Raw genomic sequence first — 60948 nt, 5'->3', positions numbered from 1 at the left:
GCTACCAAAGCGCCTGGAATATAATAAGTATTCAAGAAATGTTTACTGACTGACTTTATCCTAGCATTTTATTTTGAACTCAAGACATTAGCTAGCTTGACTATTAACCTCATTTACCAGCCTTGTCTTGAGAATGACTTTTGACTGTTTCCAAAAAAGAAATGCACTTTTAAGAGTGAAGATTTGTTAGCAGGGAAGGTATTTCAAAGGACTATGGTGAAAGTTTTAATACCAATTCCTAGAACAGTTTCCTAAATACTTTCTGAGAAGTAGAAGCATGTGAAATAAGAGTAGTTTTCCAAGTGATATCCATGAAAAGAACACTTTCCCACATCTAAATTATATATATTATATATATATATATATATATATATATATATACATACATAGTACATAAGTTGTTATTGCTGTTTTTAGTCATGTCCAATTTTTTGTGACCCTATTTGGAATTTTCTTGACAAAGATACTGGAATAGTTTGCCATTTCCTTCTCAGTTCATTTTAGAGAGGGGAAACTGAGGCAAAAAGGATTAAGTGACTTGCTGTTTTACCAAATATTTGAAGCCAGATGTGAACTCTGGAAGATGAGTCTGCCTGACTTCAGGTCTGGCATTCATGTACTCTAGGGATTAATGTTTGCCCTAAAGTCCTCACATTACCAACTCAATAATGTTTCACTTTAGAGATAGGTTGAAGGGGCAGAGGGGTGGCACCTAAAGGCCCTATCTAGATTTGTAATTCAGAAAATCTGGAATCAAATCCCATTTAGAGTAATTATTTATCAAGTGATACAGGACAGAACTTTTCAACCCTTTATAGTTTAGACCTCAGGGACTTCTTCTGTAAAAATAAATGAATGAATAGCTAGATAGATAAATGAATAAACAACTCTATGAATAAATAAATTAACAAATAAATAAAATAATAAATACATAAACAAATGAGGGGATTGAACTTTTGAGGTCCTCCAAGAGTAGATCTACACCCCTGAAACTAGACTGGAGCCTGATCAACCTTTGAGACTATGGGAAGGAGTGATGAGAGTCATACTGGCATTTATTTGCCCTCTGCCATTTTAAAGTATGCAAGTTGAATTCAATGTCCATAAGAAGCCCTTTGTGTGTGAACAGCTGCCCGTGTGTATCTCCTGAGGAAGTAAGTTATCAAAGGTCATTGGAATGATGGTGGACAGATAAATAAAAAGGACATTGCCCCTACTCATAAGAGTTTAATAACAACAATAAAATTTGCGGATCACTTTCCTCATAACAACCCAGTCAAGTAAGAATAAACATATTCTTTATTCCTAGTTTGGTATCATCTAATGAAAACTGGCTTGAAGTCAGAAGAGAGACCTGGGTTCAAATTGAAGTTCTGTCCCTTAGAAGATATAGGACTTCAGGCAAATCATTTCTCCCTCTCTGAACTTCAGGTTTCCCAGTTTTTTCAAAGGAATGTGACAATACTTGCATTACTTACCTCACAAAATTGTTGGATATATCCAATGAGATCATTTATGTAACACTTAGTAACTATAAAATGCTATAAAAATGAAAGCTATTATTATTATTTCTTCCCACTCTACCTAAGAGTGCTCCCTCTCCCTGCTGGGCAGCGTGGGGGAAGGAATGCCCAGCGCCTACACAGCAGTGCCTGGCATAGAACCAGCACCAATACCACATTCCACACCCCCAACTATCCTGGCTGTTGCCTAGTGGATCAGGGGGATCAAAGAGCCAAAGCTTGTGTTTGTACCGTAACAACCTATGTATTGCAGTCTCACAGACAGCCTACCCTAGACCTCACCTCAGGTCTCTGTGAAATATGTGGATTGTAACATTACTATTTCTTTTAACTAGGAAAGGCCCTTAAAGATAATTTGATCAAATATGGATAATCATTCAAAAATCAAACATAGCATTTCCATTAATGGAGGACTTTTGTCATAAAAATCTTGTGAGATGTCAGGGGCAAGTGTTATTTTCCTCAGCTTACAGATAAGAAAACTGAGGCTTCAGGAAAATTTAAAAAAAACTTTCCCAAGACCCCTTCATTTTAATTGCCAGTGGCAGGAATCTGATTCAGGATTTCTGACTCTAAATTCAGTGTTCTTACCAGTATAAATCTACCTATACTACCTTATAGGTAGCAAAAACACTGGTTTTCTTTGTCTAGGTCAATCCATAAAAATCTGTCCAAAGGCGATAAAATGTAAGTAGGATCTTGAAGGAGGTGAAGAAGGGAAACTCCTAACTTTAAATGTAATGATCTTAAAGCTTCAAAAGCAAAAGGATAAGCAAATGTGGAACAACTCCCCTCTAGATAGGACACACTCCCTATTGGTTCTAATATATGCAATTGAAAGATAATCATCCCAGATACTGAGTCCTCACCACTCAGCTCCAAGGAGAAACAACACCATGAAAGGGTTCTCATGATTCTCGAAATGAATCTATCCTTCAGTAGTGTATGGAAGAAAGACAGAGAAAGAGAAGTTGGGAATAGGAGGATACTTTCCTAGAATTTGAATCTCCTAACCCTTCTAGGCATCATGAGGGATTGGAAAGAAGGTCCTGGTCCTGAATCCAAGGTCTTAGATTCAAATCCCAATTCTTCCATTTACCAGCTATATCATTGCCAGTTATTGATTCTCCCAAATCCCCCAGCTTTTGATTCATAAAATTGGAAGGAAGGTGATCTTTCAAGTAAGTGTCCATTCCAGCTTTAAATCCTACAGTCTTTATCCCTTGTGCAGCTAATGTGATTGGGGAGGAAGGGGACTGGGGAAGGGTAGATCCAGTCCAGTCTATGCAGTAATAGACAGACAGAGTTAAGTGTGGGACAGCAGATGGAAGAGCTAATTAGTAATAGAAGAGCCTGGGAAATGAATCCCACATGCCTCCTTCCCCACCAAACCCAATTTCTACACATCCTCCTTCACACAGCCTGGCCTTCCCTCTCCTTTACACACAGTTCAGAAAAGATGGTGCCCAAGTATCTTTCCAGTTCAAAAATTAGAAGACTTAAAATATAGCTCCTCATCTAGCTAGGCCCTCCTCTTTTGAAAGTCAGGTTTCTCCCACACATGAAACTCTGCTCATTTCCCCCGAAAGGCCAGCCCCTTTTTCTTTACACTCTTCTAAACATATAGCCTGGCCCATTCTCCTCATGTAAGCTTTTTCTGTCCTACATGCCCACTGCAGTCCAACCCTTCCTCTTCCACACAGCCTGGTCCCTCCCATCTGATCTCACAGGTCCTATCCCTTCTTTTAGCAGAGTCCTTCCACCCATCCTAATCTCAGAAATTTTAGAAATTTGTCTGACCATCAAAGAACCCCAGTGAGAAAGATGCTAAGACAGGGGATGGATCTGAAACACCAAGATCTTACATGTCAATTGAAGTATGAAGATCCATGAATATTCAAATACCCTGCCACACTCCACAACCCAGAGGCTGGTCAGTGACTCAGAAATCCCCTGGAAGAAATTCTCAAAAACCACCTAAAGTATTTGAAATTTAAGGGAATTTTATGGCAAAGTTAAAAAAAAGTGGAAGTACCTCTCAGAATCTGATATCTTTCAATGCTCTGAGAGATAATATTACAGAGATACCGAAGGAACAGATACTCTGAGAAAACAAATGATAAAAGCCCAAAGCACACAATTACAGAGACACTAAAAGAAAATCTGGCAGATATACTAGAAGATTTCTGAGTTATTAATACTTCTTCACTCAAGCACTGAATGTTGTTTCAGATTCATAGAGAAATCCTGTCACTTGTCTAAGGGAAAGAGCACTGCTCCATCATCTAACTGGGTGTGTGACCTTTGGCAAGTCATGATACTTCTGATTTTCAGTTTCTTCATCTGCAGAATAAGAGGATTTGGTCAACTGATTGGTTATCTACAAGGATCTATAAAGATGATATCTTCATAGAATATATCAAATTTCAGAGATTTTCTCATCTTTGGAGATTAAATTGTCATACTGAACTCAGTACAGTCTTTCAAAAAGTTGTTTGAAGATCCTTCCTCAAGATACTTGGTTATAAGAATCCACAAAATTTCTCTTGGGATTAATCCTATTAGAAACCAGGACTGTTGGCCTTGAGTGTGTAGGTTTTCTCTGCCTACCCACCCCATCTACCTTTTCCAAGATCCGTTTCAGTTTGACCTATCTGGGGATAGAAGAATTCTGAAAGTCCATCCTAGGAAAATCAGATAACTCACTCAGTGACATAAAAGGGCTTCCTGTCAGGATAGGATGGGCAAGATTTTCAAAGATAGACCGGAAAAATACAAGGACACAGGCCTCCCCGAGAGATTATAGGAGGAGAAATTGGAAGAGGGAATTGGATTTAAGAGGAACTTGGGCCCCTGTAGTGAGAACGATTTCGGAAGATGCATGGATAGAGATATGTTGAGGGTACGGCTCCTCTGAGAAGGTGAGTAATTTCTGGGATATGGTAACGCTGTTTAGGGGCTTACCGGGGTGGGGAGAGGGCGGGGAGTCCAAAGAAGTAAACTGTTGCTGGGCTGGTGGCTATTAGGGGCACTGATTATTGGAGAAGGGGCTAGAGAGGCTTGTATATCGTTAGGAAAAGACTATGGTAGTTAGTCATTCTTTTTGGGGGGAAAGGCCACCGATTGCTGGTAGGAAGGGCCCCGAAGCTGCAGGGAGACCAGTTCCAGAACCTGGACAAGAGGGTGGGATGGTGGAGCCGGCTTAGCCTGGGCCAGCAGGCACGCCCTGCCCAAGGCTGCAGTGCCCGCTCTCGCCAGCTGGCCCCGGGCCCCACCCGACCCCCTCCCGCCGCTTCGGGCCGACGTGGGGTGCGCCCCAAGTCCCGCTGCTGAGCCAGCTGCCTCCCTCAGCTCCACACCCGAGCCGGGCCGGCTGCGCTCCCGAGGGAGCGGGCGGATCGCACCACGGCGGCGGGAGGGGTGGGGGGGAATAGGAGGCGGGGGGGAACGAGGAATGCGGCAGCCTGCTCCCCCCTTCTCCTGGCCCAGCCCCCTGTCAGCCCCCCCTCCGCCGCGAAGCGAATGGTCTGCTCCGAGCGCCCTATTTAATCCCCGCGACTGCAGCAGCGCCGGCTCCCTCCCCGTCCCCGCCTCGGCCCCGGGCTCCGTTGCGGCTCGGGGACGCTCTTTCCGCCAAGACCGTCATCGGACCCCCCCCTCCGCCCCTCCTCCCTGCCTCGGGGGACCCAGGCTCGCCAGCGCCCAGCCAGGGAGCCGGCCGGGAAGCGCGATGGGGGCACCCACCGCCCTGCCCCTGCTACTGCTGCTCGCCTGCTGCTGTGCGCCCGGCGGGGCCAACCTCTCCCAGGACGGTGAGTGAGGGAGGGGGCAGTGGGGGGGAAGGGGCGGGGAGGGACCCTAGGAGGCGGTGGAGAGCCCGTTGGCTTTGTTAGGTATCCAGGGTTCTAAGTAGCCAGCTGATGCTATTATTCTTGGGTCTGTCTTGTCTCTTTGGGCATCTCTGTCTGTGTATCTCCGGGTGTGTGCATCCCGGGGCGTAACGGTGTGTGCATCCCCAGTGTCCGTTTGTCGAAATCTACGTCTGCCTTTCGAGCTCGGTGTTTCTATTTCTGGGTTTCTTCTATCGCTGTGTGCGTGTGTCGGTGTCCGTGTGTGTATCTGGGTGTGTGTGTGTCTGTGTTGGTGTCTGGTTCTGCGTCTCTGTGTCAGTGTCTGTGTGTATGTCTGTGTCGGGGTGTGTTGGGGGCGGGGTGCATTTCCGTCAGTGTGTTTTCTGTTAGGGTGTGTGTGTCGTGTGTCGGGGTGTTGTGTCTGTATGTCTGTATGTGTTTCTGTAGGGGCTGAGCGCCCAGTAAGATCCTCCGGACTGCTGTATGCAAACATCACCATCACCACCACCGCTTACCACCACCACCCCCTCAGCCCCGCCGCCGGGCGGGCAAGGGAGGGGGACAGGGCGAGGCTGTAGAGGGGGGCGTGGGGAAGGACGGGGGAGCTTCTTCACGAAGCAAAACAACAACACGGGTGCTAGGGGTGGGGGGGACTCTAGGGACCCAGGGATGCAACATCACCTGGCCGAGCCAAAGGCTGTTGTCGGGAACCCACACAAGAGGTCAGATCTTTCTCTTAATGAGGCGAGGATCACAGATAAAAAGGGTTGTGAAAGATCTGAGAGCCTAGGGATGACAGGAAAGCCCAGGGCTCCGCTGGGTTCGAGATGGCATCGATCCTTCCTTTCCACGGAACTTAGGTAGCTCCCTGTTAGTCTGGTGATCCAAACCTTTTTCGGATGGTGGAGGGAAGGAAAAGAAGGCAGGTGGTGGGAAGGGGAACCTCGGGGAGAAGGAGGAGGAGGAGGAGGAGGAAGGGGAGGCTGGCCAGGGGTGAAGGTACATGGGGAAGGGCCCCTCCCGCTCTGGGCCGAGCTATGTAGGTCAACTTGGCGAGGACCGCTGAGCGGTCTGAAAGCCACGGTTAATAGGGAGATAGAGGTAACTGCCGCTCAAGGATGCCTATTATGGAGGAGGGGAGTTGGGGGCATAGGGTCCCTGAAAGGAGGTTGGTCTGAGAAGGTAGTAAAGGAATGCATCGCCCCTTCCCCACCGTCCCTATCATGGCGGGGGGCGGGGGAGAGGGATCGGAGGGGAGGGAGGTTGGGAATGGAGAAGGGGGGGGAGGATTACAGAGAAGGGAGGGGAACTGGACCGCAGAGGAGCCCAGGGATTGGGGGGGGGGGACCGCTGTGCCAGGCCAGATGCCAGCGGAGAGCAGAGGGAACCGCAGGGGAGGAGACAGTCCAGGAGATTCCTGGACTCTGAACCGGATGGTCGGTGGGGCTGGGCACAGGGCGGGGCATCAAGGTGGGGACTGAAAAGGGGGAGTTAGAGGATGGGAGTGGGGGCAGAGAAAAGAATGAAATAAAAGAACCCAGGGGATCCTGTGAGAATACTGAGGAACAGTCTGTTTCTGGCCCCGCCTCTCCTTATACCCTCCCCCAGCCCCGCCTTCATCTTGATGAAGGAGCTTCCCCCTGTCCGGGGACCCCGGGGGAATCCCCTCCCTGTAGCTGCCTGCCAGACTGGTTGATTTGTTCCTCCCCTCTTATCCCTAACTCTTTCCAAAGAAAGCTCTAGCCCCAGTTACCTGGGGGACCCCAGTTCCTCCTCCCACAAAAGGAGAATCCTCTCCCAGTTCTTTCCCTTCCTCTGGGGAACTAGATACTGGCAACCATAGACCTAAGGTGGAAAGAAAAAGGGACAGTCAGGAGAATCCCATGTCTAGAAGTGCATTTTAGGATACCCTTATTTGCTGGGCCTTGACTGTAAAATAGCAGTAGCCCTTAGGTTCACCATTTATTTAGCCTATTCTACTATTAAGGGCCTGGTGTGTAACCATCTAACAGACATCAGACATCAGAAAACAGACATTTCAGACATCACAAATCAGAGCAAATGGAAAGACAGGAGGTAATAAATGTTGTGCAATTAAATCTAGACGTAAATGAGATTCTAAAGCATTGCTTCCTCTCCTTTTGTATTAATAGCCCCTATAGAAATATGTATATGCAGCTGTACTTTGTGACAGCAACATCAGAGTTTAAATATCCTGCCTGTGATGCTTACTGAGCAAGTCACTTAACCACTCTAGGCTTCAGTTTTCCCATCTGTAAAATAGGTTAGCACCATCCTCCCAGGGTTGCTGTGAAAATGAAATGAGATAATACTTGTAAAGCACTTTGCAAGCATTAAAGCATATTATTGATACTAGCTATTTATTATGATTGTTGTTGTTGTAATGTTATCCCACTTTTCCAGTTCCTCCTGTCAATGCCTTCAGTAACTGCTCAACTTTATACTGAGTAGGGAGGAAAATGTCCTCCTCCCCGATTTATTTGCTATCTTGATATATGGATATAATCTAAGGTATTTTGGGGGGGGGTTGTTTTGTTTTCTGAATAGGATTCTAAAGTTCTATTCTCTAACAGTCAGGCATTCATTTCATTCAGTGAAACTAGTATAGGGTAAAAGAGTCAAGAATCCCAGAGTTCTAGAGGTTTAATGCTTAGAGACTTTAGTACCTTTTACTTGAATACTTTGATACTAGTTATCCTGGATTAAACCAATGTGTGGTTATTTCACTTGCCTATCACACTAAATAAAATGAATGCCTGACTGTTAGAGAACAGAACTTTAGAATCCTATTCAGAAAACAAAACACAACAAACAAACAAAATACCTTAGATTATACCCATATATCAAGATAGCAAATAAATCCGGAGGAGGACATTTTCCTCCCTACTCAGTATAAAGTTGAGCAGTTACTGAAGGCATTGACAACATGAGCTGGAAAGTGGGATAACATTACAACAATCATAATTCTGAATAATTCTAAAATAGAGTGTAGAGAAAGAAGTTATGAATATAAGTGTCTGCTTTATGAATAAAAAGTATTTGGGGAGGGGGTGGAATAGAGGAGGAATTAAGGAAAACAGTCTTGACCCAGACACAAAAATAGTTAGAAAGTCATAATCTGATGTTAAATAATTTAATTCTTCTTTAATTTAACTGAGTCTCAATTTCCTCATATCTAAAATGAGGGGATTGGACTACTAAAATTCTTCCAGCCCCTGCTTGTTCTTTTCTTTTTATTACTTATTCCTCCTAACTTTCTAGTTCTTTAACTTATTTAGGTCCATCCCATCACTATTATCATCTTTGTTATCAGTATCACCACAACAAGCAGTAAATTTCCATAGCCAAAGAAATTGGCAGTTGTTGAGAAATAGAGGAAAAGGGAAAGGTGACAAGCTGCCTGTTATGTTGGTGTTTAAATGGATCAGGGTAGAATCCAAAATGCACATGTTGAAGACTCTCTGGTCTTGACTATTCCCCAGGGATACAATTTTAAGCTTGAGAGGTTAAGCAGAGATTGATGGTTGGCAATGACAAGACATTTTTGAAACTAACTGTGTTGTTGTGCAAATGCTCTAGGATTATTAGAGCATTCAAAGATTTTCACCTATCTCTTCCCTTCCATCTCAAAACTTGTAGTCCCCTGAAGTTGCTTTCACTTCTCTGGAGTTACCCTGTATCTGAGTTCTTTCTCTCTAGGATCTGAGTCTTTCCTCTCTAAGATGTCTCTAATAGACTGTGAACTGGTCCAGGAAAGAAATGAATAGTATGACAGGCCTCCTATTAACTTGGTTCAGGGTTCAAAGAAGCAACTCTGCCTTATGCTGCACTATTCCCTGCACCACCTCTCTCCCAGCTTGCTGACCTTCTGTCCATTGCTGTCCATTCTGCAGCCCTCTGGCCAGGTTCCCAGTGTGGAGAACATGCCCAGTGCGCAAGGGTGGGCCCAACCAGCCCTGCCCACAGAGCTGTTTGGCAGAATTTCATCACCCTGTTTCTGTCTCTTGTCATAGGCACAGCCCCTGGAGGATGATCTGCCTACTCATTGGATGCAGAAGGAGGATTATTAGCATAGGAATGAGAATTGGACAAGGATACTTTATTTCAGGGTCCTAATTTGATCTAGGTGGAAGCATGCTTTCTGGTATAGATGACCCTACAAAGGATTAGGAATACATGTTTTAGAATGCCAGGTCCATTGCCAAAAGCTGTGATGCAAATTCCACCCTAGCTTCTCCTTGAAGGATGGCAGGACTATTGACTCCCATGATTTCCTCATAGCTGATGGTCACAGTAAACAGATGGAAAGCTATATTTGTGTTTTGTACTTTTATCTCTTTGAACTTTATTGTAAACCCTTCTAGCAGAGAAGCTCTTGAGTCCAAAACTAAGGTTACCTCTTTAAAGGCCCTCAGTTTCCATGTAATCTTTGATCACAAAAAAAGTCCCATTTTTGTGCATTGGTCACTGAAAGACGGCGAAGTAGGCAAGCACACCTCTACTTGCTTCTTAGGTCTATTGCTCCACAAGTTCCTACATGATCTGTTAGTATCCTCCTGATCAGAACAGTCAGGAGAAGATGGGAAGCCAAATTTGAATTCATCTCCTCGTTTGACCATATTCTGGGGAGAATCTTTAGACCTTCTCTAGAGGATTTAAGAACCTGGAGCTATAATTGGTAGCATGATTCTTTGCTGCTATTTCCCAGTTCAGTTCAATACTCCCTCCTCTGTCACCTCAACCATAATAATAGTTTCTGCTGAAAATGATAATCCAGTTGCAAAATTTCTCTTCATCCCTTGAATGCAGACCCTGGGAAGGGTCAGGTGCATGATGATTGATAATAACCTTAAGGATATATTCAGAGCTTGGAAAATGCATTCCATTCACATCTTCTTGTCATTTATCACTTCCTGTTTGACTCTTGGCTACAGGCCTTCTGCTAAGATTTCCAGTCAATAATAAGCAACAACTGATTTTAATGTCAGGGTTTGTGTAATATTAGTTTTAGGGAAATCAGCTGCTTCTATATACTCTTTAAAATAGGTTTTTATTAATATCCTTGTTTTTATGTCACCTGAATTCTCCCTTTTCCCTCCCCCCTTCTCAGAGAGCCATCCCTTATGACAAAGGCTTTAAGAAAAAAGAAAAAAAGACTTTGAAAGAAATTAGTAAAAGCAATCAATACACTAGGGGAAAAAAAATGAACATTACATGCAGTGTTCCCACTCTGTTGATTGACCACCTCTGGAAAGAGGCCGGGGGAAGTAATTTTTTCATTTCTGTTCTAGAGAATAAACCATATTCTTTATAATTTTTCAATATCTATCTTTACTTGTTTTGTGGTTGGATGTTTTTCATTTACATTAATAAACTCACTGTGTATTTTGTTTTTTTAGTTCCGTTTATTTCATTCTCCATCAGTTCATGTAAGTCTGTCCATAATTCTCTATATTCATGATGGTGATTGTTTCTTATAGTACAGTAATATTCCATTATATTCATGTACCATAATTTATTTAGTTATTCCTCAGTCACTGTATATCTATTTTGTTTCCATTTTTTTTGCTACCACAAAGAGTGCTGCTATAAATATTTGGTATATATTTTTGGTGGGGTTTTTTTCCTATTGGTTTCCATAAGATATATACCTAGCAATGAAATTTCTTAGTCGAAAAAAATGTTTATTTTAATCACTTTATATGCATATCTCCCAGTTGCTTTCAAGAATGTTTTTTCTCTAATTTCTAGAATGGTTATATGATTTATAAGGATTTATGGAAATCCTTATAAAGATAAATGAATATAAAGTCAGTAAAGACTAAAGAGGGTTAGACTATGCCCAAAGGAATAAGTAAAATAATGATAAATATCTCATGTCATTGCAAAACTAAACTTCTTCACTTCCTCCAACTGATTGATATTCATCTGGCAAGATACTTTTCACTGATTGTGGCTAGTGTTCCCTTCCTTAGGAGAGACAACCACTTTCTGTGCTCCCTGAATGAACTTTATAGTCTCCCATTCTGGATCATCCACTGCAATGCTGAGTACATTATCAGAGTACATCATGATGGCCCCATCCTGAGAGATATGTTTGATGGTGATTCACAATGTAGGACTCCAAAGTACCCTGATGTTTCTGTGGTATCACTAAGAGATTGCCTTTGAACTTCCTCCTCAAAAAAAGGAATATTATCCTAGGACTACATGTCACTTGGAATGAGTTAAGATCCATCTACTACATCTCACAAAGGATGTTCCAAAGATATCTTAAACTTACTATGTCCAAAACTGAAGTAATTATCTTTCTATACAAATTCTCCCCTTTTTCTAACTTTCCTATTACTGTCTAGGGTGTCATCATCTTCCCAGTCACTCACACTAACAATCTAGATGTCATTCTCAACTACTTACTCTCTCACATCTGCCCATATCTAATCAGCTGTCAAAACCATTCCTTTTTCTAACATTTCTCCTATACTCCTCTCTCCTCTGGTACTATGACCACCCTTGTACAGGCCTTCATCGACTCATATCCAGACTATTACAGTAGTCTGCTGCTTCATATCTCTTCCCCCTCCAGTCCATCCTTCATCTACTTGTCAAAGTGCTCTTCCTAAAGCAAAAATCTGACCATATCACTCCCACACTAAATGAAATCCAATGACTCCCTATCACTTCCAGGATCAAAATTTTCTGTTTGACTTTGAAGTCCTTCATAACCTTCCCCCTCACTTTTCAGTCTTCTTATACCTTAATCCCCTCTAGGTACTCTTTGATACAAAGGCACAAGGTCTCCTTGCTGTTCCTTACACATGATACTCCATTTCCTAACTCCCAGCATTTTTACTGGTTGTTTATTCCCATGTCTGGAACTCCTCTCCTCCTTCATCTGTGTTTCCTAGTTCATCCAAGTCCCACTTTTTTCATCTCCTTAAAGATCTTGATGCCCTCTTTGACAAGTCCCAATTTGATTTTATTTGTAAAAAGTTGTTTGTGTATTTTCTCTCATTAGACCATGAGTTCCTTAAGAGCTGGAATTGCATTTTTGCCTTTCTTAGTAACCCCAGTTCTTATCCCATGTCTGGCATGACTGGCTGACGACTGACTGACTGACTGACTACCCTTAAACTAAATTAGCCTGTTGGTGTGTTCTTCACATCTAGGTATAACTCTCTTGGGAGTTTGATGGGCTCAAACAAGAAACTTCAGGAGACTTCAATTGAATGATAGGTGTTGTGTGGAGCCTGGAGACAGCCCCTGCTGTCAGTTCTTTCAGTATTAACAGTCTGGCACAGCTGGCTGCCCCTCTCTACAAGTTTTCCTCTTAGCTCAGCTCCCGGACAAACTAGTGGTGCTCTGAGCTCTCCATGGTACTGCCTCCACCTTTCTGGCACTCTCTTCCCACTGCTCTCCGTGGTTCTGACCTCTCCTAACCTCTCTTCCAAAGCAGTCATTTCTCTACCCAGTGATTCCCAAAGCTAGGATGGAATTGCCTGCTGGGTCTTGATTCCTAATTTTCATCTAGGAATAGATGAAAAAAATACTTCCAGGCACAGGGATCTATCTAGTTTCATGATAGCCATCCAGCAAAAAAAAAAAAATGCTATCTAGGGAGCACAAAACTGATTAACAAGATAACAAGAAAGGAAGTTCAGTATTAAAAGGCCATAGTCTCATTGGAAGAAGGAGAAAGAAAACAAGTTTTTATTAAGTAACTTTAATATCCCAGGCACTGTGTTAAGTGCTTTATAAATATTATTTCATTTGATCCTCACAACAATCCTGGGAAGTAGGTGCTATTATTTCAGTTGAGGAAACTAAAGTGAAAATTAAGTTAAGTTACTTGCCCATTGTTAGTAATTATTTGAGGCCAGATTTGAAGTTAGGTCCAGTGTTCTAGTCTCTGTACCACTTAGCAGCCTCATAATCATAGGATCACAGATTTAGAACTGGAAGACATCTTAGAAGCCATCTGGTTCAATCCTTTGTTTTAGTAATGAGGAATCAGAGGCTCAAGGAGATACAAGGACTTGCCCAAGATCATACAAGTGACAGAATCAGGATTTGAACCCAGATCCTCTGACTCCAAACTCAGAACTCTTTACATTGTACTACACTAACCCTGCTGCTGTCCTGCTATCTTCAGCCTTAGAACCCTTTACTCATATTTCTTCACAGATGGATTAAAAGCAAGACAGCATGAATCTGGCCCAGGGGCTGTGGGTAGCAGACAGATGGCACCATGCATATGCATGCAGTAACTACTAATATACAAACGCAAACCCAAATGGAGGACTTTTCATACTTCAACATGCAGCTTCACCTGAGGCATCACAGTGAGGTTCTCCCAACTGTCTTGACAGGCTGGTCAAGTGTCTATCATCACTTGCTGTAATATTTCTATCTAACTCACAGGAAACCATAGGAACTAAAAACAAAGGATGAATACAAGGAAGTATCAGAGTGGGTGGTAAAAGACTGAAATATGTTGCACTCTTGGTAGAAAAGTATCAGTACTCTGATATGGTCTCAATCTCATAGCCACCTTGAACAGAAACAAATGGTTGGGGAATAAGTCCTATGAACCAAATAAAACCTAGTTGATATTTTCTTAATCCATGTTCTACTTTCTATCATTCAATTTGCATATCTATCAATTAACAAGTATTTATTAAAAATTACTACTGAGAATTCAAAGAGAAAAAAGTGAACCCTGTCCTCAAAAGGATTATATTCTCTACAGGGACAAACATATGGTAAAAGTATATAGGAAACAAATGGAAAATCAATGCAGTAAAATTTAGGAGCAGAACACTAGCAATTAGCCAGTTGAGGAAAGACCTCAAAAGGTAGCATTTGAAGATGAGTTTTGAAAAATCTTTGGTTTCAAGAGGTAGAGATGAAAAGGAAGGAAATGCCAGGCATAGGGTAATAGCCTTGACAGAGAGAGAGAGAAGATGGAATTTGATGCATAAGGAACAACAAAAAATCCAGTTTGGTTAAACCACAGAGTGCATGAAAGAGTATGTAATACATCTAGAAAGGTAGGTCAGAACCAGGTTATGGAACACTTTAAATGTTTTTATTTGCTCCTAAAGGTAATAGGGAGCCACTCAAAATATTGAACAGGAAAGTAACATAGCCAGGACAAATTAGAGAACAGGAAAATTTGGGGACTTAAGAGATCAATTAGGAGACTATTACTGATATCTGCAAGAGAGGTGAAGAATGTCTGAATTGGAATGAAGACCATGTGAATAGAGGGAAGTGGACCAATGCAAAAGATAATTGTGGAGCTTTATTATGTAATGACATTGAATGTTGTCAGGAAGCTGGAGTTTCTGCCCCTGCCAGATGGACTTGGCTCTGACTCTCTGCCTCCTGACCAAATCTTCACACCTCATCACAACCACACAGCCAAGACTTCATCTTTTCTTTCCCTTTCTCATCCCAATTCTTACACTAGTCAGGGACTAGTCTGGAGTATAGACCTCTGGGGTGAGATTCCTAGTTCTCCCAGGCCACATGTTTCTTCATTTAAGCAGAAAAAATTCCTGTTCCTTATGCAGGAACAGATCTGGGCATTCAAATGGAGGAGACAAAGGATAATGGTTGCAGCCAAAGCTAAGGATAGCTCCCTTCCACTCATTTCCTAAACTTTCTGAAAACTTAAAACTTAAAAGCCAGGCAGCTAGGTGGCACAGTGGATCAAGCACCAGCCCTGGAGTCAGGAGTACCTGGGTTCAAATCCGGTCTCAGACACTTAATAATTACCTAGACACTTAATAATTACCTAGCTGTGTGGCCTTGGGCAAGCCACTTAACCCTATTTGCCTTGCAAAAAAAAAGGCATTAGATTTTCAAGACAAGTTTGAATTCAAGTCTCTGATTTGGACCCTTTTGTAATCTATTCTCCTATCACTGAATCTGTGTTTCTTCTTTTTGGGGTTCTATAATCCTCTCGTGACCCACCTTCTGCCTTTAACTACAGGTTTGTGGGATAAGAGATTTTGTTAAAGAATGAGAAGACACTGGCTGAAATGTTCTCTTCTGAGGACTCCTGTTTCCCTCCCTCAGTCAGGCTCCTACTAATTATCTATTGATTGTTAATTAAACCATCTTTGGCTCATTTACCTCTAGTTCAGGGTCAGGAAGGTCAGGAACATCACCTTGCCCTGGGAAAAGAAGAAAAGGTAGCTTAATGACTTAACCATTCATTTGAGAATCAATCAATTCCTTTCCTTCCTCAACATACTTCCAGTTTGGAGTTGAACTGGGGAAAATATGGACAAAAATGAGAGTCCTCAGTGTCAAGATCCAATAGAGATGCAGAGAAAACCATTCCTTATTCTTTCCCCCTTGCATTATCTTTTGGATCCTAGACCCCTACATGAAAACATTGTCAAGTCATAGCATATCTTATCATAATAGGTGGAACTTATAGGAAGAGGAAGTACATAAAAGTAAGCATAAAATTGAGCATGAAAGAATAACTGACCAACACTGAACTTGAATTGACCAACTCTGAACATGGGCAGCCTAGCACAGACTCTAACCAGAGACATTTTGAGGGACTCAGAGCACATCTTCTTTACTTCCTTATTGTATTTAGATGAGTGTTAAGTGTTATACATGATAGAAACTGGTTCTAACTCCTACTACATGAAATCTAGTATGCAGAATGATATATTTTTTTAAAAATATTTTATTATGTTTCCTACTACATGCAACAGTAATTTTCAGTAATCATTTTTTGCATGGTTTGTAGGATAACTTTCAAAAGAGCCTCCTATCTACCATTTTCTCAACTTTCTTCTATAATTACACAAAAATGTTAAAATTATTAGGAGTCTCTGAAATTTTCATTGTTTACCCAACATATCTGCTTAAAACCATCTTTGTCTTGATTTTCATAGACAGAGCAGGGGCCACTTTCTGAAACAGAATAGACCCTTGGTAGATATAATTTTCTATATCAAAGGTTCTCAATTTGGGATTTGTAAACTTGTTTGGGGGGTTGGGAAGGGTGAGTGTTCATTTCATTTCATTTTTAAAATGTTCTGATAATTGTATATCAGTGCCATTGGTTTCCTTTGTAATTCTATATATTCTATTTTATGCTTTTAAAATATTCTTGGTAGGAATCCATTTTTCTTTGTTCATTTGCTTTTCAGCTTTCAGTCACTCCTTGTGACCTCTTTTGGATTTCTTGACAAAGATACTAGAGTGTTTTACCATTTCCTTTTCCAGTTTATTTTACAGATGAGGAAACTGAGGCAAATAAACTGTCGAAGGGATCCATGCCACAATATGGGTTAGGAATCTCTGCATTGTTGACTTAGAGAAAGAGACTGATTTCTGCTTCATCCAGGAGAGCCACTTAATTCCTAGTGCCTAATCCTGAATTTGGCAGATAGTAAACATTTAATAAATGCTTGATGAATTGAATTGCTTCAGATAAAAGGATCTTCTTTGAGTAAGGTTGTAAAGAAGGCTCTAACTGGGTCAAGACCCAGAACTGGAACAGAAAACATCTGAATACTTGGTAAGAGAGTATTTAAGAAAAAGAACATGTTTGCCTGGGAAAAATATGGAGTTTCTGGGGCAAAGTATATATGTCATAGGAAGACAGAGAAGAATGTACTATTTAAGTGAATGAATATTTATAAAATACACACTAATGTGATAGATAATATATAAAGTCTAGATAGAATGTGCTCCCTTCCCTCAAAGAGCTTGTAATCTAATGGGGGATAAAGAGACAAATAAGCATAGCCATAATATATGCTAAAGACTATTACATCCATGTTTGTTTGTACAAAATTTAATAATCAGCTAGGAAAGGAGGGCAGAAAAAAAAGTACTGATATCAGAAGTAGCAAGTTTATTCCTCCACAGCAAGCCTCAATTCCAAATAGGCAGTGAGGAAAGAAAACTGATAAGGGACAACTGTTGCCTGTTATTTCATTTTTAAATACAAGCTACTCTTTCCCTTAATTTCTAAGGTTGTCTTTTCCTTTTTTCATTCCACATTTTCCCATTTCTTTCCTGCCTATACAACAAGATTTTTGCCCTGGAACACCAGTAAACATGGATGGAAATTAAAAAGGGTCTGAGAGGTGACAATTCTGAGAATCCCACATAGTGAAGATATACGAATGTTTAACAATTTGTATGGGACCCTGTAATTCTAATTGAAGCTCCTTCCTCACTGAATTCTGTTGTTTGTCATTTCCCATCTCAGGGTGGTGATATCTGACCAGGTTCCCACAGTGACTCAATGTGAATGGTTAAACAAAACCAGAGGAAAAGGATGATTAAGGATAATGCAGACTTTGGGTTGGCTTTGGTGCCAATTCAGAATTCAGATTCATTCTTATCCTAATTCATGTTTCTTATCTTAGATTGGAATTAACGTGCTTTGTCAAAAATGAACTTTATTTCTTCTTAGATCCAACGAGTGTGTGTGTGTGTGTGTGTGTGTGTGTGTATACACGCATGTACACAAACACATATATTGTCTTGGTGGGGTAGAGGGAGAGAGGTAATCCCTACTCCACTACATACCCAAGTTTTCTCATTTCTCACATACCCTTGCCTTAAGGGATACCACAACTCAGCCTCTGAAAGTAGAATAGTAGCTTAGAATGCTGCAGTAATAAAGCCCAGTCCTGAAAGAAAGTAATGGAGAAAAGTGAGTCATTCTGCTGGGTAAAGTGTAAATGTCTTTATCTTTGGGTCCCAAAAGCAAAGACCTCAACCAGCTCAGGCCTAGCTGGGGAGTGACTGCCCTCAAGGGAGTTAGTCCCGGACTGTCTCCCAGATCCAATCCCATGAGAAATTAATTAAATAGAAAATCAAAGTAACAGCTGTCCCCACCTCCTTCCCTGCCACCCACCTCCCTGTCTCTGCTTCTCTTAGTCTTAGGCAAGCTCTGAGAAGGCCCCTCTGTCGGCCTACTACAAGCCCACTCCTGCCTCTGTGTAGTTCTCTCTCAAGAATAGGACATTCTCCTCTGCTTCATTTTACCCCTTATGCTCCAAACAGCTCCCACTTCACAATCTGTCCAGTATCTATCCCCTGTCATTTCTCCAAAATCATTCAATTTTTCTGTTATCTTTGTCTATCCCTGTTGCTGTCCCTCAGTCTCTCTCTGTTTCCCTTTCTGCCCCTCTATCTTTGGCTCTGTCTCTCAATTGTTTTCTCTCTTTTATTTTGTCTCTCACTCCCCCATCTGTCTGTCTTTCTAGTTCTGTCTCTGTATCTGTTTTTGTCTCTTTGTCTCTCTATACATCCTTCTTTCTCTATCTCTGTCTCTTTTCCTTTCTGTCCCTTTATCTTTATCTGTCATTCTGTCTCTATCTCTATCACTATCTTTCTGCCTCCTGACTATTTGCTTCTCCAGCTCTTTATCTCTCTTTGTCCATCTTTGTCCCTCTAGACCTGTTCCTTTCTGTCTGTCTCTTGATTACTTTCTCTTTTTCTTGGTCTCTCTCTCTCTCTCTCTCTCTCTCTCTCTCTCTCTCTCTCTCTCTCTCCTTGATTCTATGTCTCTGCCTGTTTCTGTTTCTCTACTTCGCCTGTTTCTGTTTCTCTACTACTGTTTATCTTGCTTCCTTTATTTCTATTTCTCTCTTGATTTCTCTCTCATTTTGTGACCTCTCTCTCTCTCACCCCCTCTATCTCTAAGATTTTCTCTGTCTCTGTCTCTGTTCCTTTGTCTTTCTGTCTCTCTTTCTCCTTGCACAAATTTTTCCTTGGGTCTCACTCATCCTAGTTCCTAAGGAAACAGAAACAGATTTGTTCTCTGGCCTCTTCCTCTGCAGGAACTGAGATCTTCAGGAGAAGATGTACAGTGTCTACAATACTCTTTGTTATGGCCTACTAAAGAAAATGGTGGTGTGGGATTATCAGGGATGAAATCACACTAACTAGTCCCTTACTGAGTTTAGAAACCTAAATGGCCAGAAGGAAAAGGTACAAAACAGAACTTATCTTCCCCTGCAAACTTCCTTAACTTCTCCATTTCTACTGATGAGAAGTTATTTATAGTATGGGGTTTGAGGTGATAAGAGGAGTAGAAAAAACACACTGGCCTTGGAATCAAAGACTTGAGTTCAAATCTACTTCCATTACTTGGTTGGCCTTGGACCAAGTACTTTACCTTATCTGTAAAATGAGAACATTGAACTGAAAATTCCCTAAAATGCCTTTTATCTCTAAATCTATGATTGCTCACTACCATTCTCCCAAACTTAAAATTTGAGTCATCTTTGACTCTTACCTTGACTTTGCCTCCCACATTCAATGAGTTGCCCAGTCCTGCCAAATCCACCCCCTCAAATATCTAGAAGGTTCTCCCTTTTTTTTCCACTCCCAGATTCTCATTACCTCTCACTTTGGTCTACTGCAATTAGATTTCTGGTCTTCCTGCCTCCAGTCCCTCCCATTTCTGATCCTTCCTTCACACCACTGCCTAAATAATCACTCTCCATTTGCCTGTGAAACAAAGTAAAAACTCATGAGTCCTCCATAATCTGGATCCAACATACTCCTCTAAACTGATTTTTAGAGTGGTGCTCTAAAAACTCCTCTTTACATACTCTTATGTTCATATAAGACTGAACTATTTAGCTCTCCCCTCCCCCACTCTCATTTTGTCATCTTTCTGTGCTTTTGTTACTATTATACTCAGATGCCTGAAAAAGTTTCTACCTGCCATTCTAATAGAATCCTTCCTTTCCTTCAAGTTTCTACTCAATTTGCTTTCTTCCATGAAACCCCTATCCTGCCTCTTCAGATCTCCCCTAGAATTATTTATGGACCTTTGCTTTGTACATATTGTCTAATGTGTTTTAGAGTTGTGTGTAGAGCATATTTCTAATTTTAGATTGTAAAACCATTATCTGATTTCATATTTGTAATTCAAAGTTTTGGGGCAGTGGATAATGTGCTGGACCTTGAGTCAGAAAACTCATCTTCCTGAATTTAAATCTGACAATTACTAGTTTGTGACCCTGGGCAAGTTACTTAATCCTATTTACCTCAGTTTCTTCATCTGTAAAGTGAATGGAGAAGGAAATGATGAATCACTCCAGTATTTTTGGCAACAAAACAAAGCAAAATGGAATCACAAAGAGTTGGACATGACTGAGAATGGCTCAACAACAACAATCTAAAACTTATCTAAGGTAGGAAAATACCCTATTTGCTGGGGGAGGGGGGAAAGAAGGAAATAAACTTGTGATTTCATTGGTATAGAAAATATTCAGTGAAAAAAACTCCTCCCTGCCCTATACTATTAAACTATATTGGGCACATAAAGTTTTGCTGAATTGAACTAAATCAAATGATAGTTACAAAGAACAGAAAAAGGCAGGGGTCAGAAAAAGGAGAGGGAAGTGAGTGAAATAAGTCTAGAGGTGCCCTCTGAAACCTTGGCAACAGAGGAACAAAAGGACTTATTTTCAAAGCCCTGTTGTAGGTGAGTGAGACTGTGTCAGAGGAAAAGATTTGTAAAGTTAGATTATAGACTATATTTCAAAGGACAAAAGTAGAAGCAATAGGAAAAAGTTGTATCATGACAGATTTTGTTTTGAAACTTGAAAAAAAAATTCCTTACCATAAGATATACTCAAAAGTGTATGGAGGGGGCGGCTAGGTGGCGCAGTGGATAGAGCACTGGCCCTAGAGTCAGGACTACCTTAGTTCAAATCTGACCTCAGACACTTAATAATTACCTAGCTGTGTGGCCTTGGGCAAGCCACTTAACCCCATTGCCTTGCAAATAAAAAAAGTGCATTGAACTGTTTCAGGAGATAGCAAATCTGTCTTCATTGGGGGACTTCCAGTACAGGCTGGAAGACCACTTGTGGTAGAAAGGATTCCTAACCAAGTAGGTCAACCAGTGTAAGAATCCCTTGCAATTCTGAGATTATATTATTCTGTCCTAGATGCACTGATAAGTACTTGGTGATATGACACAAGAGTTTTAAAGTATTCAATGAACATTAGAGGCAGTTGGTGGCACAGTGCATGTAATAGTGAGCCTAGAGGCTGGAAGAGCTGGGTTCAAATCTAACCTCAAACACTTATTAGCTGTGTAACTATGAGCAAGTCACTAATATTTATCTCAGTTTTTTTTAACTGTAAAATGGAGTTAATAATAGTAACTTTATCCCAGTATTGTTATGAGGATCAAATGAAATAATATTTTTAAAAAGCATATAGCATTAGTACCTTTCACAAAGTAGGTGGTAATGAAATGTTTAATTTCCTGCTCTTCCGTATTCCTTTGCTCTGGTTCTAGAACAACTGAAAATCTGATGTGATCCAGTACAAAAGAGACAATTCTGGAGGGTTCCCAAAAACCTTTATAAATGCTAAGAAGATCTCTCTCTCTCTGAAAAGTTGGGTCAATTCCGGGTTCAAATTAAGGATTAAAATTCTGCACCCTTATAGCTAAAATTCTTTTTGGTTTCTGGAGTAAGAAGGAATGTTAAAAGCCCAGAACAGGGAGGCTAGAACAAACTTAGTGGCTTATGGGACTTGGATCAGTTTCAGGGCAAGAAGCAAACCTAGGGCTTAAGTGAGAGGTATTTTAAAGCACCAATCCTATTTACTAGCTACCTTTACAGATACCTTCAGGCCCCAGAGAGTCCTTATAGACAGAGAAAAAATGATAAACAAAACTAAGGAGAAAGAACCAGGGAGCATCTAAAAGTGTAAAGAAGAGAGAGAAAATAAAGAGGAAGACCTTAGTATCCCACTTAGAAAGAGGAGCAGAGAGAAGGGACCCTGGGTCAGGACAGTTGGCCACTGAAGCATGACCATGTTGAAATGTGTGTGAGCTGAAGTGCATCTGAGCTGAAATAAGGAGATCCTTTAGGAGATCCTGCTGCCTATGAGGGAAGAGAAGCATATCCCCAAGGGAAAACATGAATGGAAGAAAATGTAAGTGGAAAGACAGAATTTCCCAGAAGGCAGAATGATTCTCTTTATATGGACCTGACTTTTCATTTAGGGAGTTAAATATCTGGGATAGCTGGAAATGGAGAAAAGAGATAAGAAGATAATAGTATAACAAAGAAAAGAGACTATTTTTGGCACTATCCCTACTAGGGGAAGATATATGGAACAATATATGGGGTCAACACCCATAGTTGACCATAGAGTAGCTGTAGAACATTTAGTGCATAGGGAAATCTTCTAGGCCAGATAGTTCCTAGGTTAGTAGATTTAGGACTGATAGGGACATGAGAAATCATCCTGTTCATTTTGCAGAGGATATAATGGAATTTCAAATGATTAAGTGATTTTCCTCCAGATGTTTTAGATAGATAGATAGATAGATAGATATGTAACGTAGCCAAAATTAGAAGTCGATTGACTCTTAATTTCACGACTTTTCCATTATGCCAACATGCCATCCTTAAGTATTTCAGGCCACCATGATTGCTTAGCATTGCCTCTTCCCTATCAATCTATAAATAATCTCCTCAATCAGAAAAAGACAGAAAATAAGTTGGGTCCTATCTCTCAAAAGATGTTGACAGGAGTTTTGCAAAGAAGAAAAACAGAAGACAAAGAAAAGTTTGTTTCAGAGAATAAGCAAAAGAATTAAAAGACCTGAGGATCAATACCATTCCTGATTTTACCATGTCTGCTTTCTCACCTTCTGAGATCTAGAAGTATCTTAAGAAGCTGAGGTCTGTAAAGAGAATGAGATCATCTAGGAAGGGAGCATCTAAGACTGTACCAGTCATAGTGGGGGAGTCAGATCTAAAAGAAGGGCCCCTTCTCTATTCTCAGCCTCAGCCCCCATCACCTTTCTTCCTTGGAGATAATACTGCTCACCCACCTGTCAGGGAAGTCGTGAGGAATAACAAGTAAGAAAGAAGATTTCGTTAATAAGGTGCTGAGAAATGCTGAATCATCATCACCACCACCATCATCATCATCATCATCGACTGCAGTATCAAATATTACTCAGTAAACCTGATTCTCCAATGAATAGTGGGAGTAGGGCTATTTAATCAAGCACTATTGTGGCAATTCAGTGGTTATGAAGAGAAAACAGAGTCAGAGTGGAGAGAGAGAGAGAGAGAGAGAGAGAGAGAGAGAGAGAGAGAGAGAAAGGGAGGGAGGGAGAAATAAGGAGGAGAGAGTGTGGGGAAAAGGGAAGAAAGACAGAGAATCCCTTCTAAAGGTCTGGTTCTGAAGTTAGATGTTCTGAGCTCCATCCTATCTATAATTTTCACATGTGTCCTTTGGTGAATCATTTAAACTTCCTTGGACCCCAGTTTCTTCAACTGGGGGAGGGAAGGTTAAATGGCTTCTGAAGGATTTAGATTTATGATCCTACCACCACATAGAATTATACTATCTCTAAGTATGGCCCTAGTCTTGTACATTATGATCCTACCAAAAAGAAACAATAATAGACATGGTGATACATGCCTGTAACCCCCTGCTACTAGTAAAGGGTGAGTTTGGTGAATTCCTTGAGCTTGGAAGTCTGAGCTTAAATAGAATTAAAATCGATTGATTGTCCAGCACCAAAGTATTGATCCTCTAAAAATGGGGGAGGAAGGTATCAAGCAAACCAAGTCCAGGCATGAAATGGAGTGGATTGAACCTTCTGTGATGATCAGTAGTGGGATTAGGCCCTTGAGTGAGTGTTGCAATTCCAGCCAGGGAAAGATAAGGAGGGTTTGTGTGTGTGTGTGTGTGTGTGTGTGTGTGTGTGTGTGTGTGTGTGTGAGAGAGAGAGAGAGAGAGAGAGAGAGAGAGAGAGAGAGAGAGAGAGAGAGAGAGCACACTGGGCAGGAGTGCAAATAGTTAAGAAACCAAGAATTGTATTGGTACTCTCCAATGATCTTCCTGGTGAAATACATTTAAAACAGATCCAAAACAAATTATTAGCTTTACCTTTAAATGAAAACCTGATAGTACCTCTATGTGGTTCAAAGGAGCATATCAGCAAACTTTCAAGAGACCATAATGCTAGTTACCACCTCTGGCAAGTACCTCATAACCCTTTAATCTGAACAATCAGGGAGAAATCAGCAGAGCTACTATAAGAGCTACTATGCCCCTTATAAGAATCCTAAAAAGGCAAGAACCCCTAATGAAATAAACCAGTAATTAAGAGGCCCCCTAGGGAACAAAGGGCTAACCACAAGATACCATTAAAGCTTTTAGTTTTAGCTGTAATATGATGATTTTTAAAACTGGGAGTTTTGTTCCTTCTTTAATTAAGGATCCTTACCTTTCTAGGGTTCTTCAGGGTGTGTGAAGTATTTATTTATTCAGCACACATTTATTAACTGTTCTATGCTTTGCATTGTGTTAAAAACTAGGATAAGAAAAGAGGAGATACAAAGATAAAAAGAACAATTCTTATGCTCTAAAAGTTTATAATTGAATGGATGTACAAAGATAAATGTGATGCAAATTAAACTATAAAGAAGGTCTAAGGAGATGTTATCAGAAAATATGAGGTAAAGATTATTTCTAGTCAAAGTCTAAAGGCAGCTCCTCAATGAGGGAGGTAACAATCCAACTGGACTTTTAAGGATGATAGGATATTAACAAGCTCATATAAGGATAAGGCCTTAACAGGTCAAGGGATGTTTACAAGTGAGATGTGTTCCAGTTAGCCTAAAGCTCAAGATCTGTTTATAGTCCCTGGCTATTGTGATCACAAAAATTAAACTAAATGAGTACAAAATCCTTTACCCATCACTCCAGGCTGGGCATTGGGCCCAATCAAAAAAAAATGTAATAAGAAAAGTGTAAAGTATTATGTTTAGCTTCCAAAATCCACTACATAATATAAGATGAGGGAGGATCATCTAAATAGTCACACTTTCTAAAAAATGATCTGGGAGTTTGAGTGGACTACAAACTAAGTATGAATCCACAATAGGATATGGCAGACACAAAATCTAAAAGACTTTTTGACAGAGGTAAGGGTAGCATAGCATTCAGGACTAGGAAGGTAATAATCCTACTGCATTCAACCTTAGTCAAGTAATAGCTGGGTGGCACTGGCAGCTTATACTGGCAGTATACTTGATCTGGAATCAGTTTCATCTCCCTGAGCTCAAATTTGGCCTCAGACATTTATTAACTGTGAGAATTTGGGCAAGTTACTTAACAACTTTTCCTCAGTTTCCTCATTTGTAAAATAAACTGACAAGAAAACCTCAAATGGGGGCATGAAGAACCAGACAAAACCAGAAGAACAACAAAATTATATCAGTAGATAGAAAACTAGACCTGCTATGCATTAAAATCCTGTCTCAGGTACTAGCTGTGTAATCCTGGGCAAGTCAATTCATCTTTTTCTTCCTCAGTCCCCCCCCCCCATAAAATGGGTATAATAATAGTCCTACCCTTCCAGGTTTATTGTGAAAATCAAATATGTTTTTAAAGTGCGAGTTCTTTTGCTTTGTTTGCAAGGCAGTGGGGTTAAGTGACTTCTCCAAGGTCACACAACAGCTAGGTTAAATGTCTGAGGTTGAATTTGAACTCAGGTCCTCCTGACTCCAAGGCCAATGCTCTATCCACTGTGCCACCTAACTGCCTAAGGTGCAAGTTCTAAGGTTTAAGCTATTATGATTGTTTAGTTTGACTCTTCATGATTCTTTCTGGAGTTTCTTGGCAAAGATACTAGAATAGTTTGTGTGGAACTCTGAGCCAATGACACTTTATTAGAGGGTCAATGGTCCCTTCTTTTTTCTTTTTTTTTTTAGGTTTTTGCAAGGCAGACGGGGTTAAGTGGTTTGCCCAAGGCCACACAGCTAGGTAATTATTAAGTATCTAAGACCAGATTTGAACCCAGGTATTCCTGACTCCAGGGTTGGTGCTTTATCTACTATGCTACCTAGATGCCCCTCAATGGTCCCTTCTAATGAAGTGGACCTCAGATCTTTCTTATGATCTGAGATAACTCTCCTTTTTGGGCCCTGTCTTTATGGGATTTGATACCTTTTCTTATCTGTACATTTTAAAGCCACTACATAAGTTCCACTGGTTGACATGTGACATATAAGCTAAAATGGAAAAAAATTATATGTCAGCAGGGCCCCAGATATCAGACCTATGGTCATAAGATAGTTACCTGTTTATGTTGAAAAAGAAAGAGAAGTTAGAGGACTTTCCATGCAATTGGGTTTTTCACCACTGGACTTGGTCACTATGACAGAGAAAACCTAGGGTAGAGGTCTTCTAGTTAGCTTCCTGTGATTAAGCAAGCACTCTTACAATCTGCAGCTCATGACTCTGGGGCCTATACAGAACTCAAAATCACCCCCTGTGAAATTGTATTAGAATGATTGTTATTGATTGGAATGAGTAGGGGTTCAAATGAATCATTTCTCACAATTGTCATTTCCTGTTACAGTTCATTTTACAGATGAGCAAGTTGAGGCAAATAGTGTTGACTTGTCCAGTCACACAGGTTGACTCCAGACCCGGAACTCTACTATGCCACCTAGTTGCCTTATGTTTAAGCTATAAATGCTAGTTATTATTGTTACTATCATTCTGAACACCGCCTTTTAGGAAAGACATTGATTAACTGGAGAGTGACTGGAGAAAGATGTCTAGAATGTGAAAGACCTCCAGTTCATGTCATATGAGAACTAGTTAAAAGAATGTTTAGCATGAAGAAGAGAAGATGTAGAGACATGATAACTGTCTTCACATATTTGAAGGGCTATCATAGTGAAAAGGGATTAGCTTGTTCTGCTTGACTGCAGAGAACTGAATTAGGAGGGATGAGTAGAATTTACAGAGGAAGATTTACAACTAGAATTATTCAAAAAGGGAGAAGTCTACCTCAGAAGACAGTGAGTTCCTATTCACTAGAGAGTTTAAGGGATAGAAAAGAAAGGTTGGATTGCCACTTTGGCAGGAAGGTTATAAAGGGAAATTTTTTGTGGTTCCTCCTAACTCTTGGTGATACTGTGATTCTGAAAGATACATTCTTGGGCCTATTGGGATAAAGAGCTCATACCGTCCCCAGCCAGAAGAGGGCAGTTCAAGTAGCAAGAGATCTGGATCGATCAATTCAGAATAAAACCCAGACTGATTGTCATAAAACTAGGAATGAGAGATCGAGGCCATTGCTGGGTGAGGGAGTGAATGTGAATGTGTTTGTGTGTGTGTGTGTGTGTGTGTGTGTGTGTGTGTGTGTGTGTGTGTGTGTGTGTGTCTCTGTGTGTGTGTGTGTGTATCTGTGTGTTCCTTTTACAAGAGAGAACATAAAAAGGTGGTTGTAAGAGAAGTTAGAATATTTTTGCAACTATAGGAGTATATTGTACTATTGCCTGCTCCATAGTCTCCATTACATCATCACTTGTCCTGACTTCTGTCTTGCCACTGGACTTCAGTGACTTTGAAAGAGAGAATTAGTTTGAAGACTTTGTGCAGCTATGTATCACTTGAATCCAATATACCCATGAGTTAAGATGGACCAATGTTGTCATTGGTCCTCTTTAAAAAAAAAAAAGGGAAAAACAACATTTTCCTTCAAAACAAATCTCATAGTTGTTTAAAATACTGAATGCCTGAACCAAGAGCAGACCTGAACCATCCCCTCTTGAGTCAATAAATAAGCTAAAACAGAAAAAAAAAATCATGTCAGCAGGGTCCCAGGTATCAGGTCATAAGATAGTTACCTGTTTATGTTGAAAAAGAAAGAGAAGTTCGAGGACTTTGGGGGCTGGGCTTTTTGGTTTGTTTTTTAAGAATGGGGACATCACTATAGTTTTTACTCATTTGACACATGGAGGAGACAGCCAGGAGTTAGAACACAGAGGGAGGATAGGTCAGATGAACGGGGGGGGGGGGGGGGGGGGGGGGGGGGGCAAAAAAAAGATGCAAAGGAGAAAGAAAGACGTAGAGGGAAAAATAATGTGAGATGAAAAGAGGGAGAGGAGAATAATCCAAATGATTAAAGAGAATACCCTAACCCAAATCCCAGCCAATAGCCTAGTGCTTAATAAATGCTTGTGGATGATTATAATGCCATGGATATCCATCCATATCCTACATAAAGTTCAAAAGTTAATTTACACTTGATTCTAGAATGCACTATGGGCTTTGTTTTTGTTTTGCTGAAGATTCACCTTTCTAATTATACTTTGCTTAAATTAATTCTAAAATGAATTTTCATTTCTTAAGGAGTAAAGCAGAAAGGAGGAACATGCTGAAGGAAACAATCCTAGAATTAAATATTTGCTATAAAGGCAGGGTGGCTAGGCAAATAAAAATTTGACCCTGGAGTCTAAAAAACCTGGATCCATGGGCTACTTTTAACACATTAGCTCCCAGACAATTTTCAAAGGCTATTAAATTAGAGATTCAGCTCCCTTTTGAGAGCTTTCTAAACAAGTAACTTCCTACTCTGATGAAATAATATCAACAATAATGACATTTATAATGGGTCCTACTATGTGCCAAATCACATGCTAAGTATTTTAAAAATATCATTTAATAATCAAGATCTTGCTCTACAAATAAATGGTGATCAAAAGAATATATATTTCAGAGTACACTATTTTAATTAGTCACAAAAACCTGCTGTTTATTGACCTTAATTCCACAAATTGTTTGAAGTACCTATTATGTACCAAATGCCAGGGGAAGTACAAAAAGGTAGGGTAACTGGATTTAACATTTTGGGCTCAACTCCAGGTTGTGATTGAAATACAGTAGGTATATAATAAATGCTTATTAAATGAATAAATTTAACATAAATAAGTTGTGTGACCAGAAGCAAGTCAGTTCATCTTTGAAGGTCAGTTTTCTCATTTGTAAAGTGGAGTCAATAACACTTGTACTAACTATTTCATGAGATTGTTTTGTACTTAATAATCCTTGTCATATATACTTGGGATCTTATTATTATTATAAGACAGTCCATTTGCCCATTTGAGTTTACAACTTAAGGAAAGAGATACACAAATAATTTCATTATATTCCAATGAAATGAGTAAATTTGAAAATTGTAGGGTAGAATGTAGGGTCAGAAGTAAAAATAAAATCAGGAAAAGGGTATTAAGTGGGGTCATTCTGGTGTGATGGAAAAAGCACTAAGTTCAAATTCCAGCTTTGCTGCTTATTCCCTATGTGACCATAGGCAAGTAACTTAAATTCTCTGGGTTTCTTTATTCTCATCTGTAAAATAAGGGGGACAGATTACTGGGGAGAAGAATGTTAAGTCTGTTGTTATTGGACTGTTGTTATTCAAGCATTTTGTCTACTCTTTATAGTCCCATATGAAATTTTCTTGGCTAAGTATTAGGATGGTTTTGCCATCTCCTCCAGCTCATTTATAGATGAGGAAACTGAGGCAAATCGGTTAAGTGACTTACACAGGGTTACATAGCAAGTATCTGAGGATAGATTTGAACTCAGGTCCTCCATACTCCAGACCAAGCATTCTATCATCTGTACCACCTATTTGTCCATATGATGATTCTATGAGTTTATTAAAAACAAAAACCAACATAATTCAATTCAGTATTTTTTATGTGCCAACTATACATAAGGTATTTGGGAGTGGAGAAGGATGTTAGACTAGAGGAAACTTCTTAGAAGAGGGAACACATATTCTGAGCCTGTAAAATTTCAACAGCAAGAGATTGGGTTGGCCTGGTGGGAAGGCAGGGTGTGGAGGGAGAGTTATTCCAATCAAATGGAGATGGGAAGCCAAGGGTTATGAAAAGAGGATATCAAGCAGTTTATCTTGGCTAGAATTTATAGTATTGGTGGGAAAGGGTAACTGGGAAGGGTATTGGGTTAAAGTCAAAAAGGCAGGGCAACAATAGTTTACTGAAAAGTCTTCATTGTCAGGCTAAGAAATCTGGACTTTATTTGAAAGGTGACAACTATCTATATCTTTTTTACAACTATTTCCTAAACAAGGATCTGAGCATCAAGATTTACCCAAATCAAGCCAGTCCTTTAAGTAGTTCCCTCATTCATACTCATCAACTCATTCATAGTTTCTCCCTACATAATCCTCAAGGCACCTCTTCCAGATTGAGCAAGGGCAAATTGGGGGGGGGGGGGGGGGGGAGCAGGGTTCTCTCATATTTTAAGAGTTGTCAAATAGATGTTGAATTGACTCTAGATTTTTATACCACCCTAACCCTTAGGGCAGACCTTAGTTGATCTCAGTAATGTGTCTTTAAAGGATACAAAAATGGGAAAATATTTCAAATCCAGACATTCACCAAATCTTTCTGTTTCCTCCAGTTCTGTTTCAAGAAGGGAATTGGCTCCAGGTTAGCCTTTCTTTCCACAGCTAAGCTATATGTTGATCTCTTGTCCCTCCCCCCTACCCCCACCACTTCCTTCCTCACCTGTCCCCTTGACTCTAACTCTTTCTTGACTTCTTGTGTTCCTATGATACCCACTTTTAAACCCCAGAACCATTTTACCTACTCTCTTTATCCTGCAACACTCCTATCAGCTTTTCTCTTCTTCTACTCGTTCTCTCTCCCCCCTTTTTTCTCAATCCTTTCCTCAGGTAACTTTAAGGACAGGGCAAGTGATTAATTCTAAGGTGATTTAGGACTCAAAATTCTTATGGGGGCTGGAGTAGCTCTCCTAACCTCAAGATCATCTGTCTCTGTCTTTAACTTTTACTTCTTTTTTTCTCTCTCTGTCCACCCTTCTCCTTCCCTGTCCCTATATTGCACCCACTTCCTCCTTGCTCTTTTTTCCATTCCCTCCCTTCCTGACCCATATCTTCATTTTCTTTCCCTTCTAAGTCCTTATCCTTCTGCCATTTCCTTTTCTCTTCTCTCTTCTCATTTCCTTCTGCATAAACTTCATCAAGTTTCTTCCTTCCCTCCTGCTCTCCCCCTTATTCCACTTCCCTTTCTGCCCAACCTGTCTATCATCACCTCCTATTTCCTACTTTTCCTCCCCCCTTCTATCTTTCCACTTTTTCCCTTCTTGTTCTCCTCCCCCCCTCCAACACTCCCTCATTCCTGCCCTGCCCCATTCCCAAGTAACTGAATTTAGCGGGAAAAAATACCAGCTGGTTTCATGACTGTAGAGTTCAAGGAGGTAGGGCTGCCAGAATCTGCCTAGCAACCGATGATAACACAAAAAGCCTTGCAAATAATTGGCTGTTCTCAGCAGCTGCAGGGGGGCCAAGAACCTAAAGTAAAAGTTTCTTTCTTCTTCCCTTCCCAGCTACATCCTCACTTTCTTCTTCTGAGTCTCCTTGAAGAACCACCACGGTGTCCTTACTAACCAACCAGCTGTCCAGTGGGCATGAGGTTATCTGGCTAATAAAAGGATAATAAGCTAAGATTGAAGTCAGTTTAGAGAGAGAACTCTATTTGAACATCTCAAGGCTCTGTATGGTTGACCTGGTATTATTCATTATTTTTTTTTTAGCAGTGCCTCAGATGAAGGCATAGAGATGAAATTCTTGCCAGGTGTACAGATGATAGGAAGCTGGGAGGGATAACTAATATAGAGAAAGCATCCAGAAAGGTTTAGCCAGGTTGAATTCAAGCCCTTGACTTGTACTTGGCTGTTGATGGAACAAAGTCAATCAATCTCGCCTTATCCCAGGAAGTTCTCCATGCAATCTCAGACTAGCCCAAATAAAACCAACAACAAACAATTGAAAATTGACTGACTGATACAATCAGATACACACACACATTTATGTATACACAAACATTTATGTATGATCTGACTTGTAATTGTATAAGACATCACCAATTAGAAAACTCTCCCCTAACAAAGCAAAACAACTATTACTAGAATCTCTAGTATTAAAAAGTTGCCTGGAGCACTGAAAATTTAAATATGCATGATAATGCTGTATCAGTATGTAGCAAATAAAGATCATATTATTGGAGTAAGAAATAACCGGGTTCAGTCCCTGCCTGTGTCAAATAATATGTAGAATAGCTATAAAGTCATACCGGGGTTTAAAAAATCAGTTGCAGAAGTACTAGTTGGGGGAGCTGAAGATACACTACACTGCTGATGGGGAATAGGGGGAGAATATAGGGTTTTAATGGAATTCAAGGTCACTATGAGTCAGTAGTGTGAATAAAAAGCTCTTAGCCTGAATTAGTGTCCAAAATGATAGATGTCATCAGGCTATACCTGTCCTGAGTAAACCTGGTGATGAGTTCTAATTTGGGCACATCTTGAATACCACTTGTCTCTTCTGGGCACCATATTTTAGGATAGATATTAATAAAACTTCCTAAGAATGAGACATGCACAAAAGTGGGAATGAATTGGGGGGTAATGAGCTCCCCATCATTAACAGTCTTCAAGTAAAGTCTGGATAATTATTTTTCAGGAATGCTGTCAAGAATAATTCTTGTTCCATTAGAACTTGGTCTAGATGAGTTCTGAGGTCCTTGGAACCTAGAGAATCAATAGTTTGGTGTTTTAAGCAATTAAGTGAAAGTTGGAGATTTGGCTTTGGAATCAGGAAAATTGGTTCTAGTTTTCATTATTTAGCTTACTAGCTTTATGCCTTTGGGCAAGCTTGCTTAGACCTCATTTTGAATTAGGTGACTTATGAGGTCCCTTCAAGGTCTTACAATCTAAGAATGTATGATAAAAATTAAACTCCTTTTGTAATTTACCACCTTAGGGGCACTCTATTTGTTCTTCCAAAATTCTATGAATTCTCTCTTGGGGCCGCTAGATGACACAGTGGATAGAGCACTGGCCCTGGAGTCAGGAGGACCTGAGTGTTCAAATCCAGCCTCAGACACTGAATAATTACCTAGCTGTGTGATCTTGGGCAAATCACTTAACCCCAATGCCTTGCAAAAACTAAAAAAAAAAAAAAAAAAAAAAAAAAGAATTCTCTCTCATTTGGTATCTTAAATAATTTGCCCCTTCATTATGATGCCACTGCCTCTTCCTCCCCACATTGAAAGGTTGAATAAGACTCTAGAGTGTGACTAGGAGTTATCTCCTTGGAACTCATGACTTTATTGTAGAGCTCCTGAGCTTCAAAATCCAGACTGACCTGACATCATAGTCAGTAAAATTACATTCAGGCCCTGCCCAAGTTTCCCTTCTATCAATCTTTCTCAATATCCTTCCTGTTCTTTCCCTCACCTTTTCACCTACTTTGTCCCAGTCTTCTGACTCATAGTTCCATTGTTTTCCCATTTCTAGGACTTAGATTCCCTAACACTGAGCAGACTGTGCCCCAATTTATGTCACTATCTTCCTCCACTTTTTTCTTTTTTCCCCCTTACTTCAAAAGAAAAGGCCTCTATACCCCCAATTTTTCACCTCTTGAAAGCTGTGGGATCAAATTCAAGTTGAAAGGGGGGGTCATAAATCCATTCATAAGGATTTCTGCAGGCTGTATATTGACTTCTTTTCAAAATATATTTTCTATTCTTTATTGTATTTTTATTTATTTTTGCTAAATACTTCCCAATTACATTTTAATCTAGTTCAGGCAGCTCTCTGGAGTGTTGCTAGCTGCCTGCTGTCTGTGTGTTTGACACCTCTGCTGTAAAGGAAAGAATTCCAGGGGAGGATATGTTGAGGGTGTTTTGAATCTCAGAAAACTGCAACCTAGGGAGATTTCTTCCAGAGAAACTAAGGATTGAAGAAGTAATATTCAAAAGTGAGGGTATTATTACTAGGAAATGGGACTTCTAATTTGGAAGTGATGAACTTGGGGCATTTGAGACTTATATCTTCTTCCCAGCCCATTCATTCAATAAAATATGATGATCTAAATACCAGGGTTCCATTGGTGTCTATTGTATGTGTGTTAACAATCTCATGGAAAGAACCCTGAGCTCAGGGTCAAATAGCCTGGGTTCTAATCATGGTCCTGCCATTAAATTGCTGTGAGATGCAGAGAAAACACACATCCTCTCTGAGACTTGATTATACAATCTGTCAAATGATGATGTTGGATTGAATTATTTCTCTTCTATCTGAAGTTCTTTGATCCCTAATAAAGAAGAGTCCAAGATAACCACAGGGAACTAGACAGAAACTTGACGTGGACAGTACAAGAGATTAAAAAGAATATCCCTGGTCCTTATCTGAATACCCTCCTCTGACAGGAGAGCTTCCAATGCAAGTGGATTTTGAAGGAAGAATAGTTATTATGACCCAGAAAAAAGGGAGGCAATGCTAGTGAAAGGATAAATCTATATGACAGGGTCATTTCTGAAATGTCCCCAGTTAGTGTAAAGGAGGAGAAGAGAAGGAGGTGTTCTTAAGGGATTTACTGTGGGAACCAGTTCAGGGTAGAGTAATGCTAGGTTAAAGGCAGCTGGGTGAACAAGGATTAGGCTGGGAGTCAGGAAGACCTAAGATCAAATTGTCTTCAGACTAGCTATGTGACTCAGGGCAAGTCACTTACACTGTTTGCCTCAGGTTTCTCATCTGGGGATAATGTCAGAACTTATCTCTCAATATAGCTTTGAAGATCAAATGAGATGATATTTGTACAGTATCTGGTATATAGTAAAACTCTATTAATGCTTATTCTTTATTCTCTTCATCCTTGTTCTGGGTTGAGATAAAATCAGTACCATAGAAAAGGGTGGGGGCTTAGTGTTTTAGAGTCCAGTGGAGTGAAGGGAAAAAGAATTGTAGAAGTCAATATGGTACTTATAGGCCAAAGATTTATTGCTATAGGAGAAGAGGAAAAAAAATGTCAGTAATGAGATCTAGAAGTTCAGTGTTAATATTAAGAGACCAAAACTGACAGTTTGAGGAAATCAATGTTTGGAGAATTAGGAATCATACTGGAGATAGGTTAAAGCTATTAAGAATAAAGAATTGTCTTATCTGACACACTATTTAGGCATCCCTTCTTTTCCTGTGGCAGTGAGGACTAAATTCTAGTTCCTATTCCACCTCATCCCTTCTTTTAATGTGGCAATGGGAAATGCATTTTCCCATGGCAATAGGGGAAAACCCTTTTATATGAGTTTTAAAAGTATTTTCTTAAGAGTGCTTGATTGGAAGGGAAAGATGTGGAATGAAATATGTAGGCAAGGAGGATTTTAGTTTTGAGAGTCTGGTTTTGGGGAACAATTAGGTGTAATTTAGAGGGTCATTGATAGGGAAATGGATGCATCTGTACTACCACTTTCTTTCCTGATTTGCTCTTTTGTTACACAGTTTTAACAGGATCTACTATCTAAAATATTTAGTTTATCTTTAACTGAGCTAGGCAAGTTAATGGCTGGCTTTGATTCTTTTGGTTTTTAAAGAGATTGGATCCACCCAGATCCTTAGTCTCTGTACTTATTCATTATTCTGGGTAGTCACAGAATGGGACATAGAGGAAAGCATATTCATTTTTTAAGTTAGGTAATCCAACAATGTGTATAACATAATAAAAAAGGTACTCAGACCTATGTAAAAAAGTATGTCTCTATCCTTGTTGAGTATCTGTGTTTCTGTGTTCTATTTAGCAGACATTCAACAAATATAGCTTTCAGGGCACCAAAATCTAGAGTGCACTTACTCCACTAAACTCCCTCACAAAGCTCTCTCTTTCTCTGTCTCTGTCTCTGTCTCTGTCTCTTTCTCTGTCTCTCTCTCTTTCTCTCTCTCTCTCTCTCTCTCTGTCTCTCTCTCTCTCTCTCTCTCTCTCTCTCTCTCTCTCTCTCTCCCCCCCCCATACCCTTAATTTCCATCACACTCATTATCCTAGAGAAAGTCAGAGAAAATTATTATGGAATGATGTCTGCTGGCAGGACAAGAGAGAGGAAAAAAGATTGGGCATTAGCCTCCAAATTGAGGGTCAATCGTATGTACAGAAAACTGATTCTATTTTGCTCCTACAGAAAGTCAGCCCTGGACATATGATATGACAGTAGTGGCTGGTGATACTGTACAACTCAAGTGCCAAGTGAAAGAACCTGATTCCTCATCACTACAGTGGTCCAATCCTGCTCAACAGACTCTCTACTTTGGGGAGAAGAGAGGTACTATCTTCTAGGTCATTATGCCTTTGGATAAAGTGGGGATCAAATGTGATTTTTTAGAGATCAGTGAGGAAGAAAAGTGGAGTAAGCCATTTCTGGGGACCCCTAAACAAAAGCAATCTAATACTGGAATAGCCAATATGCATAGTTTAGTATGGTTCTGAAGTGGAGGCACTCTAGAAGACTAAAAGTATTAGGCTGATTTTCCAGTCTGTTCAGGAATCCAGAAAGTGAACAAGATACTACCAAGTTTACTCTAACTTTCGATTTCAGCCTTTGCTTGAATAATTTTCAAACCATCATTTATCACTTGGACCTAGCAATGAAATTGAAGATTCCTTTAAAAAAATTTAGTTCAAGGGTAACACCTTCCCTTCCCCATCCTCACCTTTCTTCCCAGTGATGAAAAGGCAAGACTAGAAAAGGAAAACAGACATGGAAAGCACTGAGAGTACAATTTGAGGTAGATGGTGAATAAAGAACATGGCTTCCAACTATCCTATTTTTCCCTAGCACTTCGAGACAATAGGATCCAATTGGTACGCTCCACCCCCAACGAACTGACCATCAGTATCAGCAAGGTGACCCTGGCAGATGAGGGCGAGTATACCTGCTCCATCTTCACCATGCCTGTGCGCACTGCCAAGTCTCTCGTCACTGTGCTTGGTGAGGAGCCCAAATCCCAGTCTCCCCAGTGTATGTTGCCCCTAGATTATAGGTTTTCCCTTCCAGTTCTCCATTTCTCTCAAGATCTTCCCTTACCCATCCTTTCCTCTCTGTCTTGTTTGTTTAGCACATTCACATAAATTATATCACTAGATCCTTACAACAGCCCTTTGGGGTAGTAGTCAGGACAAATTCTGTTAATTCCCATTTGACAGACTAGAACACTGAGGCACAGATAAATTAAATGAGTCATTCGAAGTCAAGTTAGATGCTTAATGGTGGAGCAGAGACTAGGATTTAGGTCTTTTTTATTCTCATCACAATATTCATACTACAAGAACAGTGGTTCAAAACATTCTTTATTCAAAGACTACTTAAGTGATGATAAAAATATATAAATAAATCTGGTACACAGAGATTTAACCAGGATAGGGTGGCCAAGATTTTGTCCCAGTGCACTGACATCCAGGAAACATTTTCTCCATTACTGCTTCCAGTAATCCAATCTCCCAATATGTCATTGTCTGTTATTAAAACAGTATTTAATGCATGCTTTTTATATGACTATCTCATGGTCCTCCAACTGACGTGTGATATGATTGCCCCGCTAAATCTCTGTACGCAAGGTGGTACTATAGCACCTGTCTCCTGGAGACAACTTCCCCTATTTGCAACCTCTCATCCCTCATCTCCTCCCAAGTTAGTCAGTTTTTATTTAACCTTTATTAAGGGGTTATTATCTTCAAGGTTCTGTCCTAAGCATGGGGGATATAATGAAAGGCAAAAGGAGCTCACATTCTAATGGAGAAAAATAACATACAAATAATGATGTTGAAAGGATTGGAGATTATTGGTAATACTGCAAGGAGCTGAACTAACTCTGTGAGGGATAGACTGCCCCCTTTTCTGTCATTACTGTAACCTGGAGTAGATTATCTGAGATTTAAAGTCCCCAGAGGAATTTCCAGCTCTTCCTGCAGACAAATGAGATCAAGGTGCCTTTGATACTCCATGACTTTCCTCATATTTTCTCTATTCCCAAGTATTCTCCTATGCCAGGCCATATTTCCCTTCATCCCATTGTAATTGAACTGGTCCAGAACACATGGATTCCTATTTAGAGGTGTGATTGCTTAATGTCCATTCCCACTTTCCAGTGCAGAAATACTTTCCAAGATTCCTATGGGCCTACTCTACTTTCTGCTATCAGAATCTACTCTATTTGGGAAACAGGAGAAGACAGAGGGAGGCCCAGCATTTACTCAGGAATCATAGATTTAAATGACATTTTTTTAGAAATAAAAGGGAATTTAGAAATCTCCTAATGCATCCTCCTCCTTTTACAGATGAGGAAATTGTACTCAGAGAAGTCATTTTATTTGCCCCAAGACATATAGTAAGAATTGAGGCTAGAAAAAAAAATCTGAATTTCTTGCCTCTTAGAAGTTATTCTGTTAGAGGCAGATTCTTTGTGCTGTCAGCTTGGAGATAGTGTTCTTTCTAGAAAGAGATTCATGCTAGTGTTTGGGGAGAAGGAATCTAGATTGTTTAAAGAGAAGAACTCTGTGAAGTCATGCCTCTGGGCCAGACTGGCAGGTTCCCACCCCAGGTTTCCCTTAGTGGGTAATTAGGCTATATAGCTGACTCTTCAAATGGGTAGTATTACTCCCAGGTTGGTATTTATAATTTGGAATTCAGAGGAGAATTCCTTGTGCCCACCTATGTGAAACAGTTTATCCAAGACAATCTTGGAATATAGAATTCAAGAAGTAGAGGTTAGTAGAAGGTAGAAAGTTAAATGACTTGCTTAGAGTCACACACAATTAGTGGCAGAATTGGGTCTCATGGCTCCTAGTTCATTGATCTTTCCATTACACCACACTGCCTTTGAGTAGTAACATTCCTCATGGACAGAGAATGACAGGGCTAGGACTAGACTCATAGTGCCTCTCCTTCCTATCCTGGCCATACCCCCACCAATCTATGGCAGGAATCCCACAGAAGCCCCAAATCACTGGCTATGTGTCTGCAATCCCGGAGAAGGGGAAAGCTCGCCTTACCTGTCTGTCAAAAGGGAGCAAACCTGCTGCAGAGATCAGCTGGAGGAAGGGTGATCAGGAGCTCAAAGGTAAGTACTCTTTCTCCTTACCATATGTTTGTGAGAATGCAAGGAAGGGTGTGTATAGCTATGTATAAACAGACAGAAAAGGGAATAACATTTTGTATGCTTATGTACAAATGTGTATAGTGATGTATTCTATATCTAGATATGTTTCTATTGGGATTTTTCTATGTGTGCTGAGGTTTTTAACTTCAAAGCATCTATGATGGGGCCCATATAATGTGTGTGTGTGTGTGTGTGTGTGTGTGTGTGTGTGTGTGTGTGTGTGTGTGTGTAAGAGAGAGATTTGAGGCTCACTCTGTCTTCTGTACATGTTTATATACATTTTATGTACTATAGGAAAACCAAACATGGTTCAAGAGGATGGCAATAAAACATTCACAGTGAGCAGCTCGGTGGAATTCCAGGTTTTCCGGGAAGATGATGGCGTTCTTGTCACATGTTCTGTAAAGCATAAGTCTCTGCAAGACATGGACAGGTCTACCTCTCAACGGATCGAGGTCCTCTGTACGTCCTGGGTTTGGGAACATGGAATAGGAAACACACTTGAGACCCAGAGATAGGCAAGAGTGGAGTTGAGGAGGGAAAAGGACAGCAATGTAAAAGACTTGAGCAATGGGACAGTTGATAAGAATGAAGATAGATAGATGGATCAAGTGGAGAAATGGGGAATGATGCAGAAAAATCAGTAATTGCAGCAGCTGTAATTAGGCTCATGAAGCATTCTAAAATGGAAATTTTTGAGGGATACCAAAATATCAAAGGAAATTAGGACAAGGGTTGGGGGTGAGTCCCAGAGAGCATGTGTGGAATTCTAGGCTGACCCAGACCATATTTCTACAGACACACCAACAGCACTGATTAAGCCATATCCTCAACATCCTCGAGAAGGCGAGAAGTTGATGCTGCAATGTGAAGGTCACGGCAATCCCATGTAAGAAGAACCTGTACCTGGACCCTCAGACTCTACTTTATTCCACAAATTTAGCCTTACATACAGGTCCCATCATCCATGCCTCCCTAGTTCATCAGTTTTTCTGGTTGTGTTTGACAAGTCCCTTCATTCTCCATGTTTTGTATATAACCACAGAACAAAAGTTACAATTTTAATTTTACTCCCAATGCTTCCAGAATGTATTTCTAGACATTGTAGGACCTTTTGGGTAATAATAATAATAATAATAATAATAATAATAATAATAATAATAATAATAATAATAATGCAAATCCCTATATGTTAAAGTACTTTGAAGGAAACTCTTTGCTCATGGTTACCTGTGAGGTATGTGGTAAAAGTGTCCATCTCTCCTGCTCACCTTGACCCAAGAGTGTCTCCTGCTTCCTTCAAGAGGAATGCTTGTCTCCTTCACAGCAATTGCCTCCCATCTTTAGATGGCTTTCAGAACCCCATCATTTGTCACAGACCCTGAAGGCTTCCATGCCCACCTTCTTCTTAGAGTTGTTATGAGAATCAAATGAGATGATATATGTAATCACTTACTATAAGCTTATTCTCCCCTCTCCCCCATGCTGCCAGTATCCTCAAAGCATCTTGAAACTCTTCTCTATAACAACTTGACTTTCCCCTGCTCCCAGGCTTTTATTCCTACAGCTCCTCAACCTCCTCTTCCCTGCAGCCCTCTGATCTCTCTGCCTCCACAGCCCCCAGCAGTACGAGTGGGTGAAGATGGGCATTGAGCCACCACTGCTGATGACCCATGAGAGTGCCCTCATCTTTCCATTTCTCAACAAGAGTGACAGCGGCATCTATCAATGCACAGCCTCAAATAACATGGGCAGTCACATAGCCTACTACACCCTGGATGTCAGTGGTGAGCCCTCCTCATTCTACCCATCCAATCCCTATTCTTAATTGCCCTACCTTATCCCTAACCTTCTTCTCCCCTACTGACTCACCTCTCCAGCTCCTCTAATCCATTCCATTAATAGACCTGAGAATGGAATCTGGAAAAAGTAAAGTAGAAGGGTGCTGAGGATTTAGACTTCAGGTCTACTCAAGAGTAAGGAAAAATAGGAAGGAGTGAAAGAGCTGAGTATACCCCCCTCCCATCTGCCTGTTGGAATGAATGGTGTCTATTGCCTCCAATAGAGCTTGCTCAAGTGGCACCATCCTCACTCTCAACTAAACCTTGTCCTTGGTAAGAACGTCAATAATCCCATGAATGACATTCACTAGACTTTCCAAGTCAGCAGACAGCTTCTCTTCTCATGGCAGAAAACTACTCTCTCAGACAGTCATGTTACTGGGTTTGGGTTACAGGAGAGTAGGGGTACATGTTATGGTCTTTTCCCTTCCCATCAAGCTTTAAACAAATAATTTTCAGGGAAGACAAAGAGTCATAATGCAAAGGCACAGTCAAAGTTACTTCTGAAAAGCATTATCTTCTTTTTGTAAGACTATAGCTTCCTCTTTCTTAGAGATTCTGGCTTAAAGCTATAACTTTTGTCTAAGGACAAGTCTCAGGTAGGTTAACAGGCCAAGAAAGAACTAATGGGAGAATTGCCAGAGACTGAAAATCTGTGGAAGTTTCCCTTCTCTGGCAGATCAAAGTGGCAGTGGAACCCAGCCAAGTATAGCCTGTTCTAGCCATCTTCAGCATATGAAATCCCAGGAAAATGAAAGTAGAGACAGAGGTGTTAGTCTTAGGGTACTCTCAGGGTGTCAGAAGAACCCTCATCTGAACTCTTTTTAAGAGGAGGTAGGAAATAGTTACTACTTCTAAAGCATCTTGGGGTCAGAGCTTCTGGAATCTGTGTATACTTGAGAAGTCCAAGACTTTCTGTCTCACAGGGTCAACTCAATCCTCAAAAAAACATTACTGATAAGTCTATTGCATAATCCCAAGAACTAGGAAAACACACTGAGATCCAGTGAGGTCTCTGCTCAGGAAGTGCCCTAGTCCAACTCTGACAGTGCTTGGACTTTACAAATTAAAAGTGACTGAGTCCATGAGGATAATCTCTCCTCTCCTCCCCTCCCCCATTCACCCTCAGTTTGGATGAATTACCAAATGGCCAGGATGAATTGTGTTTGATTTAATCTGCCTCATCAGCTACACTGAAGACTGGTGGTAGAAAGGATTATCACAATATCATTACTGGTAGAATTAAATTAGTCTGAGTTCTTCCTAGAAATAGGAGAGTGAATAAAATGACCTCTGAGACCCTTCCCAGGCAAAGGAATTTATGATTCCCAAAGACATTTGAGGAACATTTAACTAGTAATACTTCCCAAGATGCATCCCAGGAGACAGGCATCAGGGTATGGACTCCATAGAATCAGTGTTGGATTCTTTCCTACAATTACACTACATGAAATAGCCAGCAGTAACCATGAACTCTCTTACCAGCAGAGAGTAGAGACACAGAATGTAGATATTTTATCTTCCTAGGATGCACTGATAGGCAAGAAAATAAAAAGCCTGGCCTAGTCAGACTTTAGGTCATGATACTAAATCTGCTATTGATTACATCCAGTTTTGAGGAACATCAAATTTATCTCGGTCGGACCAGATACTTCATTTTTCCTGGGTACTTTATCTGTGACTCTGTCCAAAGATGGTGCCATCTCTGCTAACCACTCACTTATCCTATGCCCAGGAGACTCATCCCCTATGTTTTCAAGGCAGGTCCCTATCTCTAGAGAGAGACCAGTTACTGTTTAACTGCCCCACCAGCCAAAAAGAAAGAAAAATTTGACTGATCTAGGGGTATGTCTTGGGTCCTGAGCATTCAATTTCAGTCATACTGGAACAAGATTTTTAAAGACTATCCTGTCATAAAGTAAAAGCAACCTTCCTATGGAGGACCCAGTCCCCACTCCCTTTTACCATTTTATTCCCCCCACGGATTTTTTTTCTTTGCCATATCAGTTTACTACCCTTTCCTTACCTGTCAAGTTCAGAACTGTAGATCAATAAGTTAGGTCCAATCATCTAGAGGAATCAGCCTAGATTTGAGAAAGATAATCAATGGCAGCAAGAATCAGAGAAGATGAAAAACTCTGGGAATAGCAGTCAGAAAAGAAAAAAGAGAAGACAATGATTAAATCCAGGCCCTTTAGCCAAAGTCAAAACTAGGTCTAGGGCAGACAGCAAACATATCCATCATCCCTTGATATACCTCCTGACCTAGGCCTTTCACCTGGGCCTCATCATGCCCAACCCAAGAGTTTCATAGGGAACAGTTGGGGCTTTGGTGAAGTCTTACTTTCCTGTATCTCCTACCCTTAGACCACAGTCCAGTAATCTCAACTTCCAGTACTTACCATGCTGTCATTGGAGGAATTGTGGCCTTCATCGTCTTCCTGCTGCTCATCCTGCTCATCATCCTGGGCCACTACCTGATCCGACACAAAGGTTAGGGGGTAGAACAGACCTGAGGGAACCAAAGGGAGAGAGGTTAAGCCAGGTCAAGGAGTAGGGATGGAGGGAGGACCACCCGAGGCTACTTTTCCCCCCATGACTTTGAGAAAGGGAAGAGCTACTCATTGCCAACATTGTCTCTGCCAGCCCTAGAATAGCGTCTGATAATTTGGTGATGATCATCCAAATAAAACAAAACCTGCCCACTCAGCCAGCTGCTGTTCCCATGCTTTTCTTTCTTTTAGGGTTCTACGGTATACAGCCAGCCACAAGCTCCCTACATTTTTCATCCCCTCCCAATTCCCTTTATATATTTCCATGACTAGCTCTCTTCTTTCCCCTTTTCTCTCTAACCCGTCTCTTTTTTTATCCTCTCTCATCTTGCAGCCATATGTATTTCTCTTCTCCCCTGCCTCTATATCCTTAGCTCAGTTTTCATTTTTCTGTTTTCCCACAACCCCATCTTCCCCTAACCCTATAAATAGTGATTATAGTGGCAAATCAAATGTCAATTCCAGTGTCCATGGAAATTTAACTATACCATTGAGCATAGTTAACCCACCCTACCCCAAATAGGCCTCTTAAGTCTATACATATTCTTGGAGTCAGGGCTACTGAAGGCAAGAGGTTAAAAAGGAATCCTAAGTAGGAAAGCCTAGTGGAGAATATAGTGGAGCTCAGGGAGGAGGGGGGAGAAAATCTGGGACCTGTGGTGGAGGGAAGGGAAGGGTGAGTCTGCCATGGTAGAGGGCCAGAGGTCAGGAACTGCTTCTGAGAAGAAGCCCTTGTCTCTGTCCAGGAACATATCTGACACATGAGGCCAAAGGTTCAGATGACGCACCAGACGCAGACACGGCCATCATCAATGCAGAGGGCGGGCAATCAGGAGGCGATGACAAGAAGGAGTACTTCATCTAGGGGTGCTTGCCCGCCCATCATGCCCCCCCCCGGGGGGGCCCACCCCAGGGCCTGCCGGGGCCAAGGCACCAACCCGGACTTGTACAGAGCGACCCCAGGGCCGCCCCCTCCCGCTTGCTCCCCAGCCCAGCCCGCCCCCTTGTACAGAATGTCTGCTTTGGGCGAGGTTTTGTACTCGGTTTGGAATGGGGAGGGGTGGGGCGGGAGGGGAAGAGAGGGTTGCCCTCGGCCCTTTCTGTGGCTTCTCTGCGTTTGGGTTTATGTTTTATTTTTAACAATCCCAGAATCAAATCCGTGTCCAGACTGGAGGGGGCAGGGGCCCTTTGGGTGGGGGAAAGCAGCAACTGAAGGGTTAGGAAAGGAAAAACAAAGGAGCAAAGAATAGAGGGGTCTGAAGAAAGGAGAGAATAGGATTGGTTCACTCTGGAGGACTGTCTATCTCCTAGAACAGAGCAATTTTTCCAGTCTAATGTGGCAGGAGCCACATCTTAGAAATGGGGTGGGGCGCATTATCTTGGGCTCCAGGTAAGGGTGGGTTTTTTTGTTTGTTTTTGTTTTGTCTTTTCCTCAGATAGCTAGAAACCAGCTGGGCAGAAGTGAGAAGCAAAGGGCTCTGAGAACCTTTGAGTTCTCAGGGGGCATTGCCATCATGAAATCGGAGAGGCCAGCCTTCTACTTTTTCTTCTACTAATCCTCCCTCCCCAACCCCCTTACAGGGAAGGAAAGGGGCTAGGAATTAGGAACAGATACTAGAAGGGGTCCAGTCAGTGAGACCGAGGAGGTGGAAGCCAAGACCCACAGAAAGGAAGTTTGTAGTGAAAGAGCAGCTGAGGCTCACTTGCTGCACCCTTCCTTCCTACCCCCAACTCCTACGAATTATATAATAGTGCATCCCCTCCTCCTGCCCTGTTCCCCCTCTTCAGAAGCAGTACAGCCAGGGGATCAGGGCATGACTAGGAGAAAGGAATAGGGCTGGCTGGGAAAGGACAGCAGGGGGATACTGTCTCCTTCCTTTCTTGTCAGCAGGAGAGGAATTGCCCTGGGGCCCAAACTTAGCTTGCTTCCCCCTACAACAAGGCCCCAAACTCCCCTCCAAGACACTGAACTGTTGCATGGCAACCCCCTCCAAGGCATTACAAAACAATCAGCCCTCCCTCAGATGCCATCCCATGCCAAAGCCCCTTATCCCCAGCAGACAGATAGCTAGAGTAACAGCATTTGCAAACAAAAAATCCTAGAAAGATCTTCATTGCATGGAGCTGTTCCTTGCCCAAGACCCTCAAGACAAAGAGAGTTTGGGAGGCCCAGGGGTAAATGGTGACTGTGGGAAGGCATACAAAAGGGCTTTGGGCAGTGAGGGTATATACCTCACCCTGGGATGATACCATGCCACCCCCCCAGTGCCCATCTGCCTCAAACACAGGAATCTCAGGGTGGGTCTCTGCTCAGCACTCGCCGCCCCCATCACCCCCAGCCCCAGAGGACACACACACATACACACACACACACATATCCTTCCCACCCCTCTTCTGCCACTAAGTCTGTGTCACAGTCCTTGCTATGCACACCCCAGGCTTCTCCTGGATACTTAACCTTTAAAATGCTCACTACCCACCCCTTGCCTAGTCTTCCTTGCCCTAGTTCCCAACCCCCCCACCCCCACCCCAGTCTGCTCAGTGGGTTGATGGCCAGGAGGGTTGGGGATGAGGTCTCCTGTCTTTGCATCCCCGCCCTTTCTTCTCATCATCCATTTTGCCTCCTTGGCCCTGAGCTGGTTGCTATAGAGACAAGGCCTGCTCAAGCTCCCCCTCCCCATCCCACCCTGCTTAGTCCCACTGCTTTAGGGCTCCTGGCCTGCCCCCAATTCAGGCCTAGGACTCCTTTTGGCACTCCCCCCACTCTTCTCTCAACCTATGCCAGCTGCCCCAATAAGAATGGTGGGGAGGAGGGGCATTTGCAATCTGGCAAGGAGACCCACCTCTCTCCCTCCCTGCCAAAGTGTACTCCCTTCAGTTCAGGTAATGCCCTTCTGAATCTTCCCAATGCTGGGCACAGCAGGCAGCCCCCACCCAGACCAGGGGCCCACTCCCCCTCCAACAGAAAGGGACCCTAGGACCCCAGACCCACTGGGTTCTCCATCCCTGGCATCCCCTTTCAGGACAAACAACTCTAACTCTTTCGAGCTGAACCACTCTGTCCATATACACAGAAGCCATATTTGTACGGGGGGCGGGGGTGGGGGCCTGTCGTGCTGTGTGTGTCTGTCCAGGGAGGTGGGGGGGGAAGGGATGGGATGGGATGGGATCGTGTATCTTTATAACCTTTCTAATTCTCCTGTGCTAATCTCAGAGGGGCTACCTCTCAATATATCTGGATTATCCGTGTCACTGGGATGTTTCATGTCTTGCTCATACTGCCCAGATAGGTGTGGGGAGGGCAGGGAAAGGGAGGGCAGGCTAGAGCTCAGGACCATAGTCCCCTGAGCAATAGAATAACTCTAAGAAGAAAGAATCTGTGCCGCTTGGCCTCTTGTGTCTGCCAAGTCTTTTCTGCTCAGCAGCAGACTGGCTTCTTCACAGCTTTTCAACCCCAAACACTGGAATCCTGGGAGGGATTTTGAAAGGGGGCAAAAAAAAAATCTTTTCTAGGGAGGGTGGCATAGCTAACATTTGATAAGAAGTAGCATGTTATCTCCTTGAACCTTACAACAATCCTGTGAGGTAGGAATTATCCCTGTTTTGATGAGAAAACTTAGGTTAAGTGATTTGACTAGGGTCATACAGCTCCTAAGTATTTGAGGCTAAATTTAAAATCTGATCTTCCAAGTCCAGAACTACCCCTAGACTACCTAGCATGAGCTAGGACTCCCTAGGCTATCTTCTATAATTCTATTATCTCTAGGAATTTAGATAGAAAGACTGCATTTAAACTAAAAACCTCCAATATTATTAACTCTACTTAAGTATAAGATGCCCTTCCTATAATCTTGTTTTCTCACTGTCATTATTTTCTGTCTCAGATGGACATCATGGGAACAATTTAGGCCTGACCTAAACACCCTTAACTAGGCCATGTCAAAAGACCACAACACTTCCTTAACGTCTTTATTATTCTTTATATATCACTGAACCCAACTGCTCATATCCCAGACCCCTCCAACCTCGAGACCAAAGGTATTACATGATTGCAAGAATTGACTAAGTAGTCAAAATGAAGGAAAAGATGAAACAGATCATAGGAAGATACAGAATTGAACAAGTTTACCAAAAAAGTAAAGTGATGCATTTGGAGGTGATGATCCACAGGGGAAGGATGCCCATCCATTTGATCATTTATTAGAAGCTGGGTCACTATAAACTGTATAATCCCAGGATGCCAATCTAACAAGAAAAGTTTCTCTCCCCTCAAGCTTCAAGTTATTTTGTTTTGTTTTGTTTTGTTTCTTTTAGATTTTTTAAGGCAATGGGGTTAAGTGGCTTGGCCAAGGCCACAAAGGCTAGGTAATTAGTAAGTGTCTGAGGTAGAATTTGAACCAGGTACTCCTGACTCCAAGGCCAGTGCTCTATCCACTGCGCCATCTACCTGCCAAGGCTTCAAGTTCTTAACTAGATATCCCAGGGGAAGTAGCCCAAGAACTCCCAGAGAAATGGAAAATTGCCTTGAGGGCAGTCTCTTCCTGGCCACCATCCCTAATCTCTTCCTGCTCACATATTGGATAAATGCAGACCACACTAACACCAGACACCCATCTCTGGTGATACACAACTCAAACTGAGACTCAGGACACACACCCACATCCTCAGGATAGGTAACAATGCTTTTTCACAAAATGGCATCTAGAAAACTGGCACACTACACACATATACATTACTGTTGATATAATCTCACATGTCCAACCACTGACTACCACTAACAGCCTCTCCTTAACAAAGAGCTCTTGGTTTTTCCTAAACCAGTCTGAAAGAACTGGAATGACAAAAGACATTGCTTCCCAGTGTATATTTTCCTTGCCCAGTCTATCTACTCTCCCCTTGGAAAGTCCCAGCTTCATTGCCCTCCCACCCACCTCCAGGAGAATTGCCACTTTCCAGGTCCCATCCCTTTTCCTTCCCTTATTGAAGATCCCAGGCCAATATTGGCCCCAAACAGGAAACTCTAGGTGTAATGTTAGACTTCCTGAAGGTTCTGCCCCTTACTCCCACCCCATTCCTACTCCACCTTAAAGTCCTGCCCTGGGGTATGAAGCTTCTCATTAGTCCTTAGCTCTTATCTTGGAGACTCAGAAGCTAACTGGCAGCTCTGTCCTTGGCTCACCCTGCTTGCCCTGAGCACAGCCCAGAACTATGGGGAACTGTCAGAATCGGGTGAGTAAGGACCAAGACTCAAAGACCCCTCATCCCATTTTTTCTTGCAACTCTTAATCCCAGTTCCCCTCACTTTTCTCCTTCTTTTGGCTTATCCTTTACCTATTCATTATTAGCTTTTCTCCCTCAATCCTCCTCACCTTATTTCTCATACTTTCCTCCTTACTGCTTTTTTCCTCTTTAATTTTTACTTTTTTCTTCCTTTCTCTTCTTTCACCTTCTCTCGTCATCCCTTCTCATCATTCTCTCCTCAATTATTTATGCCTCACTCCCTTCTTTCATCCTTTCCCATCTTATCCCTCACTTTCTTCCCTTTGCTTTTTTAAATACTCATAATCACCTTTTGCCTCACTCCAGTCTTCACACATTTTCCTTCTCATCACACACATATTCTCTTACTTCTCTTCTCAGTCTCAAAGTGTTGGAGACTATTTAGTATTTCATGAGACTTTGAACTGAATCCCCTATTGATTCTCTACACTCTGACTCCAATCTTTTGAAACTTATTCTCCCCTTCCAATTCTCTCTGTTATGATCCCACATTTTCTTACTATGTCTACTCCCTTTGTCTTATTTTCTTGCCACCTTGCCCCTGACTGTTCTCTCTGTCCATCTAGCTCACTCTCCTATTTCATCCTTCCCTACAACCTTTGTTCCTCCCTCTCACCTGCACACTTTATCATTCTATATAATACAAATGGGAAGAGGGATTGAAAAGGTTCTCTGAGTGTCCCCTTCTGGTATGTTTCCTAGACAGAATCCGGACTTCAGACCTTGGAAAACTGGAACTTCACTGATTGGGAAGCTGATTATGGGAATGAGACTTACAACTATACTGAAGATGACCTGGACTTGGCCGCTCCTTGCCGTTACTGTCCCCTATTAGATAGCTCCTCACTGCCCTTTTTTGCTCTTACTAGTGCTTTGGGCATGCTAGGTGGTGGGATATTGCTCTTTGTTCTCCTCAAACCCCTTGCCTGTTGGCATTTACGATCAGACAGGACCATACTGGCACAGCTGGCTGGGGGCAGTACCCTCTTCAGCCTTGTTTTGCCCATCCTGACACCAGGGTTGACGCCCACCCCAGGCACCACTCTCTGTTGCCTGGGACATGGACTGTGGTATGCCTCAGTTTTTGCCCAAGCTCTGCTGGTGTGTGTGCATGCCTGTCTGGGTCCCGAACTGAATCCAAGCTGGTTCCTCAAGCTCTCATTGGCTGTGTGGAGTGTTGCTCTGCTGATGGCTTTGCCTGTCACTCTGGCCAGTGATATTACCTCTGGACTCTGCATCCTGTCATTCAGCCATGATGTGTGGGTTTGGTGTATGATCCATATTGTAGTATGCATTGTCATTTTTCTTATTTTGCCCCTGGGCCTGGTTGGGGGATGGACAGTACAGAGGGTAAGAGGTGGAAGGTCAAGACCATGGGCTAATGTCCTTTGGTTCTGGTTTCTGTTCTGGTGGTTCCATGCAGGGGTGATGGGATATGATGCCTTGATAAGGTCAGAAGTCTTGGAGATAAAAGAGTGCTCTGACCAGCAGACCCTAGATTTCTTGGTAGACTCTGCAAAGATCTTGGGGATATTGCACTGTTTAGTCACTCCATTTTTGCTGGCACTATTTTGTCACTATGTCACCCAGTCCCCACAGTCAACCTATTCTAGACCTTCCTTTCCCCCCACTCCTCACCCCTCCAAAGTTTATCCTGGTATCTGAGCATCCTGGTAGTCGAGTCCCAGTTTTTCTGGCTGCCAATTGACATTAAAGTTTGTGTTGCTATGAAGATGATGGTTTCTTATTTTGACAGGGTGTTGGGCCCAATCCAACCTTAGACACTCCTATCAGCACCTGTTGTTTCAACCTATATCCATCAGGTGAATATAGGCTATGGGGAATAGTCATCAAATATGAGCTCCCAGGACAGAGACAGATGGACTCCAGAGGTTTAATACCATTACCTTAAGGCTTAAGAAGAAGGAACAGAGGAAGAATTCTATAGGAGTCTGGTTTGGCAGGTGAGATAAGAAGGGTCTCACTGGTTGAGGAGGAATGGTAGGAATGAAACTCAGGATTCACTGATTCTCCTTTAAATGAGTTCTCATAGTCTTTTTGCTCTCTTTCAGTTCTTTCTTCTTCCTTTTCTATTTTTTTCTTCCCAGAATAAAAAAAGGAAAATTACAGACCCTATAAGAGATCATCCCTATTAGGCTACTTCCTTACCTTGTTCTAGAGGAAGTCCTTTGTTTCTACCCTAAAATCTCCTAATTTGGTCACAGATATTCTAGGTTAAGTTACCAACACCCTGAACTACTAGACAAAAGACCCTTCCCTCTACTGGTTCACAACAGTTTCAAAACTGAAAGACACAATAAGAGATGACCATTAAGCCTCCTTCCTTGCTAAGTCCCTCTGAATGTGTGTGAGCTAAATGATGCTTTCATGTGTTTATTTACATTTCATTATTAGATCTCCTTAGCCCAAGTTCCCTTCTCTCTCTTTCGACTCTTTAATTCCAACTTCTCTTTTTTGTTCTTAGGAGGTAGAGTCAGGGGTTAATGGCTCACTCTTCCCCTCCTTTCACTTTTTCCCCCTCCCTGGCTGGTTTCCTCAACCTGCCTGTTCTGGGAAGAATAGTGGAGACAGAAAAAAAGGGGTGGGGTGGGGGTGGGGAGTGGGGAGGAAAGTTGGAAGAATCCCAAGGAGGAAACTACTAGGTATTTGACCTAGTGGAGGCTAGTTGATGACCCTCCCTTTAACAGGAATTGTCTATATTTCCTTCCCCAAAGTCAAGTTCTAGGGCCAACCCTTCAGATTTGTTACTCTTTTTCTCCACTCAGACACAGAGTAAAACCTCCTCCCCACTTACTCTGACCCTACTGGCCTCTTGCCCATGTCTGAAAACACCCAGAACAAGAAATTTTTAAGTCCAAACTCCCTTTCCTACAGAGAGAGCAGCAAGGAACCCAGATAAACCTCTCTTCAATCCCCTACCATCAACAAACTCCAAAGAAGAAAGTCAAAGTGCCCATCTACTGACCTCTAACAAGCTAAAAGCTGTGGACTTAAGAAGTTCTCTACCCACAACTTACTGGATCCAGATATACTCATTCCTCAGCTGTGTTGTACCTGGCTTTATTTCCCAAATGGGTTGTTTCTCTCTGGACTGGTGTAAGGGCAGGAGTGGATTGAGAAATACCAGTTTTAGAGAGTTTGGAGTAGGGATGGAGGGAGTAATGTAGTTTCTAAATTCCTCACCTCCTGTTACTTAGCAACAACCAGATTACCCCCTCCCCATTGGTTGTTAATAAATTGAAGGGAGAGACTTAATAGGGCCAAAGGATAGAAGGAAGACATTCTGAAGCCCAAGAGAGTAGTGGGGGTTGGGGTGAGGATGGAGAAAATATCTAAAAAGAGGAAGAGAAAGGTGGAGATCAAACTGTAAAGAGGTCCTCAACCTGCTCTACATGTGTCCTGTTGGCCCCACTTCCTCCCTTTGATCTCTCCCCAGTTTTTTCCCTCCCTCATTAATGGTTCACCTAATTCCTTCCACTTCTCCTCAGTTCCTGCCCCTCTCCATTTTAGTAGATCACCTATTCTAGAATGCAATCTGCTGGATTCAAAGTCTGACCCAATTAAATCAGAGATGGTTGTGGGGAGACATATGGTTAATGGGAATTCATTTGCCTATTATTAATCACTCTCAAGTTTAAGGTAGTGCTTACTGTTGTCCAGCATCCCCTGCTCCTCCTGTAATTCTCCATTGTTCCCTTGGGTTTTTTCCTAAGTACCATGGCCTTATTAATTGACACAACCCACTGTGTACCACCAAATGTTGAAACTGAGTTCTGAGCCCCACTGCTCCTTTGAAACTTTTCTGAATTTCCCTTAGATAGACAGATGGTGTCTAAGCCATTGAACTTGCAGTTGGGAAGACCTGGTTTAAAAATCCAGCTGAAATACTATCTGCATGATATTGTTTTACCCTCTTAGCCTCAGTTTCCTCAGCAGTAAAATAAGGTTAATAGTAGTATCTGCCTCCCAGGATTGTTGTAAGGGCCAAATGAGGCAATGATGCCTCTAAAGTGTTTGCTTACATGTTACATGTAAAATATTATTATTTCTGGGGTTCATTTCTTAGAACCTTAAAGAATAAAAAATCTTTAAGTTTGAAGGGACTTTAATTGATCACTGTCATCCTGGTGATTTTTGGTGAAAGAAATTTTTGAAGAGAAATAAGAATAAGGAAAGTCCAGGATTTGGAAGAGAGAAGGAGGCTCCTGGGAGGGTAACTACTCAACTCCTCAACCCCTGCTCCTCTCCCTTTAGTAGATCCCCTATTCTAGAATGCAATCTGCTCAATTCAAAGACTGATCTAGCTAAATTAGAGGTGGTGGTAGAGAGCCTCCCCTTCCTGGAGAAATGTCTATGAAAGAATCCTTCTAGGTTTTAGTATAGATATTCAAGCATATCTTGGGAATGGAGAATCTATTTATGTTTTATATATCTTTACATTTTTAAATCAGACTTCATGATCCCATTTGGCAAAGATGCTGAAATAGTTTCCCATTTCCTTCTCCCATTTTACAGTTGAGGAAACTGAGGCAAGAAGGGTTAAGTGACCTGCCCAGGGACATACAGCTAGTAAGTGTCTGAGATTAGATTTGAACTCAGATCCTCCTGACCCGAAACCTGGCCTCTTATGCACTGTGCCACCTTCTATTTTACATATATATATATATATATATATATATATATATATTACTATATAATAGTAAATAAAGAGAGCTTGTAGGTAATGATAAAAATGACCAAGTTTTAACATTAGGTGAAAGGTCATCCTTTTGATTCATTCCCCCACCTCAATCTAATTAGGATTTGGAGGGTTATCTGGAAGGATTTGTGAAATGGGTGTTGTATTCTCCCCTTTTATTACCCAGCTCTGGTCCAAAACCCCTGGTCCTTCTCCCCTAATCTCCCTCCTCCCACCACTACTGTCTGCATCCTTCTGATTGAGAACTTTGCTGGGATTTCACTTCCAATCTACTGCCAACTCTAATTGCAAGGGATTTGCATTAAAACCATCACACGCTATCTAATTATTCTGACAACAGCCAGCTCGCTGTCTGGGCACAACAACGAGAGAATTGGGGTTTTAATTAACAATAATGCACCTTGCAAATGAGGAATGTGACTGTTTAGGTTAATTAACAAGTCCGGGTCCCTTCAAACCATCTCTAGTTGTATTCCAGGTGATTTGGAGGGTGGGTAGGGGGAGACATCAGCTCAGTGAAAATGCTCCTTGATGTTCTTCATCGTTTTCTTTCTTTCTTTCTTTTTTTTTAAATAAATACTTGGCAAGTGGTGGGGGAAAAGTCAAGAAGTCAAGAGCCTGGGGAAATTTGATTAGCAGAACTTCTTGAGCTGATATCCAGAGTTGCTCATATCTGGCGTCTTTATGTCCCAGCTGGAAATATAGGGTCTGTTTTTAAGCTAAGTTGTTTAAACAAGAGAGGAAGTAGGAAACAAGTCATTCTATTCAACCTCTTATTTTCAGACTGTAGCAATTCAAGATGGCCCTATGGGTTCCTGACACTATCCTTTTCCCCATTTTATTCCCCATTTAGCTGTCCCTGGAACTCTTCAAAGCTTCTTGCAAGAAACTTTCCCACACTAACTCCACACTTGTTATTATGTAATACTGGTATCCTTTGTGCTACTATAAGAAGTTGCATCTGTTTGGGTATCTAAGTTTTGGTTTTCCTCTCTGATCAGGAACTCCACCAGAGCAAGGGTTAGTATCAAATACAGTGTTCTGAATTAAGGGAGAGTATTTCAGGACCTTGGGAAGATAAATTGACTCAGTGGCAAATGCATTAAATAAAAGAGTTCTGGGGTTTCTCTTAGTCTCACAGGCCCCTGAAAACTGAGAAAGGTATAATAAGAGACTGAGGAGACTTGAACTGATAAAGCATTAAAAAAATAGGATCAAAGAGAAAAATGGGAAAGGAATGAGTCAAATGAATCTAGAGAAAGAAACTTGGGTTCCTTTGGTGGGAACAAGCTATGACTTGGGTCATAGCACTAAGCCTCTGACAAGGGAAGCTCAATATTCCACAGATAATAATTAAAAGAAAAGAGGAAGTAGGCTGAAACAACAGCAAGGAGGATTTAGGTGAGACAAATGAAAAGGTTAAATATAGAGGCTGGCCAAGAAAGGATATTGTCTCTGGGTGTCTCTCTGAGCTTAGGTTTATATAAATATAGAGCTATATCCCTTAACACAGGTAATTTGAAGCAGAAAAAACTGGGGAGATTTTGATAAGGTACTTCTACTATGTTTAACTTCATAATCTCCATTTTTCTGATTTGCAAAATAAGGGGCTTAAATGATTTCTAAATCTTCTCATCTGTGTTACAATGATTGAGATTGGGGAAACTTTCAATGTGTTCTGTAAGCATCTTTTGGGAAAAATTCAGTTTCTTTCCCCCAAGTAGACTTAGGTTGCTTAGGGAAAGATTAGTTTAAGTTTCTTCATGATTTAAAGGAGAAGGAGTCATAAGGAATTCCATTAGAATTAAAGGGCATGGAGAATGCTCTTCTATAAACTCAGAACTCAGCTAAAGGTACTACCACTGATGCAACACCATCATTCTCAAGAGAATAATCTTTAACTCAAACCACTCCATAAAAAGACTCTTTTTACCTACATACATACTTATAAAATCTGGTGCAGAGTGTATAAAGGACTTGACCTAGAATCAGGAAGAAATGAGACCAAATCTGGACTCAATTACTTACTGTGTGACCCTGGACAGTTCACTTATCTCTATTTGCCTCAGTTTCCTCAATTGGAAAATAGAGATAATAATAGCACTTATCAATGAAGGTATTGTGAAGATAAAATGAGATAGCTTTTGCAAAGTAAAAGTATTTTGCACAATCCCTCATATATTAGTGTTTGTCCTGGTTATTTTAACAATCTGGCTTTCAGACCATTGCACAACTACATCTTTATCTACCCTTTAACTACTTATCAGAAGTAACAGAAAATTCCCCCATGCCAAAAAAGAGAGGGCCCCTTCTTTCTTCTTTTAATGTGCCCCTAGTTTCTATTTTCCTTTCCAATCAGGTTTTGACTTCTGTCACCTCCATATGACTCAGTTTTCTGGACAGATTCATAGTTTCTTTCCACTTTTCAGCCCCCTTCTCATGCTTGCAACATGTTTGAATACCCTACATATTTAAGGTCAGCTTTCGAAGGGACATTAGCCAGAGGGAAAATGTTCTTGTCATAACCTGGGAGTTCAGGCATCAATATCTGTGATATTCAGTCTTCATTCAACCACTCCCCTGGACCAATCATGAGCTATCTTGGTCTTCATAATCTTCTCTCTTCTTCCCAGGGGCCTAAGAGACATTTTGGATGACTGATTCTGAATTCAAAAAAGATCTTCACAGGAACTGTGAATTGGTCTAGCCATTCTGGACTTAACAGATAAAACAAGATGAAATTTAATAAGGATGAATGTTAAGTCTTATATATTGGTTCAAAAAATTAATTTCCCAACTATAAAATGGGAGGAGGTATAGCTAGAAAGCAGGGTAGCTGGGTGGTGCAATGAATAGAGGTTGGATAGAATCAGGAAAATTCATATTCCTGAGTTCTTATCTTACTAATTCAAAGACTTACTAGTTATATGACATTAGACAAGTCATTTAACACTGTTTGCTCAGTTTTCTCATCTATAAAATGATCTGGAGAAGGAAATGGCAAACCACTCTAGTTTTGCTAAGAAAATTCCAAAAGGGATCACAAAGGGTCAGACACAACTGAAAATGACTGAACAGTAATAGTTAGACAGCAGTTTACCTTGCAATACTTATAGACTGACAACCCCAAATACCTTAACTGTATGACACAATAAGCTAGATTGTATGATGCTCCACCTATCATGAGATTAAGTATGATATGGAGGACTTGGGATCCTTGTCTCTGGTTCTAGCTAGTCGATCATGGACAGGTTACTTCTCTGTGATGATTTCTCATCAGTACAATAAGGATATTAATAACTAGTATCTGCCTCACAGAATTGTATCTAATGAGATAATGTATACTAACTGTAGAGTGCTTTATACAAATATCAATTGTTATTACCATAGGAAAACTAATGTGACCTTGCTATGCATCAATCAGATAGTCAACAAGCATTTTAAGACAGAGTGAGTCTAGTGACTCTGCTAAGCTCTGCTCACTTAAATTGAATTCACACAAAAGTCAAGACATTACTCTACAGATGTCATTGGTCTTCCTTGAGAAACAAGGGCCAGCAGCAGCAACAACATTAGCAACAAGAAGTGTTTACTAGGTGCCAAGTCCTGGGAATACAAATACAAGCTAAAATGAAAGACAACTTCCTCCCATTTTAGTGGGGAAGACAACAGCTAAAAGATGAGTAGGTATGGTACCCAACATGCAGTGGTATGATAGGAAATGACCTGGATGCCTTCTTTAATTGAACGTTCTGGGAGGAGCCCTTCAGCCTCCAATCAAAGGGAAGGGTCCCAAGGTAAGAAGGTACTATCGAGGTGTGAATTCCAACTCATGTATAAAATGGTAATAGTTTCATTGTGCTTTCTCTGACTCAGATATCATGAAAACTGTGTCCATTCTGGGTACCACATTTTAGTAAGGACACAGATATGTTGAAGTGTCTCCAGAGGAGGGCAAACAGAAGGATTAATGGCATCTGGAAATATGATGATTGGTTGGAGGAACTAGGGATCCTTAGCCTGAAAAAGAGAAAATTCAGAGGATATGACAGCTTTCTCAAAGTATTTGAAGAGCTCTAATGTGGAAAAGAAATTATGATTATTCTGTTTGACCCAGAAGACAGCATTAGAAGGGCCAGATAGAAGTTACTGTCTGACTACAATAAAAGAAACTGAGGCAGAACTCTGAGTCAATGATACTTTTTAAAAGTGTACCTGGGGACAGCTAGCTGACACAGTGGATAGAGCACTGGCCCTGGAGTCAGGAGTACCTGAGTTCAAATTCGGCCTCAGACATTTAATAATTACTTAGCTGTGTGGCCTTGGGCAAGCCACTTAACCCCATTGCCTTGCAAAAACCTAAAAGAAAAGTGTACTTGGTCCCTTCTAATTAAGTGGACCTCATTATCTTCTTCATGAACTAAGAGGCCACCTCCTTCTAGGGCCTTATTTTTATAGGTTTGATATCCGATTTATTATCTGGTCATTCTAGAATGACTATACAAAATACAGAATTCCATTGCCTGATATATGATGCATAAGCTAAAATAAGTAAGGATGATATGTCATCTAGATCATGAGTCATGTGAAGTAAGAGATATCTCTACTTACTAGAAGGTCACAAGGGTTCCTCCCTAGATAGGGCAAAAGAAGATGATACAAGATTTCACATATATGTGTATATATATATATATATATATATATATATATATATATATATATACTCTAAGTACGTATTCAGAGGTAGGAACTTTCCATATATGCACCATCCATGCTTGGTTTGGTCATGGAATTTGAGGAAAACAGAATGGACTTATCAATGTCATTATTCTTGTGGTTATGCATATACACTCTGTAGCTAGTGAACCAGTAATAAACATCACATTAAAGTTTGAAGTCTATTATAAGGTCATCCTATTACAATCTTTATTCCTATGTGTCTTACACAAAGTATGGATTAATATATTCCTTATTCTTATACTTATTATTAGATGACTGCCTCAATGAGTATTTTAAAATATTTGCTAGTAATCATTACCCCTTACAGAATCATAATGAATTGACTTATTACTGATTAGAGTTTGAGGTGAAATGGAATGTTCAGATGGAGATCTTTAAGCAAAGGTTAGATGACCACTTGACAGATATATTATTGAAGAAATTTTACTTGTTTTTCAGGAGGGAACTGGCTTTACTTGGCCACTTATATCTTCCCCATTGGAGATTCTGGGATCCTGAGAATCTTGCCTCTATTGGAGGTATGATCCTATAATCAATACAAGAGTGCTTACACATGGTTGGTCTTTTAACTCTGGGAGACTGAAACAATGAAAAAAAAATGTTGAAAACTCTAGATACTTTTGCACAGAAACGAGAGGGAAGCCTCTCTCCATCGACCCAGTTCATAGGCTTTTCTGGGAGTATTTTAATTTCCCATGAACTCATTATGCTCTTTCTTCCAAATGTACAACCATTGTCTGATATTCTCCCGTAGGAGGCAAGTAGAACAGGGTTAATCGTCCTTAATATACAGGATGGGGAAACCAAGATGTAGAAATCTCCATGGACTAGTTCCCAGTCACACAGAAATTCAGTAGACAGGATAAGAATGCTGGTCTTCTGCCTCCCAGGTCAGATCTCTTTCCTCAAATCTATTGTTTGTAAAATAACTATGTCTAGCCATTTGGTCAGGAGTGCCCTGGAACTCTGGTAGGTACACATAAGCAAGTAAGAGAGAAGCTGACTAGTGGTTGTATTCTTCTTCTTTCTGCCCTTCACCATTCAACCTACAGAAAAGGAAATAGGTTTGCCCAACTGGAGAGGATAGTATCCTTGCCATGAAGTTGAATTTCAATTGGTACAGTAGAAAAAAGAATGAATCTCGACTCAATTTCCACCTCTGCCAGTTACTACCTATGTAAACCTTGTATAAGTGGCAATGTCCCTGGGCTTTAGTTTCCTCAACTATTAAAAAGAAATGGTTGAGCCCAGGGACATTGCCACTTGTACATGATCTACACTGGGTCTGTGTTCAGAGGGTAGGGCAAGTGGCTGGTGTCCTGGTCTGCCACTGGGAGTTGACCTAAGAAAGAGACCTTGACTCTTTCTCCCTTCAGAGTTCACTTGGTTATATAGATCTTTAAGCCCAAGAGAAAACTAGTTGTTCTTAGTGATTTATTAGATGGGTTCCAGAAAGGGAAAAGGGAGAGAGAGATAGAAGTGGAAGGAGAAGAGGGATGTTCAGATGGAGGATTCTGAAGATCTAAAATTAATGTGGAAGAATGAAATGAGAGCTGGTGTTCAAGCTTGGAAGATTGAAGTTTAAGTTCTTCTTGGGACTTGCCACATACTGCTTATGTGATATTGAAAAAATCTTCTAGTCTCTCATTGCTCTGATGAAAATCCCATAGTTAATCTTTTAAAATAGATTAATAATAATTACTATTAAAAAGGGGTTTTGGTGACTTTTCTAGGCATGTGGTATTGGAGTTGTTGAAAAAGGAAAAAAAAATCATATGATATGATGTTACACTAATAGAAGTATATTATCCAGGGCAGTGGAAGTGACCACCCTGTACAGATTCCCTTATTAGAGCATATATGGAAAATTGAGTTTAATTCTAGAGTTCTTAACCCAGAAAATATCCAGAAGAAAGTGAGACCAAGATGGTAAGAGGACTAGAAACTGTGTTATATAAACTAGGATGGACCTGAGACATGAGCTGTTCTCTCTTACTGTCACAAACTTTGCTGTAGCTAAATAGAAAAATAGCTACAAATCCCCCAAATTTGAGGATAAGGGAACTTAAGTCCAGAGAAAGGTAATAATTTACCCCAATTTGAACAAATGAAAAGTTATACCAAGAACTGAACACATCTCTTTCAAATATTTTGGGTACTCAAAGAAGAGATATCTCAGAGGAGTCAAGACAGCTGTCAGGAAGACCTCTCATTTTAAAGGAAGTAAAATTTAACTGTATTATTTTGTGCTTGGTAGAAATTCAGCAAACATCAAATTGATAGTAATGGTCAAGATGTGTATAGCCCTGGAAGATTTACAAAACCTTTTGCATGACATTTCCTTTAATCCTCATAACAAATCTGTGAAATGGGTGCTACTTTTATCCTAATTTTCAAAATGAGCAAACTGAGACAGAGAAGATGAGACAAAGGGTCATACAACTAGTAACTAAAGAAAGATTTGAACTCATGGTTTCCCTACTTCAAGTCTGGTGCTGTCTACTACCCTACCAAGTTGTCCTGGATGGTGTAGAGAATTCAAGGGAAAACATTATAGGGAGTTATAGGGAGTCAGATTTTAGTTCAATATAGAGA

At 41.1% G+C, this 60948-nt stretch overlaps 2 protein-coding genes and 1 long non-coding RNA gene across 4 annotated transcripts; 2 read left to right on the top strand and 1 right to left on the bottom strand.

Moving 5' to 3' along the window:
- Positions 1-5230: 5230 nt before the first annotated feature.
- On the top strand, positions 5231-44632 carry CADM3 (cell adhesion molecule 3). The gene is made up of 9 exons (XM_074223128.1): positions 5231-5335; positions 36247-36387; positions 36901-37053; positions 39044-39181; positions 39515-39682; positions 40019-40109; positions 40838-41007; positions 43429-43554; positions 44360-44632. The coding sequence occupies exons 1-9, from the start codon at positions 5254-5256 to the stop codon at positions 44476-44478; spliced, it is 1188 nt and encodes a 395-aa protein (XP_074079229.1). The 5' UTR covers positions 5231-5253; the 3' UTR covers positions 44479-44632.
- On the bottom strand, positions 39473-50989 carry LOC141513382 (uncharacterized). 2 transcript variants are annotated; one of them, XR_012475782.1, is made up of 6 exons: positions 50801-50989; positions 43464-43573; positions 43088-43199; positions 41093-41140; positions 40492-40627; positions 39473-39689 (listed from the first exon to the last, which is right to left on the bottom strand). It is a non-coding gene; the product is annotated as an uncharacterized LOC141513382 (long non-coding RNA). The 2 variants fall into 2 exon arrangements; XR_012475783.1 differs by having other exon boundaries at positions 40492-40624.
- Positions 46939-50811, top strand: ACKR1 (atypical chemokine receptor 1 (Duffy blood group)). The gene is made up of 2 exons (XM_074223129.1): positions 46939-48842; positions 49596-50811. The coding sequence occupies exons 1-2, from the start codon at positions 48822-48824 to the stop codon at positions 50556-50558; spliced, it is 984 nt and encodes a 327-aa protein (XP_074079230.1). The 5' UTR covers positions 46939-48821; the 3' UTR covers positions 50559-50811.
- Positions 50990-60948: the final 9959 nt, after the last annotated feature.

The sequence above is a fragment of the Macrotis lagotis genome, chromosome 2 (assembly GCF_037893015.1).
Source record: "Macrotis lagotis isolate mMagLag1 chromosome 2, bilby.v1.9.chrom.fasta, whole genome shotgun sequence".
In the NCBI taxonomy this organism is placed as follows: domain Eukaryota; kingdom Metazoa; phylum Chordata; class Mammalia; order Peramelemorphia; family Peramelidae; genus Macrotis; species Macrotis lagotis.
The sequence above is the reverse complement of the archived record's forward strand: the minus strand, read 5'-3'. Positions and strand labels throughout refer to the sequence as shown.

What these genes read in the sequence shown, in the direction of transcription:
- ACKR1 (XM_074223129.1), top strand. Translation starts at nt 48,822, where the DNA reads ATGGGGAACTGTCAGAATCGG. An exon ending in TGGGGAACTGTCAGAATCGG is followed by an intron (nt 48,843 to 49,595) that starts GTGAGTAAGGAC and finishes TATGTTTCCTAG; the next exon opens with ACAGAATCCGGACTTCAGAC.
- CADM3 (XM_074223128.1), top strand. Translation starts at nt 5,254, where the DNA reads ATGGGGGCACCCACCGCCCTGCCCCTGCTACTGCTGCTCGCCTGCTGC. An exon ending in CTACACCCTGGATGTCAGTG is followed by an intron (nt 41,008 to 43,428) that starts GTGAGCCCTCCT and finishes TCCTACCCTTAG; the next exon opens with ACCACAGTCCAGTAATCTCA. An exon ending in CTACCTGATCCGACACAAAG is followed by an intron (nt 43,555 to 44,359) that starts GTTAGGGGGTAG and finishes GTCTCTGTCCAG; the next exon opens with GAACATATCTGACACATGAG.